Source organism: Malania oleifera, chromosome 10 (assembly GCF_029873635.1).
Source record: "Malania oleifera isolate guangnan ecotype guangnan chromosome 10, ASM2987363v1, whole genome shotgun sequence".
In the NCBI taxonomy this organism is placed as follows: Eukaryota; Viridiplantae; Streptophyta; class Magnoliopsida; order Santalales; family Ximeniaceae; genus Malania; species Malania oleifera.
Genome location: NC_080426.1, coordinates 34,825,785 through 34,897,873, shown reverse-complemented (window position 1 = coordinate 34,897,873; position 72,089 = coordinate 34,825,785). Strand labels below are relative to the sequence as shown.

The 72,089-nt window shown below is 34.9% G+C and overlaps 3 protein-coding genes across 5 annotated transcripts in view; all 3 read right to left on the bottom strand.

Moving 5' to 3' along the window:
• LOC131166891 (cationic amino acid transporter 9, chloroplastic-like) overlaps positions 1–12,465 on the bottom strand; it is a 17,131-nt gene extending 4,666 nt beyond the window's left edge. The window contains exons 1-5 of the mRNA XM_058125513.1: positions 12,086–12,465; positions 2,535–2,944; positions 783–959; positions 428–652; positions 162–338 (exon numbers count right to left, since the gene is read on the bottom strand). Coding sequence (XP_057981496.1) covers positions 162–338; positions 428–652; positions 783–959; positions 2,535–2,944; positions 12,086–12,359 — 1,263 coding nt within the window. The 5' untranslated portion in view covers positions 12,360–12,465. The remainder of the gene's footprint in view (positions 1–161; positions 339–427; positions 653–782; positions 960–2,534; positions 2,945–12,085) is intronic.
• Positions 12,466–15,781: 3,316 nt separating this feature from the next.
• On the bottom strand, positions 15,782–33,532 carry LOC131166890 (cationic amino acid transporter 9, chloroplastic-like). 3 transcript variants are annotated; one of them, XM_058125510.1, is made up of 8 exons: positions 33,120–33,532; positions 20,403–20,815; positions 19,033–19,209; positions 18,689–18,913; positions 18,426–18,602; positions 17,962–18,198; positions 16,391–16,480; positions 15,782–16,289 (listed from the first exon to the last, which is right to left on the bottom strand). In XM_058125510.1, exons 1-8 carry the CDS (start codon positions 33,391–33,393, stop codon positions 16,140–16,142), a joined length of 1,743 nt encoding a protein of 580 aa, XP_057981493.1. In that variant the 5' UTR covers positions 33,394–33,532; the 3' UTR covers positions 15,782–16,139. The 3 variants fall into 3 exon arrangements, with proteins under 3 accessions (XP_057981493.1, XP_057981494.1, XP_057981495.1); XM_058125511.1 differs by having other exon boundaries at positions 20,403–20,629; positions 33,120–33,514; XM_058125512.1 differs by lacking the exons at positions 15,782–16,289; positions 16,391–16,480 and adding an exon at positions 16,870–16,976 and having other exon boundaries at positions 33,120–33,530.
• A 3,735-nt stretch (positions 33,533–37,267) lies between these two features.
• On the bottom strand, positions 37,268–43,624 carry LOC131166889 (cationic amino acid transporter 9, chloroplastic-like). The gene is made up of 8 exons (XM_058125509.1): positions 43,252–43,624; positions 41,895–42,307; positions 40,522–40,698; positions 40,178–40,402; positions 39,915–40,091; positions 39,451–39,687; positions 37,880–37,969; positions 37,268–37,778 (listed from the first exon to the last, which is right to left on the bottom strand). The coding sequence occupies exons 1-8, from the start codon at positions 43,511–43,513 to the stop codon at positions 37,629–37,631; spliced, it is 1,731 nt and encodes a 576-aa protein (XP_057981492.1). The 5' UTR covers positions 43,514–43,624; the 3' UTR covers positions 37,268–37,628.
• Between the last annotated feature and the right edge of the window lie 28,465 nt (positions 43,625–72,089).

The following is a 72,089-nucleotide window of genomic DNA, read 5'->3' as shown; positions in this document are numbered from 1 at the left end:
GACATCTAATATTTTTCCTTGGGACAGGCATTGGAGCGATTGGTTGATGTATGAACTGCTTGGGAATTTCAGTAGGATGCATACTATGTGATGCAACTCATAACAAAGACAAATAAATTCTTTAAAATCTCAACATAATAATGGATTAGTCAAGGACGTACCAATGAGCCAACTGACAGTATGTGAACGAGCACGTGCACATTAAATAGCGCGGCCAAGACACCAGTAACAATACCAACCCAGACCTGAGAATAAGTGGGAGTGCGGCGCATTGGGTGTATTTCAGCCAATATAGAAGGCAGTAAACCATCCCTTCCAAGCCCAAGATATACCCGAGACTGTTCATGAAAAACATCTTGTTATTTACATTGCCAAACACCATGAGATAAGGGCATGTCAATAACATAACAACTCCATGGTGTTTCACCTTAACATAAAGACCAATGAGAAGAGTTGTTGTCAGTCCAGCAACAGCACCTATGCTGATCATGACAGAAACATATTTCAAGCCTTTGGATGTAAAAGCTTCAGCCAAAGGGGCATCTTCCCCAAGCAACATATAAGGTACCATTCCAGTAACCACCAAACAAACTCCAACATATAATGCAATGCAAATAAGAAGACTTCCCAGGATGCCTATAGGTAAATCACGCTGAAAAATAACAAGTTCAAAAGAGAAATATTGAGGAATACAATAATGTTACAGGACTTAAACAAATGAAGTCTTTACATTCACTGTGTTAACTAGAACAAGGCAACAATATAGCCATAATAAAACACACCTGTGGTCTTCTCGATTCTTCAGCTGAATTGGCAACAGCATCAAATCCAACATATGCAAAAAATACCACAGTTGTTCCAGTCAATATAGCTCTAAAACCATTTGGAGCAAATGGAGACCAATTTGAAACATCAACCTCAAAAGAACCAACAGTAATGATGAAAAGAACAATGATTACCTGCATCAGATAAAAAATGTATTTTTTATTTTAGTGTTAGACCCTGAATGTTTGTTGTAATGGAGGAACAGATTGCATCATTCTATAATGATTGAAGCAATATTATTAGGTTATTTACTTAATGCTCTTATTTTGAAGGTTGCTTTTTGCATTTTCCTTTTCTAGGTTGGGGCTTCTCATTCATTCAAGTTCCCATTTTTTCCCTCAAAAGAATTATTCCCTTACTGGGGAAAAAATCTTTAAGGCATTCATAAGAAACCTGCTTACTTTGGGAGCATAGTAAGGGCATTGAAAACACAATGCCTAATATATAACTAATTCAGGGGATAACAAACTTTTTACAAGAAGCAACTGGTCTCCTAGAAAAATAAGTTTCAACATTGAAATTGAAAACTTAAGGTTAAAAGAAGGATTTGCTAAAGAATGAAAGTAATCATTAACATGCAAAAGTAGTGCACATTGATATACAAATTGGCAAATTGTAGACCAAGTAATCAATCTCTAACAGGGAAAAAAAGGTAAAAATGGAAACTACGCTCTCAGAATTCAAAATACTAAAATGAGAACAAGCAGACTAAACTAAACCACACAGAATGGTGAGCCACCAATGAACATAGTTTTTACCATATCCATGTTGCCAAGGATGTTTTAAAAGATGAACATTTAAGCCCTAAAGAAATTGACATAAGCACCTAAGGATCTGTTGGATAGGTAAATTGTGTCCCTAGAAAAGAGTCAGTTTTTGTGCACGGCAATGGAAAGATTCCTCTCCCTTAGAATTTTAAAATAAGCATCTGTGTCTGCAAAGAAGCCTACTTATATTCCAATAGGCCAAATTTTTTATTTTGGTAACGACCCAGAGGACACTGCCTTAAAACATTTTCTTTTATTATCAAAAAAGAATGGGGAAAAAAATCAAAAGAAGATTGATCTAACCAAAACAATAAAAGAAATAGGTTAAGACATGGAGAACAACAAGCAACAATACAATGTTGCTATCTGCACAACTCTATCACGCCACTAATTTGTTCCCAAAAGGGGAAAAAAAGCAAATAGGATTTGCATGGAAATTTCTTTGCTGATTTTACATTCTAGACTATTCAATCCGTAGGTTCCAATAAAACATTGTGCTTTTATGGCTCCATGGGTGTGTATATGGGTGAGTGGGAAAAAACAGAGGATTGTAAGTTTTTTTAACCCAAAAACGAATATGGTCAAGTACATTTATCGGTTTTTTGGTTTTTCTAAACATCTTCAATTGTACCAGTGCTCTTTCCTGAAAAGGAGAGCAAAACCCAAAAGATAAGCATGGTGAACTTTTTCTATATTAATGTAGAGTAAGGTTACCCAATTTAAATGTGTCTGTTAATGGCTTGGTTAAAATAACCACCAAAAATATGCTTATTATTTACATAAAAGGTAAGTAACTCTTGTGTGAGCCTGATGGAATGGGGCATAAATAATCATAAACCTGCTCAACACATGTGCTAATATCTCATGGAAACCTCAATTTTTCTCTTGGACTACAATATTTTCCCAAAGCCACACTAAGAGAGAACATAACAGAAAGAGCACCTTCATTGCTGTCATAAATGAATTCAAAGCAAGAGATTCTCCAACACCACGGCAAAGAATAATTGTCAGTAGTGCTATGAGAATCGGAGCACATATGTTGATAGATAGAATTCCTCCAAAAAAATCTGCACCGCCATGTCCAATCCATCTTGGAATGTTTTCCTTGAAAAATGGGAAAAGCTCTAATATAACATTCACATAGCTTGCTATACTTCGGGCTACACTAGCCATAGCAATATGGTAGTCAAACATCATTTGTACAAAAACAAGCAAGGCAGTGAGCTCATTAAAAGCTGTGTATGCATATAAATATGCTCCTCCAACAGCAGGAAAGCGAGAAGCAAGCTCAGCATAACAAAGTGCATTTGGCACACAAGAAAGTCCCGCAAGTATGAAACTAATTGTAACGCCTGCATTTAAGAAAATCACAGTTAACACTAACACATAAAAATAGAAACAACCACATATTTTTGACCCAAACATTAAAAGTCCCAATTAAATAACAACACTGTTTTCTAACTTCAGCTTCAAATTCAAGTCCTTTTGCAACTTCTAACTTCAAACATATTTTAAAATGCACCAGTATTTATAACCTAACCATAGGAACATAATACCTATACCTCCATTTGAATCCATGGAAACGTGAGGAATAGAAATATATATAAATATCGAAACTCACTATAGATGGGAGATGGTAGAAGAAGAGAACTAAAGAAAATAAAAGGATGCAATAAAATGAAGGAGAAAAGAATAGGAGTTGTGCTCTACTATTAGATTCATAAAAAGGAAAATACATCATAAGACTATTTTCTTCACATTTTCCTTTCCTTTTATAAGCCCCTAACACATTAATATCACTACAACTACCCAAAGTGCAACAAAATTCTAAATAGTGGCGTAGCTGGAGCTGGGAAGCAAAGAGTAATAAGATACTAATGCAGGAGCAATTAATCCTATTCCTAGCTTCTAGGGTTCTTGTAAATAAGGATAAGGAAAACTGAAATTTAGTAATCAGAGTTATGAAGACAGTTAGCATCCAGGCCATTTATAACCCCAAATATCCTAAAATACTCAGCACCATTCTCGAAAGCTCAGAAAATCCAGAAAAACAAAATAAATTAATCCTTAAATTATTAAATAAGTTCACTCTCAAATATAAAAAAATTCTATGCACCTTTATGGGAAACAAAAACCACTCAAAAATAAAATTCTGTTAAAAATAACCAAAAAACATTGATGTCAAGCTGTTGAAATGATCAAATTGGGGGCTAATATGAACTCCAATCTCATAAAAGAAGCTGGCCACATGATGGGGCTTTTGTGTATATCTTGTAGGTCCCATAACCCCTCCTGAAGAAAAACTATTGCTATGACTCTTTGGTGTTTGACCTAAAATGCTACTTCTTACAAGAAGGCTTCTAGTGGCTGGTCCAGTAATTCTATTGCGACCTGTCTGCATCAGTCTTCAAGACTTCAAGACCATCGAAAAACTTGTTCTCTAGTTGGACAGGCTGGATAAAAAGGAATGTCACGAAAACGATACTCAAAGACATTATTATTAACATTGACATAGGAGAAATATCCGAATCTTCTGGCAAGTTGATCCTCCATAAAATCCTACAAAGCCCAATCTTTTTCCACTTCAAGTTGTTATAAGTGCTCATTGGGGACTGCTCCTTTCTCAGGAATAAAATCTCTACTTTTCCCTCTTCAAAGACTTTATTGCAATAGTGATAGTACTTATCTGTAGCTTCCATGTACTTAGGACTCTTCAAGCTTATGTTCAATCTCAAATATGCCGCGACACATTCAGCCATGTGCTCTGCTGCACTACTGCAACCTGGGATCTTAGGTTGACCTATTCACCAACCTGGGAACAAGAGCCAAGGTCGTGGGCTTTTCTAATAAACGACCTCAAATTCCATCAGCTGACCAATTCACCAAGTTGCTGCAGGCACACTAGACTGTATGAGGGGCAAAGAGCTCAAATCTCCCAATTTTGGCCAGTGAAAGCATCAAGTGTTGTTGTCAAGAGTCCGATTCGCTACTTCAATCTGGCCACCATTCTAGGGATGGAATAAATTGCTAAAATACTAGTTTGCTTGGAAAAAAAAAAACCACTATAGGTCCTCCAAAATCACCTAGAAACGTCTAACTTCAGCCATATGTAATAGATTTTGGGATTCCAGGCAGTCAGACTACCTCATCCAATGAATAAATTGGCTAAATGGCACACATTTGAGGTCTTTTCACGTGGTATAAAGTGCGCCATATTTGAATATTTGTCAATCACTTCAAAAACAGAATCCACACCTTGTTGAGACAGCAAATGTCCCAACACAAAATCCATATAAATATCCTCCCAAGGACTAATGGGAGAGACAACCATATGTATAGTTTGGTACTTTGGGACTATCCCTTGGAGATCGAACAAACCACACACTTTTGCATGTACTTGGTGCATCTCTCTTCAACTGAGACCAGAAATGACACTCCTCCACTGAAGCTACCATCTTATCTAAACCTAAGCACCTACTAGGGCCATCACAAAGTGATTCAGAGGTTAGCTTCTTCCCCAATGACCCCCAAGCGCTGCTCAACTTGCTTTCCAAAAAACAAAAGCCTGTCTTTGCAAAGTCACCAATTCTACAGCTGGTCTGATTGGTACTTATGGCACCAATCCTAAAAATCTATATCTTGTGCGTGTAATTCCTTCAAAATGATCAAATCCCACTTCTTCTAGGTGCACGGTGACCAAAACTGATGTGCTTGTTGCTTGAGAGCAAAGTTAAACCACTGCATCATGCGTCCTAGTCAATTTTTTTTTCTCACAATTAAGGTATTTCCAAGCCTCATATGTAGAGTACGAACTCTTGCCAACACTTTGAAGGTTGCACAGAACTCCAAGAATCTAATGTACGGATCACTTCTATGTAAGGACTAAAAATTTCAATTTTGATGGAAATTTCAAGAGTCAATATACATATATTTTGATGTAAATTTCGATTTCAATTTAAAAAAACACCAGAAACCTAAAATAAATTTTGAAAATTATAAATGAACTTTTGGGAAACATTAAATGATGATGAACAATTTAGGGACAACATAAAAATAAAAAGAAACCCCAAATTCACTTTCTTTTTCTTTGGTTTTAAAACCAAGAAAAAAAATGTCAAATTTTCACCCAACATTTTGCAAAAGGAAATTAGAAGTTGTTTTCATTTTAAACCCTCCCAAAATCTGAAATTTCAATCGAAATTTCAGGAAAATTATCAAATTTTAAGACCATGTTTTTTCGTGCTTTCACACAACTTCTCACTCAAGCAAGCTACTAGATGACCTTGGGAAAGAACCACACGTACAATTGAGGCACAACATTCTAGCTAGAACACCACCTTAAAGTTCGATAGTACAAGAGTGCAATGGTTCTTAAACTGTAAGCCTCTTCTTTTGTTATACCCTCCATCAGAACTCGTCCTTTTTCAAACATTTAATAATTAGGGGTATTATTGACCTACAATTTTGAATAAATTTGCAATAGAAATTTGCTAACCATGGAAGCTTGGTACATCACCAACAATTCTTGGAGGGGGTAAATCATCGATTGCAATGAGCCTTCTCATCATCCACATTGATACATTGATCTTGTAGTACCCACAAGAAGTCCCAAAAAGAGAAGCTTATCTGTAAAAAAGCTAAGAACCATTTAGTTGTGGAAAACATTTTCCATTTTTTATTTTTCAGTTTTCCAAAGAACTACAAAAATTTCAAGCTATTTTTTACTTTTCCAAGATTCTTAGTAAAACAATACAAACTAAAGAATTTGTTTAGTTGTGCAAAATAATTTTTTATTTTATATTTTTAGACTTCAAAATAATTAAAAGAATACAACTTTTTTTTTTCCAATTTTTCAAAAAATACATATAAAAGATAGTATGTGAAATCATCGATTTTGGCACTTGAATTTGGAATTTTGTGGATTTGGAAGAAATTCAATACATAAACTACACAAATTAGCATCCAAGATCCGAACTCTATGCTCCGATATGCAAAGTAAGAGTTAGAAATAATAATAATAATAATCAAAAGACGTTTTCCAACTTTTCTATGTAAATTTAAAATAACAGGAAAACAAGGTGGCATTTTCGTAATTGTGTAGAAAATTAGAAATGGAAACTAGAAATATTTCCACAAGCAAATGGTCTCAAAAACTTTTATTATTGTTCATTTACTTCATACAAATATTGTAAAATTAAGAAGTAGCTAACTTTTTTGTAATTTTTTGGAAAACTAAAATGAAAAATGGAAATTGTTTTCCACAACTAAACGGGCCCTAAACTTCTTTACATGTAGTACAATTAGTATCTTCTTCAAGTGATGTAAATGGTCATCTTCACTTTGACCATCAATCAAGATATTATCAAAATAAATGACAACAAATTTCTCAATAAAACGTTGAGAACCTGATTCATTAAAGCAATATAGCATTGGGCACATTGAACAGCCAATTGGATGGGAAACTTCGAGCTGAGAAACTACCATATCTAAAAATTATTCTAGGCGCAGCACACGATGGGAAACATTTACTTACTGTGATCCTACTGTCAATGCATTTGCAAGCTATTGTCCCGTGTTGAAATTAACAATACAGATAATGAACAAGTGCCCATGCTCTTATGAATCTTCCTTCTTCAAAATAGGTCTTCCGCAACCTCCTTCAATGTTTTATTCTCCAGCAAGCTCATGCGGCAATGACCGTGGTGAGTTCAGAAGACTTGCTTCAGAACAAGGTTGATACGGTGTTGCATTTCCTGCATAAGCTGTAATCGTGTGGGTTATTTAGCTGGCATCTCATCTTTGAGCTCATATAATAAAGTGTGTACTATGGCTAGAACCTTTGTTCCGGCCTCGTGATCCTTTACCTCAAGACAATAATTTACTTGAGATGCTTCACATTAGAATATTAGACTCAGAATTGTCAAAAATGCTAGTTCTCTCTCTCTCTCTCTCTCTCTCTCTCTCTAAACCGCGAATTCACTCTCCCTCTCTCTCTAAGATCTCGGGCAGCTTTTTGCCCGAATTAACAATCCAACGTTACTACACGGATCAATGGGTGAATCTCTACAAGTCTTACGAAATAGAATCTCGATTTGAGGATTTCCGGGTTTTTACCCCAAAGTTGAGGAAGGGTCGAAACGAGCCTAGTGACTTGTAGATCTGTACTAAATAGGGTGATGTTGACATATGATCTTTCGTTTTAGGATTTGGGAATTCGTGTGGCTGTTTCGAACCGTTTGGAGTCGTGTTTCGGTATTTGGGAATAGGTAAGGGGATTTGTTTATATCAGTTATTTTTAAAATATGATCTGGTAGAACTAAAGGTTATGTTTATACGGATGTTTTGGTTACTTGTTTAGAAAATTTCACCGGGCGAGATTGCCGGTTTTTCGGGTGTGCGGTTTTCAGGAAAATTAGGATTTCGGGTATTGTTTCCGTTTCTTTTGGAAAATTATTTATTTGAATAAAACTAAAGTATAGAGATGACTGTACCTTTATTCTATGTTAAACTGTATTTTCAGATCAATTATCATATTATTGTTTAATTATCCAAATAGGTGTGGCAGGAGAGGATATTTTGTGATGATTGAGTTGTGATGTGTTTGAAATGGTATATAGGAACTGGAGTTCCAAACTGTTTTCAAGAACGGTGGTTACTGACATGCCGATTTCATTACTGTGGGGTCAATAATTCACCGTGGGGTCGTTAGACATGCTGGGTTAATACCGATGATCGTAAATTACCGGTTTATGCCGAAAAGTGTAAAAACACTAGATTTGTATCGGTTCAATACCGTGGGTCAATAATGACATGCCGGTTTGCCGGATTATGGTTACTAAAACGCCGGTTCAATACCATGGGATCAATAATGACATGCCGATTTACCGGATAATATCGAGGGTTGTGGAATGCCAGTTCATTACCGTGGGTCAATAATGACATGCCGATTTTCCGGATTATGGTTACTAAAACGTCAGTTCAATACCGTGGGTCAATAATGACATACCGGTTTGCCGGATTATGGTTACTAAAAAGCCGGTTCAATACCGTGGGGTCAATAATGACATGCCGGCTTGCCGAATAATATCGAGGGTTGTGGAATGCTGGTTCAATACCGTGGGTCAATAACGACATGCCGGTTTGCCAGATTATACCGATGATTGTGAAATATACTGGAACTGTTTGTGAAAATACTGGAAATGCGAAATGCTTTGTTTCTTATTGGAATAACACTCATGTGCCCACACACTGATATAACCTGATTCTCCCTTACTGAGAAGTGTCTCACCCCAATCATACAAATCTGTTTCAGGTCCTTCAGGTAGCCGAACCTAGTGTTCTAGAGGGTTCTGGAGCGTAGTATTCTGTTAATTTTTGTAAGTACTGTTGTGAGAACCGAACTGTAGCTGGGATGTCATTTTGGATTATGTTGGATACCTTGGGTTGATGTTTTGTAATATGACAGACTTAGTACTCTGGTATGAATGAATGTAATAGGTTGAAATATGTTCCGCTGTGTTATTCATGTGAATAGTGATTGTGAGTAGGGTATCCGCAAGCCCTATCGGGTTGGACCCTCATATTTATTGGTATCATGGATGTTTGTATGATACAAATACAAGTTAGGTTCTCATATCACACCCTGGGGCCCACTTTCGCGGTTCAGGGCGTGACATAATATAACACCCAATTCTAAGTCTATGGAAACCCATAACAGAAATTGATCGTTCCGTTAGATAGGAACAGATTTGATAAATACTGATAACTCTCGGATAGAGTATTAGAACGGAAAGATCCATTAGATAATGAATCTTTAATTTATAATTATAATAAGATAAATAAATTACTTTGGGAACTCCATCGATTTATGAAATCGATTCTTTCCTTTAAGGCTCAGGGATAAAGATAATTTTTTTTATTTATTTATTGTGAAAAAAAATAATTTTAAATTTAATTTCAATTATTTAATTTAAATTAAAAAATTAAATATATTATGAAATTTAATATAGTTAATATTATAAAATGAATAAATTAAATATAAATATTAAATAAGAAATAATTGAAATTAAAGTTTGCGAAGACGACGGCTCTTGTCTCTTTTCGGATATTATACCAGATTAAATCAATGAATTGGAACGAATCAACGGATTGATGGGTTTAAAGGCAAAAGCACTTATCAAGTACTGGCTTGGCATAAGGGATCGTCTGTGTTTCTTTCCATTCAGTCAGCCCTAGACTTGTTATTTTTCCCCTTCTTGATTAACTTCCCACTCAATTTATACTCAAAAGTCTCAAACATATTTTCTCCTCCTTGCTTAATGATATTTTGACCTCCCTCCCATATGTCCTGATGTCCTAGCAAGACATGCCATGTGTCAATAGGAATTACATTGCACCAAATTGCATTTTCGCAGATTCTTCAAGTATACAATGAACAAGTAGACATTTTTTTGTCACTGTCACTTATACAGTTGAGGGTGATTTTTTTACCTCCAATTTCAAGAAAGAAATTAAATCTGCAGCAGCAGAGTTTCTTGACTTCTAGAATCCATGATGGAAACACCTTCAAGTCCATGAATTTTACTAAAAACTTGAAAAAGTTTAGTTCACCGCTCAATAATTGACTTATTCCCAAAATTCTTGCTTTTTCCTACTTAGCCCATCACAAAAGTATAGTCAAAGAAAGGACTTTCTCAACAGCTTCAAATGCAATTATGTTATCCAAGCAGTGTATGTTCACTAACAACAACTTGTCTTCAAGATAATCACCTATCAGAGGCAGGTTCCACTAAAAAACTGACTGTTGAACTTTTTATTCACTTGTAAATGGATGAGATGTAACCAAAAAATCATCTCTAAATTATTCTTTTGGAGTTACAAAATATTTATGAATCATCAAGCATGTGTATTTTATTAATTCAACTTCTTCATTGCCAATTATGGGCAACTTCCACTTCTAATGCCAATTATAAGCATCGTTTAGCCTCCTTAAAAAACATTACACTACAACCTCATCTCAAATAGGAACCCCAGCCCATTGACATATGTGACCACAAGTTCTTTGCTTTCTTGAACATCATTGAGTGCTAGTTGTAGAACTCCTTGGTGTAGTCTATCACAGATCTGTTTTTTTGGCAAAGATTGTTAAATTAAAGGAATATTTTGAGAGATGTGTATAGGAAAAAATTTAACCTAGAAAATAGATTTCATCTTCAGCTATCCCTTGTAGAGATGCATCTTTTGCACCTTGTCCCACCACACCATGGCATATGGCCACGCAACTTTGTTGCCATCAATTTTATCTGTTTAATATTTGGAATTTCTTTATAGTTAAAGAATTTCTCAATGACACAAAAGCATTCAAGAAATTCCTCGCCCTACAAATGACCATGTAATTTTAGGTGATTGATTCTAACATCTGTTGAATCAAAATACCCCTTCACCAATGTCTCCTCATGAACTCAACAATGGGCAAATGGATTCACATGCTCAGGCTCGAGGCTAAGTAAACATGGATTGAACGATGCTCAATATGAGTTCTTGACATTCAAGACGAATGGTAATTTGCTTGACTTGTCTCTGAAATGCTTGAATCTCATAATCTGCTATGGCACCCATCATAGGATTACCACATCAACCTCTACCTCTTCTTACTGCTATGTATGAAGATGGAGGAAGCTAGCCAAGAGCATAACACTAGCTCTGATACCAAATAATGCAGGAGGGAAGAGGCAGAGGAAGAGGAGTACAGAGACGGAATGGAATAGAAGCTATGCTCTACTGTTTAATTCACAAAAAGGAAAGGAAATCAAAAAACACTACTTTCTTCTCACATATATCTCCCTTCCTTTTGTAAGCTCTTAATGCATCAACATCACTACAATTACCCAAAATATAACAAAATTACTTTATTCTCTTTGTGGAAGCTTCAGAAACACAATTGGTTACCATTCTTAATTCCTTTTGTGAATTCTCAAGGCAGCAGTCCACTTAACCAAACTCACTATGTTTGTCTCATCTAATGTTTACAAAGCCTGACCAAGGACACACGGTGATTGGTGCCCCATTTCTCTGACTTGGGGAGATCAATGGGGGTCTTATTTGGAGACTTAACACTACGGACACGAACTGTTTGGAGATGAAACTTGCCCACGGTTTGAAATGGAGGATCTAGGGAAGTATCCCGTTCGGAGATTAATCAAAGATGGCCTTTGAATGAGATCGCCTTTAGTCGTTTAAACAAGAGTCATATCTGAATAAAATAGGATTTTCACCTTCAGTTTCTCTCAAAACCTAAATTCAAAAGAATTAACATTTGCCCTATGTTGGTCCCTGGGGAAAAAAGGCGAAGAAAATGAAAGCAAAAATATAACTCCAAATTCTACACAAAAACAGAAAATTATGAAATTTTCAATTTTCAATTTTCAATTCCCTTTCCCGGGTGTGTAATTTTTTAAAATTTAGTATTATAATTGGAAAAGAGGAGGACTGACCGGGGCCGGCGTCGCGAGCGACGGTGCCAGTGACGACGAAGATACCGGCGCCGATGGAGGAGCCGAGACCGAGGAGGACTAGGTCGAGGAGGCCGAGTCGGCGGTCAAGGGCGTCGCCGGAGGGGGCGTTGGAAGCAGAGGAAGGCAATGCCTTCACTCTGAGAGCAGAGGTGAAGAAATTAGAAACCCAACGAGACCAAAAAGAAGAAGAAGGAGACGACATCGGCGACGGAGGAACCCGAGTAGAGTTGCTGCTCGTCTTCTCCGCTCCCATCTCTCTCTCTCTCTGCTATGAATCAGGGGAGAGAGAGAGAGTGAAGAATACCAACGGTCGGGGAGAGAGCGGGACCGCAGCGGATTTTTGTTCCGATGCCATCGACGTCTCCAAACTCCAAAGAATAATAATAATAATAATCAAATGATTGGAGAGATGCTAACGTCACTTCCCCCCATTGGTCCTCTCCATGAACGTAGCACACGTCATTCATTCTATTGGCAAAACGGACCAATCAATTATTATCCCATCAATTTTTGTCTTCTTTTTTCTTTATTATTGTTATTATTAATATTATTAATTCTCGTAATTTAATTGATAAAATCAATGTGAATTAATGACGAATTGCACCCCAAGAGAAATTATTTAGTTAGTGTCACAATTTATGCAACAAATATGTTAGATATTTTTAAAATTATGAAAATTTTAAAACCCTAAATAGGTTCCTAGTATTTTTGAAATTTGATAAAAGTTATGTGTTTTTTTATCAAATCTTATAACAATTAGAAAAATTTTAAAATTGAGAAGGCATGGCACTCTTAAGAGTGTTATTGATTAGGGTGAGTATAATTCAGTTAAAATTGAATTAATCGAGTAAATTCGGTTAGTTTGATTCGGTTAAAAATTTATTCGATTCAGTTTGATTTTTATTTTCATTGAATTTCAATTTCAATTTTTGGTTCGATTTTTGGGTTCGGTCAAATCAACCAAATAGTATAAATTCATAATAAATAATTATATATACTAAAATTTTATTTATTTATATATATATTAAAAAATTAAATCGATTAACCAAAATTCTGTTCGATTGATTTTGAGTTCGGTTAAACATGGAATTTCGGTTGGTTTGACTAATGAGATTTTTTAATTGAAATTTTCCTATTAATTTGGTTAATTAACCAAATTCACCAAACCAACCAAATGCTCGCCCCTACTATTGAGACTCTTACCGCTTTTTTTCTAGCACATAATGAAAATATGAATTTGTTTAAAGTGAAAATCAAATAATAAACTTTTCATTTAGGGGCATTTGGTAAAATTAAGTGTTAAGTACTAAATACTAAATTCACATAATTCAAATAATATTATTTTTATCCATATCTTTTTCGGGTGCTTCAATATAACATCGAAACAAGTGAGAACAAAATTTTTGCACTTGCATCCCTATTTTCTTCTCACGCTGCTCTATTTTCTTTTATTTTTTATTTTTGATAAAAAATTACAGTAATTGCTCTAACATTTGAAACTCATTAGTTATAATACTTATTATACTTATTAATGTCTCATTAATAATACTTATACTCAATGACACAAGTATTATACTTCTTTAATACAAATTCAAATATAGAGGGTGAAATCTATCAACCCAAACACAATTTAATTTTTTAAATATAAATTTCAAAAAACTCTAGGTGTCCATTTGGATCACAGATTTTGATTCGAGAAAGGAAAGGAAAATAAGAAGGAAACCTATTTTTCCTTCCATTTTTCCTTATATTTTCCCTCTATACCAAATATTATAGAAAAAAAACGAAAATTTATTTTAATGTAATTAAAAATTAAGAAAAATAAAATGTAAATGGTGTCTAAAATCATATAGTTGTTAATTGATTTAAATTTTTTTTAAAATTTTTCTTGATAATCAAATATAAAAAAATTATATTTTCCCTTTATTGAGATTTTTCAAGTTCGTGGCTTAAGAATTTTTTTTTTTTTTTTTAAATGTGATTGTGTGTGACATACTCAATAAGGTTGGTTGTAATAATTTGCATAAACACACCAATCCCTTGGGGAGTGAGAATCCAACTAGGAATGATCAAATGCCCATTTTGTTTGGGTGAGAGAATTTTTGAAAAAATAAATAAATTAGGGCTTATTTATATTTTAGGGGAAAACACACCCACCTTTCGTGAGATTTAACAAAAATAAAAATAAAAATAGAGACTTTCTTTGAGGTTTTAAAAATTCTTTTAGCCCCATTTGGAACTCAAAAAATATTAGGGAAAGGAAAGGAAAATATCAAGGAATTCATATTTGCATGTTTGGTTATCAAGGAAAGTAAGAAAGAAATTGAAATATATATCAAATTCATGAACAAAATTTTGAATTTACATATTATTAATATTTAATTTTTCTCAATTTTTAATCATATAAAAACAAACTTTCATTTTTAATAAAATTTAATATAAAATAAAAATATATTGAAAAATGAGTTAGGGCCCGTTTAGATCAAAGATTTTATTTGGAGAAAGGAAAGGAAAAGAAAATAAGGAGAAAACTTATTTTCCCTTATATTTTCTTTCTATATAAAATATTATAAATAAATAAATAAAAAGAAAAGTTTGTTTTAATATGACGAAAAACTAAGAAGAACTAAATATCGATAGTGTAAAATTAAATTTTTGCTCATAAATTTGATATATATATATATATATATATATATATATATTTTTTTTTTTTCTTACTTTCCTTAACAACCAGACATAAAAATGTGAATTGCCTGCTATTTTCCTTCCCTTTCTCCAATATTTTCTAAGTTCCAAACGGGACCTTAACTGTCACTTCCAAAAATTGTCATAAACCTCCTATAAGGTTTATCCAAAAAATACCAATCTCCCCTCAAAAGGTTCAAAATCCTTTTCCTTTTTTTTATTATTATTTTTTTATTTTTCAATCCTCTCTCGGGCAATTGTGGTCGGTTGATCATTAATATTGTTTCAGCTAACTTTAACAATTTTGATTGAAACAAAAACTCACATTGATATTCCTTCCATGCCCATGGAGTTGGTTACGCCATCTATAGTCCATGATTTGGTTCTCAATATAACTGCCATAACATGGATCTTATTTAAGGAAATCCACCAGAATCATAGTGAAAGTCAGTCCTTACAAGATAATTATCATTGCTTATGAATCCGAATTTGTGTGATATAACCATAACCAGGATCAAATTTGGATGAAATTAAGCAAAGTCTTAACCAACTAAAGTTGAAGAATCGACAAATAAACTGTGATTAGAGATGAAATGTCACTCAAATCCAAAGTTAGCTAGATCTCTCCGAAATGCATTGAGAGACAGCTAATTAGACATCTAAGGGTAAAACACTATTTCAATGTAATTCCTAATAACAAATACTAATATCTCAATTCATTAAAATGTTTTTTTCCTTTTTGAGGGGAGGGGGGTTGTAAGCAGGGTGAGCATAATTCGATTATAAAAAGAGAAGCATCATCGGGAGAAGAGAAGCTCACGTGAAGGTAAGGGTTCAAATTTCAAAAAGCTTACGAATAAAACAAATCTACGGTGTCAGGTGTTGTCATCCTCCCATGAAAAGGAGCCACCCAGGGCTCTGACGAATGGAGGAAGGCATCTTCACAATTCAACAATATCACGCCACATGTGGAGAAAGATAACGCATGAATACTAAAAACAGAAAACACTACATACATTATTATCAAATAACAACAACAACAATAGTTCATGATGCATTGACAGATTACGTCTCCATGGGATGCACAATATAGCTGCTTTGTCCCCCCCCACCCCTTTCTCAAACTCTACACATGTACATTTCCATCACTAGTCCCCAACAATTGGGCTCCCCAGCAAAGCATTTGACAAGTATAAGATTCATGCTGCGCATCGTCTCCCCCCTCCCCCATAAGATAAATAAATGCCTAATGACACAGCTGACTGCAACCTATACATATTCTGACTCAGGCTTTAAATCAGATAATAGGTGCAACAATTAACAAGCCACACTGCAGGATAAGAAATGTTTAACCGTGATCTGCTTCCACAGGTGCCCTATAATAAATAATGGTCTCGTTTGAACTTGAAGGATCAGCATGATGCTGCCCATAAAATGCATAAATACCAATTGAAATAATACTGAGGATTACAAATCTCACCCATGCTTCATAGTGCAACTGCAATAAGAACAACTGGGTTATTACTACTTGAGTTATTGATTACACTTTCTCATTGTAATTAAGCATTTGTTTCCTGGAAATGCACTTGAAATGCAAACCTGAGCAAATAAGAAGATATTAAAGAAGATGCAAATGGCTGGCAAAACGGGAACCCATGGACAAGAAAAACCAGGTGGGTTGACATAGACCTGCAGGAGTGGAAAGTGTTTCGAGAACAAAAAATCAGATTTGAAATTGGATAATTCAAACATGCAACTTATGCATCAGCTGTAAATGCAATTAGATGGATTATGGTAACACATGCAAAAGAACACAGCCTCCATTCTTCCACGAGTTATTGCATCACGACAAGAGGCAGATGGCTCTTCCACACATTAGACTAGAATCCAAAACACGGTAAAAACAACGACCCAATGACCTCCCCCTATGGTTTGCTCATTCATTTAAAAATACCCTCCCCATGGTGTTCAAGAAGAACATAGCTAAAAAGTGATGATCATCAGCAATACTTTAGTTCAGAGCAGCAATGTTTCTGATCTTTGAATTTCTTAATCAATACAGAAGCAAGTCTATTTACCTGTTAGGCTGTTTCTTGTTAAAAGGCCAGGTTGGGACAAAATCATGCTCCTGAATTTAGTCTTGTTAGTTCTGCTACTGTACTTGATGATGATCCATCACCTAGAACTAGCAAACCACAAGGGAGTTCATGGTTAATTTGAAAATTTTCAGGCAATGGACTGCCAATGCAAGAAAAGTTGTAGAAGTGTTTTCCTTATATCTATATTTTCGAATTCCATCTCAGAGAATTATCATGACACAACCAGGTTGTATCAGTTAACTGCAAATAACTGAAACCCCCACTTCAACCCTTACCTCCTTTTTCTACTTCTCCAAACAGTGACAAATTCACTTCCCTCTTAGATCGACATCCAACACCCAGTTCAAATAATAACTAAAGAACTTGTTTCCAAAGTGTACATCTGTTAGGTACAGTTCATTAATTTACATATGATGGGGAATGCAAACAAAGTAAAACACCATCATATGGAAACCAAAAATGTTAATGCGGTGTTGCCAATTCTTATTTTCAGCCGTGTCTTTATGACACATCTTGAATTCCCACTATGTTTAACAGTGTTCCATAAAGCAAATAGTTGAGCTAAGAGAAGATTGGCATGTGGCAATATTTTCATCATCAATTTATAGAGAAGAAAATAAGCAAGCAGCAATTCTTTATCCCCTCAACTCTGTATGGCCATTGATTGATCTCATAAGACAGGTGCTTAGAGAGAGCACCCTTAGTAGAAGAGCCTTCCAAGTGACTACATATGGCAGGAAACCAAGTGGTCACAAAAGGCAGGAAAAAAGTATCAGAACTCTCACTGCACAGAGAGTAGCCATGTGCAAACCACTAAGACCCAACACCATTGATGAAGTCTATATTTCATGTACATCTTCCTCAAAATTGCACTAGAAGAACCCACAATTACATACCTACAAGCGCATAAAATGAGGAGTCTATATGCTTATGTATGAAACCACATTCTTAAAACATAACCTTTGTTGGTTCTAATATTTGCCTATTAAAGCATTTAATACTGTGTGAATGCATGAATGCAGTACAAAATGTAAAGAAAAGATATCCTCTACATAGAAAAATAATACTCACTTGGCGGCAATAGAGAGCAGCAGAAGCAAGGATGGCTATAACTACAGCTATAAGCAGAAGAACAAACGAAGCATTGATGCGATAGAAAAGTCCGGCACTGAAACCACAACAGGCAATTATAATGAGGCAAATGACTCCTTCCCGCCAGGGTGAGGTCCACCTGGTAGAAACTTGACTTCCTGTCTTATCCTTCCATCGAAGGGTTACCACACAAGCTGACACAACAGAATAGCCTGTCTGAAACAAGCCAAAGGTTTCGTGAGTGTAAGCCAACCAATTTTATTTACAATCAAAATGCTCAAGACTATAAGAACTGCTTAGGAATTTAAGATTCACAGCATGCATCTCTGCTTTGCAATGGGCTGCTTAATAATTTCACAAGATGCATAATTGTTGTGGCTCATAACAAAATAAAAAGAAATTTTTTGCAACCTCAACTAATAATAAATCATATGCTGACATACCAATGAACCAACTGAGAGTATGTGTGACAGCACGTGGATATTAAATAGCCCAGCCAAGATGCTAGCAACAATACCAGCCCAGACCTGAGAATGAATAGGAGTGTGGCGTGTCGGGTGTACCCTAGCAAATATAGAAGGGAGTAAACCATCCCTTCCAAGCCCAAGATATAACCGTGACTGCTCAAAAGAAACATGTAATCATATTGCTAGCTCAAACATGAAATGAGGGAATACTGATTGGTAACTAGTCCATTGTCATTCACCTGAACATAAAGGCCAACCAGAAGGGTAGTTGTTAGTCCTGCAACAGAACCTATGCTGATTAAAACTGTAACGTATTTCAAGCCTTTGGATGTAAAAGCTTCAGCCAGAGGAGCTTCTTCCCCAAGGAACATATAAGGTACCATTCCAGTGATCACCAAGCAGACACTGACATATAATGCAACGCAAATAAGAAGACTTCCCAGGATGCCTATCGGTAAATCACGCTGAAATATCAAATTCAGAAGAGAGATATTGAGGAATGCAATAAAGTTACGTGACTTATTAAATGAAATATTTTAATTATCTGAGTTTACTACAGCAATTCAGTCTCAATATAACATACCTGCGGTCTTTTAGATTCTTCAGCTAAATTAGCAACAGCATCAAATCCAACATATGCAAAAAACACAACGGTTGCTCCAGTCAATATTGCTCCAAAACCATTTGGAGCAAAAGGAGTCCAATTTGAAACATCAACCTCGAAAGCACCAACAATAATGACAAAAATAACAATAATTACCTGCATCAAAGTTGGTTTCCATCAGCTAAATAGGTTCAATTCTCACTTTTTAGTCATTCTTGGGCAAGAAAGCGGTGAGAGCTTTTTCTACTCTGGAAAGTATTAGAGCTTATACATATTAGAAGAGGATTCTTGATCTAATATCTTTTTTTTTTTTTTTAGTTTGTCCAGATGGAGGGATATGAGAGAGTGCTTGAAGGAGAGGAAATGCTACTTCCTATTTTTTGAGTTTGGTGGCTTAAACCCTCAATTTTTGGTTTAGTTGGCAGCATTTGGTAGATGTTCAGGCTACCATAGACTATAATGGTTCTGTTTCACTATAAATCTAGCTTTTTTTCATTCTTGGGCTGCATCCTCTTGGTGCCTTTAGTCCTTTTTTTTCCTTGCCTATAATTATTTTTTTTTTCCTTTTGGGGTTGGGAGGAAGCAATTGCTTTACTCTCGTAGTACGAGAGGAGTAGACCTAAAGGCAAGGGACATCAACCTTTCAAAAAGTTTCATTCTTCATATTTAAGAACTTGTAAAATTAACAAATGTGCAAGGACACGCACAAATGTACACATGAATGTCAATTCTTAAAGCAATATGGAAGTAGAGAAATGCTACGCCATAATCCAAGAACAAGAAAACATATGTACTGAACCTTGAAAAGATATAGCACCAACAAGAAAATAACATTGCATAACATTACAGAACTATCATATACACCAAAAGAACCAATCAAAAGGTGTGCAATGGGAGAAGAAAATTAGAGAACATGTTTTGCAGGCACTGTTTGATTTGAACATGGAAAAAAGGAATCAAATAACCAACCTATTTTCCAGAGAAAACATTACATCAAACTACACAATAGCAACTCGCTTCATTGATGATCAAAACTGAGAAATGCCAGTTTTTGTTACCTTTTTTTTTTCATTTTCATTTAAAATCAACTATGGAGCATGTTTTGCATTTTTAAATTTTCCTAGTAAATTTTGCCCATTTTAATTCATTGTAAGGTTTCCAGCTCTACATCGTATTTTAGCACGGACTTGATTGAGATAACCTCAAAAGTTTTTTGTTCCTTTTATAAAAGTATGTAATCATCTTGTAAGCCTCATCATGCTTGCACCACATAAAAGTCACACTGTTTCCTTAAATTTCAGTATCATTTGCTAACAATCACATTAAAAGAGAAAGGATAACAACAGTACCTTTGTTACTGTCATAAATGAGTTTAAAGCAGAAGATTCTCCAACACCTCGACATAGAACAACTGTCAAGAGTACTAAGAGAATCGGAGCCAATATATTGATAGATAGAGCTCCTCCGAAAAATTCTTTGCCACCTTGTCCAATCCAGCTTGGAATGTTTTCCCTAAAAAAGGGAAAAAGCTCCAATACAGTAATCACATAGCTCGCTAAGCTTCGTGCTATACTGGCTGCCCCAATGTGATGGTCAAGCATCAGTTGTGCAAAAACAAGGAAAGCAGTGAGCTCATTGAAAGCTGTGTATGTGTACAAATATGCTCCCCCAACAACAGCAGGCAAACAAGAAGCTAGCTCAGCATAACAAAGTGCATTCAAAACACAAGAAGCTCCGGCGAGTATGAAACTAATTGTAACTCCTGCATTGAGATAGAAAATAATGATTAAACGACAACCATGTATTCAACCCAAACAATAAAGTTTCAATAGAAATATTGAAACATTTTCCTAATTCAGATCCTTTTTCTCCTTCTTTTTTTTCTCTCCTTCATTTTCTGGGCAGTAAGCTCCTGCTTCAAACACTTATGCTAGAATTTATTAAGTAATATAATAGTATAATTTTATAATAACTAAAAATAATAATATAATATAATAATATAATCGGCTCAATAACCGATTTTCAAATCATTATAATTTTGAAAAAGAAAAATGAAATATTTTACTTGAGTTTTGATTTAATATGTGCATTTATACTTTATTTGTATAAATTAATCACCCAAAATATATTGTTTCAGTTTGGGTAACCATCGGCTTCGGAACAAAAAATTGAAACTGAACCGATAAAGTAAAATAAGGAGCTTTTTATGGCCTCCAAAATCTCAATCCCAAATTGTGATGGTTCAAATTGAAAAATAAATTAAATTAAAAGAACCAATGAATACTTTTTGAAATAATTAAATAAATGATCTGATCATAATTCAAAACATGCCTTTATTGTATTCTTTTTTTCATACATCCTTGACTTATTTTAATTATAAGGGCTTGCCCAATTTAACATATTTATTTTAAAAGTATATAAAATTATTGTAGACATCAAAATCAAAGTTTGGGTTTATCCACATTCCTCAAATACTTCTTTAGTTAGAATAACAAAAGCAGAAGGGCTTTAGCAACTGAAAGTTAAAAAATTGCTTCCAAATGTTTAATGAAATATTTTCTAAAATATAAAACTTATATGGGTTTTTAAAGTCTTCCTGAAAATTATGGTGTAGTCCCAGGAAAGGGGGTCAATTGGGTTTAAAGAATTTCTTTTAATACTTTTCAAGAATCATTAACCTCTTTTAACTCTTTTAATGAATTCTTGACTCCTTGTTAATTTTTATTCAATATACAACAAAAGCTTATTTACTTGTTTAGCAAAAGCTTGTTTACTTGTTCAATCCACAAACCAACAACTAAAGTATTCAACACAACACAAGTAAATAAAACTTAAACAATCAACCAACCATTCAACAATCAAAGTGTTCAATCCACAAATACCCAATCATCCAATCAATTAACCAAACCAATTAACCACAATATATTTAAAATAGATATAAGATTCAGCTTTCAGCTTTTGCAGCCCTGTGTATTTGATTCAAGCCCTGTAGTAAATGTAATTTGTTTCTTCAATGCAAACCACAACTCAAATTCTCAACAATTCAGAATTTAAATAAACTCGTAGTTAATTTGTCTTTGGATGTTAACCAATCAACGTACTCCCTTTGAGGTTTCCGCAAAGTATTGATCAACCAACGTACTCCCTTTCGATTTCCACAATCCCAAAACCAAATTAAACTTAAGTTTACTTAATTTCCAAATTACGTAGTATATATGATTAGGAAATTAAATCATCCACGGAGTTTATATTTTTGCTGGAATTTAAAGAGAGTAAGGGAAAGAGAGTGACACCGGGTATTTTACGAGGTTCGGCTTATCCCCAACCTACGTCCTCACCTTTGGCAAACCACCAAAGGATTCACTAAACCAGTTCCTTTCCAGGCGGAACAAAACCATTACACAATTCTTCAGTAGGCTAGAGCACTACCTCTCCAAGTGATACCCCACACTCGGTCACTCCTTCAATAGGCTAGAGTTGCACCTCTCCAAGCGATACTCCACGCTTGGTCAACAATCCAAACACCTTGAATCGTCCAAGAAACAAGAGTTGCGTACAATAGTACTTTCACACAGCAGATTAGTACAATTTCAAAACTATATACTTCAAAGTAAATCAATATGAAATTGAAATTGAAGCTCAAGGAAGTTTATCACCGATTAATTCTTTCAATAATTGAAAGATTTAGATTTGAAGCACAAAATCAGTGATTGAAAGTCAGTAACACTCAATAGAATTCGTGCACAATATGGTAGCAAGAGACTCTCTGAATGATGAGAGCAATTGAGAGAGATTGAGAGTTGAATTGTATGCTTGGGTGTTTATTTAAAATCATTGATCTTGAGGCTATTTATAGACTTGATAAAATGTTGGAGTAGTGCCCAAGTTTTATTTATGTTTGAGCCCCAAGCAATCTGATTTAAAAAATCTTTCCGTTATAAAAATTTAAAATTTCCCGCGTGGTATTAGCCTGTCACCTTTTGGTCAGGCGTCTGTCACTAAATACACAATTTAATTTCAAAGTCAGTAGAGTGGCAGTCGCCTGACAGAACCCAGTCAGACTTCTCAGTTTGCCACGTCAAGCGCTTGTCAGGGTCTAGACAGTAGCCTGACGACCTTCTGTCTGTGCATTTTAAAAACATTTAAATTGTTAGCCTACTAAGGATTTCAGTCAGGCTACTGTCAAGTACAAGAATACTGTTTTCAAGATATTTTTGTAAGAACTATCTTTGCTTCTCAATTCTTGGAATTTTAATTTGTTTACTTAAAAAATATGTTCCAAGATTAATTTTTAGGTCTCTAGGTCTCTTACACCTAATGAGTTTCAACGAATTTCATATTTGAGTATACTTGAAGTACTTACAAAATATGTCCTATAGACTCATTCAACTCTTCATTTCTTGAACTCCTTGAAGTCTTCTTATATGAAGTTGTTGCTTGAGTTCTCTTAGTCCTGAGCTTTATTGTTCTTCAGGCTTTCATTCTTGATCACTTGAATTTGATGTAAGCTTTTGAAAACATTCCATGTGATCATTTTCTTGAAGCTTTATTAAATCATCCTTGAATCCATGCTTTAGGCTTCATATGATCATCCTCCTTGAAGTTTAAGTTTTTATGAATTCTTCTGAACACTTGACCTTGCTTTCTCATAGTTGAGTCCTAAAATGTCAAATATGTTAAGTTTCTCTTGTTTGTTAGCATCAAAACAGGATGTTAAGCCTTGTAAGGCCAACAATCTCCCCCTTTTTGATAATGACAAATAAAGAGCAAAAATTTGAGTGAGCCTTGAGAAGACTCCCCCTTACAATAAGCATCATCTTAACAAACTTAGCGAGTTCAAGATCAATTTCAAAAACTCTTTTACTATCATGGTCATCACATTATTCAAGCTCAAGATCATCATTCAAGTTCAAATACTTTTTCCCCTTTTGATACATATATCATGTTCAAATTTTTTATACCATACTCAATTTTTACTCAAAACTTCTCCCCCTTTTGACATCAATCAAAAAGAGTAGGATATAAAAAATGATTAAGTTCAAATAAAATCATATTTTGAACATATGAATATCAAACATGCATATCAAGCATATGTACACACTCAATTCATTATTTTTCAATATGGCATGTGTAGTGTGCTTCAATAATCAAATAGTCAAATATATTTCATATTTGTAATTCATATATGTGTCGTAACATCTTTATTAGCAGCATTATCTCTCTTTGAAAATTTCATTAATTCATGATATCAATTAAACTTTTGAATTTGTGATACCAATTAAAACATTAAAGAATAATACTAATTGAAAATTTATGGTACCAATTAAAAATAATTTAAAAATTAGGTAGAAACAAAACATAGTATAAGCAATAAGTCATATGACTCCCCCTGAATTTATTACATTCAAATTTGATATCAATTATGTTTTTAAATTTATCATCCCATGTTTCAAACATTAATTCATATCATGTATGTGCTCATGGGTACTAATATCAAATACCAATATCATATAAATGTCATAACATGCTCATGGATATAATTATGTTTGTCATGCTCAAATATTAATTGATATATTCATGGATACCAATATACTTTATAAATACCAATGCTAATGTCACATTATGCACTGCTCATGGATACTAAATTATTTAGATGCAAATTTTTCAATTTATCCATGTGATCCATCATTACCATCTATGGTTAATAATTAATTTCATATTCATATATCAATATCATATCAAAATTTATGCTTCTAAATCATGTTTAATAACTTCATGCTCAAATTTTCAATACATAGTGAGCCACAAATCATCAATCATTTTCATGTCTTGGGAGATTTCAAGATATACACATGTAGCATATAGCATATCAACATAACATTTAAGGATGGTGCATATCATGATCATGTGCATTGTACTACAATATTGCCCAATTTGTTCTCATTCTCAAATATCTTTTCTCAATTAAAAAACTCAAGCAATAAGCTCAGATTTTCTTTGATTTCATATGAGTTCCCAAACTTCATATATCTTAATACTTTCTAATTTAAGGCTCGTATGAATCATTTATTAATTAAAACCAACAATTTTCATTAGTTTCAATAAGATAAGCATTAATAAGCTTGAAAAGTTTTATCCTTATTCTTTATTTCAATTTTGTTCAATATCCTTGTATGATTTTCCATAGATTTGATATCAGTTGAAATTGAAGGATTTAGTCATAGTATTTCATCTTGGTACCCATACTTTCTTGAGTCTGGATTGTTTAGAAAATGATGTTTCTCTTACTTTCCATATTTGTTTAGTTTTCACACTCTTTCTCTTTAATGGACATTCAAACTTTATATATCCCTTCTTCTTACAAAGGCAGAATGTGGTGTGAGTGTAAGCATTTAAAGAGGTGCTAGCATAATCTTAAAAGGTTTTTGTAAAATATACCATGTAGAGATTTTTTTTTCTTTGTATTCTTAACCCCATTAAATCCTATGCCTTCTTTATTTAAGGACATTCTTTGTGAGCCAATCATTTTGTCAAAATTTTCTTTTCCTTTTGTGAAATTGTAAATGATTTTGGCTTGATCCTCAATTTTTCTCTTAAGATCATTGATTTTTGAATTTTGTATATTTTTACCCTTTTCTTGATTTTGAGATATTTTTCTGATTTTACTCTCTAATTTAGAAATATATTGATCTTTCTCATTTTAGATAAAAGTTTGGGATTTTAGATATTCTAGCTCTATTATCAACTTTTCATTCTTACTTTCTAATCTCTTGATGTTCAAATCCTTTTCTTTTACAGCAAGATTTTTAGCTTCTAACTCTTTTATCACAGCTTCATTCTTATTTTCTATTTTCTTGATTTTTGAATCTCTTTCTCTTTCAGCAAGTTTAAGGGATTCCAACTCCTTTATTGTACCTTCATTCTTGTTTTTCAATGATGTGTATCGTTTAGTCCTATTAACTAACATCTTATGCACCTTGAATAAATCATTTTGAAGTTCTTCATAAGATGGCATACACTCATCATTGAATTCTTCCGCTGAATTATCATAAGAACTATTTAAGGATTAGGATGAGGGGCTTTCCTCATCGTCCCAAACCATATAGCAAGCTACCTCTTGGTCACTTGATTCATTATCGAAACTACTTATACTCATATTGTCCCAACTAGTGGCTTTTATTGCCTTTTTCTTTTTCTTTTTAGAATCTTTCTTAAGTTTTAGACAATCCGGTTTTAGTTGTCCAACTTTCTTGCAATTATAGCATGTAGGTAGTTCTTTCTTTGTTTCTTTCTTCTTAGTTTCTTCCTCATCTAAACTTGAGTTTTGGATTTTTCTTTTGAATTTATTTTCCCTTCTTAGTATTCTTGCAAGTTTCTTGGATATGTAGGCTAATTCATCTTCATCCATCTTTTCTTCATCTTCATCACTAGAGTTTTCTTTTGATGTTTGAAAAGCAACAAATTCTTGGGCTTTAGATTTTCAACTTCTTTCATTCATTGTCATTTCATATGTGAGGAGAGAACCTATTAATTTATCTAGGGAAGTGTTTTTTCAAATTTCTTCCTTCAGTTATTGCTGTAGCTTTTGATTCCCATATAGGTGCTAGCTCTCTAAGAATTTTTCTAATCATTTCATAAGTGGTGTAGGTTTTTCCTAATACGTTGAGGGAGTTTATTATGTGAGTGAACTTAGTGTACATACTAGTGATGGATTCATCTAGGTTCATCTTAAAAGCTTCACACTCGCTAGTGAACATATCGATTCGATTGTCCCTTACATCAATAGTACCTTCATAGGTTACTTCTAATTTATTCCAAATTTCTTTTATTGATTTACATGTCATGACTCTATTGAATTCATTCACATCAAGGGCACAATACAATGCATTCATAGCACTTGAATTTACTTGTAACATCCTATGGTCATTGTCGGTCCATTCTTTTTCTTCTTTGGGTACTTCCTTGTCATCTACAAGTTTAGTAGGAATTAAGTCACCTTGTGTGACAACCTTCCAAGCTTTCCAATCCATAGTTTGAAGGTAAATTCTCATCCTTTGTTTCCAAGATGTATAGTTTAAACCACAAAAGATAGAAGACCTAGTTGAGGATTGACCCTCTCCAAAGGGAGCTACTCCTAAGTGTGTTGCCATCTAGATCTTTATGTAGCCACTTGTTAGGATTTGCTACAACCGTACTCTGATACCAATTGAAAACTAAGGTGTAGTCCCAAGAGGGGGGTGAATTGAGTTTTAAAAATTTTTTTTAATACTTTTCAAGAATCCTTAACCTTTTTTAATTCTTTTAATGAATTCTTGACTCCTTGTTGATTTATTCAATACACAACAAAAGCTTATTTACTTGTTTAGCAAAAGCTTATTTACTTGTTCAATCCACAAACCAACAACTAAAGCATTCAACACAACACAAGTAAATAAAACTTAAACAATCAACTAACCATTCAACAATCAAAGTGTTCAATCCACAAATACCCAATCATCCAATCAATCAACCAAACCAATTAACCACAATATATTTAAACAAGATATAAGATTCAGCTTTCAGCTTTTGCAGCCTTGTGTATTTGATTCGAGCCCTGTAGTGAATGTAATTTATTTCTTCAATGCAAACCACAACTCAAATTCCAAACAACTCGGAATTTAAATAAACTTTTAGTTAATTTGACTTTGGGTGTTAACCAATCAACATACTCCCTTTGAGGTTTCCGCAAAGTATTGATCAACCAATGTACTCCCTTTCAGTTTCCGCAATCCCAAAACCAAATTAAACTTAAGTTTACTTAATTTCCAAATTACGTAGTATATATGATTAAGAAATTCAATCATCCACGCAGTTTATATGTTTGCTAGAATTTAAAGAGAGTTAGGGAAAGAAAGTGACATAAGGTATTTTACGAGGTTCGGCTTATCCCCAGTCTACGTCCTCGCCTTTGGCAAACCACCAAAGGATTCACTAAACCAGTTCCTTTCCGGACGAAAAAACCGTTACACTCCTTTAGTAGGATAGAGCACTGCCTCTCCAAGTGATATCCTACACTCGGTCACTCCTTTAATAGGCTAGAGTTGCACCTCTCCAAACAATACCCCACGCTTGGTAAACGATCCAAACACCTTGAATCGTCCAAGAAACAAGAAACAAGAGCTACGTACAATAATTATAGTAACCCAGAGAATTATGGTATTTAAATAAAGAGGAAGAAAAGAAAATTAAAAGGGGGGCACAGTAGGTCCTCGTCAAGGGTGTGCTTCGTCGACGAGAAAATACCGAGAGGGATTTTTGAGTGATTCTGAATTTCGTCGATGAGGAGAGAGTTCGTCGACGAACTGTCTTCTTGACCTAGTCGACAAGGTGACGTGGCTCGTCGACGAAGGCCAGTGTATAAATAGGCCAAATCTTCATTTTTGGCTAAAAACTCACGCACAACTTTCATTTTCTCTCTCCTCTTCAGTTTCCCATCCTTCTCTCTTAGTTTCGCGGTCCGTTCTTCGCCAGATCGACAATTCGAAACCACCACGACACTCCTGGGAAAATTCTCTGCATATCTACTGGAGTGGATCGTCAGTGGGACGAGTTTGAAATTCATCCCAAACTCAGGGTAAGACTTTTATTCAGTATTTGGCCTTCCCTGTAGTTGTAGAAAATGTAGTACGCGTAGAAATACTGAATTTTTGTTCTGGAAAATGTTGTTTCCAGGGTGTTGAAGGGGGAACCTAGTAGGGTGTCGAATTGATTATTTTAGGGGCTTTTTCAGGAATCAAGTAAGGGGATAAATTAAGTTAGATGTTTTATGAAAATATTAGCATAATTTATAGCATTTGATTTCAGAGAAATGTATATATGTAAATATGTGTTATGTTGGAAAATACTGCTGAAACTGATGAGATATTTTGAATATATGTAAAACCCATTCTGTGTGGCATGAGTAGAATTAATGATAAATTGTTGTTTTCTGGGAATATGTTGATGGTTCGGATTTTTATAATGAAAAACCGGCGTACGGGTCGAGAATTTTATATGATTTGCCGGCGTACGGGCCGAGCTATGGATATGTTTTCCCGGCGTACAAACCGAACTATGGATATGATTTGTCGGCGTACGGGCCGAGCTATGGTAAAATATGAAATGTCGGCGTACGGTCCAATAATTTTCATGATGTATATAAATGCAAAATGATGTGATGGTTAACTTGGCAATTGCTAGTATGAAATATTCATGTATCACAGTTTGATTATACGTTATATGTTATCAAAACCTGGTTGGCTTGGTTTAGGCTAGCACTTGCACGATACCGCAGATATGTGTTCATGATCATCATGATATGGTGTTAACGCTGCTGTACGGAGTAGCATGAGGACGGATAGTCGATGTGGTTTTAAGAAGTGTGGATGCCCCTGGTGTACGGATCAGGTCTGGCAGACCCATCGGATTTACGAACTATACTTTTGACTTGACAGTGGTCAGCCAACCATTGTCAGGTCCCGTCTTCGGGCCACACAACCCAGTCATGTGGGGGTAATACATGACAAAAGCCAGCTAACCTACCAAGGTTGTTTTCGTATTATTATTATATGAGATGGATTATGTAAGAACCCGAACCATGATATATGAATTAATTACATAAAAGAAGGGTAAATTGGTAATTGAGCAGAGTTCGTCGACGAAGTCTGTGCTGCTCGTCAACGAAATTCAGAGGCTCGTCGACAAGGAGAAGCCGAGAGATTTCGGGAAACCAGGGATCTCAGGCTCGTCGATGAGGTCACTGTCTCGTCGACGAGGGCGGCAGAGTCAAGGGCTATAAATATCAGTTTCCTTTGCTTAATCACTAAGTTATCTCAAGAAAATCCTCTCTCTCTCTCTCTCTCTAGAACTTGAAGGGCAATTTCTCTCTAGATTTCTTCACTGTTCGTCGTCTGAATCGTAAATCCGACGTTACCGCGTAGATCAGAATAGGATTCCCGTCATGAATAGTGGATCAGAATCTCGTTTCGAGCGATTTCAGGCTTTGGTCCAAAATCGAGGTAAGGCTCGGTTTCCACTTCTGTTTCGAGACATGTGTAGTAGTACGAATTGTAAGGAAGTATTGTTCTGCGTTGTTTAGGTTTTGGTGTCTTGGTTCGTAGTTTTGGGAGCTGTAGAGTTCCTGGTTCGATTTCGAATTAAGGTAAGGGGATTCTGTTTATATCAGTTATTTTTGAAATCAGGATCAATAAACCTGTAGGTTACGATCGTATGTATGTTTTGACTACTTGGGGAAATTTATCGGGTAAAAATGCGGGATTTTCAGTTTCAGTTTCGGGAAAAACGTGATTTTCAGGTATCACCCCTACTTTATTTGGTAAACTGTATGTTGTGTTTAAACTGTATTATTGAGGTGATCGTATCTATATTTGTATAAAACTATATGCTTGAATTGGAAAACGATATGATTTACGATATACCAAATAAGTGTTATTGATTATTCATCAAGCTTGAAAAAGATATTAAGGTTTTTTGGGTCATTCGCTTCTTTTGGCTTGCTTGCCATCAACATTATCTACTAACTATGAAGGAATAAGTTTCTCCTTACTAATTCTGAATCAATGCACAATTTGGCTATTGACCTTCAAACTCAAGGTCACCTTTTAGTTTTGATTGCTCACGTCCAACAACATTGATCAACCTTATGTCTCTTCTCTTATCTATGAGCACTTGTCAAATTAGTATTTGTACTCTTTAAAGGCAAAAACACTAATCAAGTATTGGCTTGGCATAAGGGACCATATGTGCTTCTTTCCATTCAGTCGGCCCTAGACTTGTTATTGTTCCCCTTCTTGATTAACTTCCCACTCAATTTATACTCAAAAGTCTCAAACATATTTTCTCCTCCTTGCTTAATGATATTTTGATATCCCATGGATGTCCTAGCAGAACATGCCATGTGTCAATAGGAATTACATTGCACCAAATGGCATTTTCGTAGATTCTTCGAGTATACAATGAACAAGTAGACATTTTTTGTCACCGTCGCTTATACAGTTGACGATGATTTTTTTACCTCCAATTTCAAGAAATAAACTAAATCTGCAGCAGCAGAGTTTCTTGACTTCTAGAATCCATGATGGAAACACCTTCAAGTCCATGAATTTTACTAAAAACTTGAAAAAGTTTAGTTCACTGCTCAATAATTGGCTTATTCCCAATCATCTTGCTTTTTCCTACTAAGCCCATCACAAAAGCATAGTCAAAAAAAGGACTTTCTCAACGGCTTCAAATGCAATTATGTTATCCAAGCTGTGTATGTTCACTAAAAACAACCTATCTTCAAGATAATCACCTATCAGAGGCGGGTTCCAATCAAAAAATGACTGTTGAACTTTTTAGTCACTTGTAAATGGATGAGAACTAATCAAAAAATCATCTCAAAATTCTTCTCTTGGAGTCACAAAATATTTATGAATCATCAAGCACGTGTATTTTATTAATTCAACTTCTTCATTGCTCTCTTCGATGTAAGAAAGGCCAACTTCCACTTCTAATGCCAATTATAAGCATCGTTTAGCCTCCTTAAAAAACATTACACTACAACCTCATCTCAAATAGGAACCCCAGCCCATTGACATGTGTGGCCACAAGTTCTTCTTTGCTTTCTTGAACATCATTGAGTGCTAGTTGTAGAACTCCTTGGTGTAGTCTATCACAGATCTGTTTTTTTGGCAAAGATTGTTAAATTAAAAGAATATTTAAAGAGACGTCCATAGGAAGAAATTTAACCTAGAAAATAGATTTCATCTTCAGCTATCCCTTGTAGAGATGCATCTTTTGCACCTTGTCCCACCACACCATGGCATATGGCCACGCAACTTTGTTGCCATCAATTTTATCTGTTTAATATTTGGAATTTCTTTATAGTTAAAGAATTTCTCAATGACACAAAAGCATTCAAGAAATTCCTCGCCCTACAAAGGACCATGTAATTTTAGGTGATTGATTCTAACATCTGTTGAATCAAAATACCCCTTCACCAATGTCTCCTCGTGAACTCAACAATGGGCAAATGGATTCACATGCTCAGGCTCGAGGCTAAGTAACCATGGATTGAACGATGCTCAATATGAGTTCTTGACATTCAAGACGAATGGTAATTTGCTTGACTTGTCTCTGAAATGCTTGAATCTCATAATCTGCTATGGCACCCATCATAGGATTACCACATCAACCTCTACCTCTTCTTACTGCTATGTATGAAGATGGAGGAAGCTAGCCAAGAGCAAAACACTAGCTCTGATACCAAATAATGCAGGAGGGAAGAGGCAGAGGAAGAGGAGTACAGAGACGGAATGGAATAGAAGCTATGCTCTACGGTTTAATTCACAAAAAGGAAAGGAAATCAAAAAACACTACTTTCTTCTCACATATACCTCCCTTCCTTTTATAAGCTCTTAATGCATCAATATCACTACAATTACCCAAAATATAACAAAATTACTTTATTCTCTTCGTGGAAGCTTCAGAAACACAATTGGTTACCATTCTTAATTCCTTTTGTGAATTCTCAAGGCAGCAGTCCACTTAACCAAATTCACTATGTTTGTCTCATCTAATGTTTACAAAGCCTGACCAAGGACACACGGTGATTGGTGCCCCATTTCTCTGATTTGGGGAGATCAATGGGGGTCTTATTTGGAGACTAACACTATGGACACGAACTGTTTGGAGATGAAACTTGCCCACGGTTTGAAATGGAGGATCTAGTGAAGTATCCCGATCCGGAGATTAATCAAAGATGGCCTTTGAATGAGACCGCCTTTAGTCGTTTAAACAAGAGTCGTATCTGAATAAAATAGGATTTTCACTTTCAGTTTCTCTAAAAACCTAAATTCAAAAGTAACATTTGCCCTATGTTGGTCCCTGGGGAAAAAAGGCGAAGAAAATGAAAGCAAAAATAGAACTCCAAAGTCTACACAAAAACAGAAAAGTATGAAATTTTCAATTTTCAACTTTCAACTCCCTTTCCCGGGTGTGTAATTTTTTAAAATTTAGCATCATAATTGGAAAAGGGGAGGACTGACCGGGGCCGGCGTCGCGGGCGACGGTGCCACTGACGACGAAGATACCGGCGCCGATGGAGGAGCCGAGGCCGAGGAGGACTAGGTCGAGGAGGCCGAGTCGGCGGTCAAGGGCGTCGCCGGAGGGGGCGTTGGAAGCAGAGGAAGGCAATGCCTTCACTCTGAGAGCAGAGGTGAAGAAATCAGAAACCCAACGAGACCAAAAAGAAGAAGAAGGAGACGACATCGGCGACGGAGGAACCCGAGTAGAGTAGCTGCTCGTCTTCTCCGCTCCCATCTCTCTCTCTCTCTCTCTCTGTCTGCTATGAATCAGGGGAGAGAGAGAGAGAGTGAAGAATACCAACGGTCGGGGAGAGAGCGGACCGCAGCGGATTTTTGTTCCGATGCCGTCGACGTCTCCAAACTCCAAAGAATAATAATAATAATAATAATAATAATAATCAAATTATTGGAGAAATGCTAACGTCACTTTCCCCCATTGGTCCTCTTCATGAACGTAGCACACGTCATTGATTCTATTGGCAAAACGGACCAATCAATTATTACCCCATCAATCTTGAGTTTTTTCTCATTTTAACTTTTTTTAAAAAAAATATATATTAAATAATACCCCTTTATTGGATGTATTTCCCAAAATGACCATAATGTAATCTCGGTACTCCAAATAGCGAGATTTATTTTTCAAAGATGGGACTCGTGTTGATGCGTGGCAAATCTCGCTGAATGACCAACGAGATTTGCTTCGGATACTTAATGTCAGTACTCTCGACGTTCGACGCGTGGCAAATCTCGCTGATTCATCCAGTTAGATTTGTCTCGGATATTTAATACCCATTCACCCAACTATCAACCCGTGGCAAATCTTGCTAGATGAATCACCGAGATTTGCTTCAGCCATTACTTAGTCGTTCCTCCTTCCATTGTTTTCGCGAACAGTGGTACGCATCCTTTGCAGAAAGCATGGAGGAGCAAAGCTGCAGGTTACTGTTGGAGAGAGGTCGGACGTGTTGCGCATGTGACCGTTGAGGGTGTGTGTATATAAACTCGAGATGGGGTAAGACACATTCTGGATGTTTCTTTGTTTATAAATTTTGAAATTAATTTATTTGATCAAAAGTTTGTTTGATAATCGGAATTGAGTTTAGAGTGCTGAAGGATTCGTGTGGAAACGTTTTTCTTTAAGGTTAGGATTTTTTTTGTATTTGAATATTATTTTTTATCATACTGCCCAAACAAAAACATGCATGAAATTTTCTTGTTTGAATTATATAATCATTATTGTATTTCTATGTTTTTTAGCATGTTTGTTTGATATAGTAACAATTTTATGTCCGAATGCATGTTGCTTATTAAGTTTGTAGAATGAAATGCAAGTTGTTTCTCATGTCTTATACATGAATCTCATTGAATTTTTATGCTCCCTTATAACATAATATGAATCAAGAAAAATAAAAATAATAATATTACCATATAGTAATAACATGTGAATTTGTAATTTATATTAAAAATTATTCAAATACATCCAAATCCAAATTTAAGATCCAAACTTTTTTTAACGAAATAAAGACACTCTACAATTTATATACTCAAACATTTAAAAGAGTTATAAGATGACTAAACTTAGTGAAATTAATTCTTGATTACTCATATAACTTATAAATACAATTTTGTTTTGCGTAGGTTTTTTTTATTTCCCGATCATTGATCTAAATGGCAGGAAGCTCAAGCAATACTCCGGTGACAGTATTATTGTATATAGGGGGGACATCATAACCGGAGCAAATGGTGTTAGTTACAGTAGTCCGCCAGTTCGACCTATTCGAATTGGCCATAGGAGTAAATTAAATAAATTATATACGAAGATATATAAATATTTGCATATTGATCCAAATCAATATGCATTGCGAGTGACCGCAAGATACCCTTTGCGATGATTAAACAATACAGTCATCTACGAGGATGTTCCCATATCTGATGATTATGATCTGCGCATTGTGTTGGACGCACACTGCGTAGGTGAGACATATTTTACGGTGCAATTACATGTCGAAACCATTCCTCAAATGGGTGTAATCGCGGCTAAGCAGCCAGAGGCGCTTGTCGGGCATTTGGATGAAGTCGATGAGGACACCCAACGAACACGTCATCTCAATGAGAGTGCGGAGGTTGGTAGTATGCCTAGTTTTGATTATAACGAATATCTGGGATCGTCATTCGAGCCGCCAACTTACAAAGCACCTGTTCCTGACACGTATTCGCAGGGAGGCTGCGCAGACGTCCCAATAGAGGAACCATCATCGTTGTTCGCCATTACGAACGACACATTGGACGAGGGCATGAACATTACAAACGATGTTCATCTTGTAGATGAAGACATGCACGAGCAGGAAATGGGTGAAGGGTTAAATGATGCCCCCGATGATGTGAACCCCCCCCCCCCGGTGACACGAATGACGCAACGTTCGACACCCAAATCATGGACGAGCCTCCGATATACGGTCATATTGACCTAGATGCTGCAGATTTAACTACAGTGGATGACCTTCCTAGATGCTGCAGATTTAAGCAAATCTCGCTATTCGAAAGCAAACACGTGGCCGCCAAGAGATTGCACACGTGGGAAATCTCACTACTTGGTGTAACAAGATTTGTTTAAATCATTCTGGGAAAATTTCCCAGAAAGGGGTATTATTTAATATATTTGAAAAAAAAAAGTTAAAACGGGAAAAAACTACATCAATCTTTGTCTTCTTTTTTCTTTATTATCGTTATTATTACTATTCTCAATTTTCGTAATTTATTTGATAAAATCCAAACACACCAATGTGAATTAATGAAGCATTGCACCCCAAGAGAAATTATTTAGTTAGTGTCACGATTTATGCAACAAATATGTTAGATATTTTTAAAATTATGAAAATTTTGAAACCCTAAAGTAGGTGCCTAGTATTTTTGAAATATGATAAAAGATCTGTATTTTTTTTTATCAAATCTCATAAGAAGTAAGTATCTTTCACCCTATATGTTTTTTGAGGCAAAGTAAACAATTAGAAAAAATTTAAATTGAGAAGGCATGACACTCTCAAGAGTGCTGAGAAACCTTATTGTCCCTTATATTTTCTTTCTATATAAAATATTATTAAAAAAATGTTTGTTTTAATATGACTAAAAACTAAGAAGAACTAAGTATCGATAATGTGTGAAATTAAATTTTTGTTCATAAATTTGATATATATATTCTTACTTTTCTTAACAACCAAACATGAAATTATGAATTGCTTATTATTTTCCTTTGCTTTCCCTAATATTTTCTAAGTTCTAAATGGGACTTAACTGTCACTTCCAAAAATTGCCATAAACCTCCTATAGGGTTTGTCAAGAAAATACCAATCTCCCCTCAAAAGGTTCAAAATCCTTTTCCTTTTTTTTATTATTATTTTTTTATTTTTCAATCCTCTATCAGGCAATTGTGGTTGGTTGTTCATTAAAATTGTTTCAGCTAACTTAACAATTGATTGAAGCAAAAACTCACATTGATATTCCCTCCATGCCCATGGAGTTGGTTACACCATTATAGTCCATGATTTGGTTCTCAATATAACTGCCATAACATGGATCTTATTTATGGAAATCCAGTAGAATCGAATGTGTGATATAACCATAATCAGGATCAAACTTGGATGAATTAAGCAAAGTCTTAATCAACTAAAGTTGAAGAATCAACAAATAAACTGTGATTAGAGATAAAATGTCACTGAAATCCAAAGTTAGCTAACTCTCTCCGAAATGCATTGAGACAGCTAATTAGACATCTAAGGGTAAAACACTATTTCGATGCAATTCCTAATAACAAATACTAATATCTCAATTCATTAATATATTTTTTTCCGTTTTGAGGGGAGGAGATTGTAAGTAGGGGTGAGCATAATTTGATTATAAATTAATAATAAATAATAATATATATTATATATTAAAATATTTTATATATTATATTTATACTAAAATTTTATTTATTTTTTCTATATTTTATATATATAGAACAAAATGGTGGGGCACCTACGGTGACAGGTGTTGTTCATGGGAGCCACCTAGGGCTCTGGCGAATGGAGGAAGGCATCTTCACAATTCAACAATATCACGCCACACACATGTGGAGAAAGATACATTACATACATTATAATCAAATAACAACAACAATAGTTCATGATGAATTGAGAGATTACGTCTCCATGGGATGCACAATATAGCTGCTTTGATTCCCCCCCTCCTCCAAACCCCATTCTCAAACTCCACACATGTACATTTCTATCACTAGCCACCAACAATTGGGCTCCCCAGCAAAGCATTTGACAAATATAAGATTCGGGCTGAGCATCGTCTCCCCCCCTCCCCCATAAGATAAATAAATGGCTAATGACACAGCTGACTGCAACCTATACATATTCTGACTCAGGCTTTAAATCAGATAATAGGTGCAACAATTACCAAGCCACACTGCAGGATATGAAACGTTTAGCTGTGATCTGCTTCCACAGGTGCCCTATAATAAATAATGGTCTCGTTTGAACTTGAAGGATCAGCATGATGCTGCCCATAAAATGCATAAATACCAATTGAAATAATACTGAGGATTACAAATCTCACCCATGCTTCATAGTGCAACTGCAATAAGAACAAGTGGGTTATTACTACTTGAGTTATTGACTACACTTTCTCATTGTAATTAAGCATTTGTTTCCTTGAAATGCACTTGAAATGCAAACCTGGGCAAATAAGAAGATATTAAAGAAGATGCAAATGGCTGGCAAAACGGGAACCCATGGACAAGAAAACCCAGGTGGGTTGACATAGACCTGCAGGAGTGGAAAGTGTTTCGAGAACAAAAAATCAGATCTGAAATTGGATAATTCAAACATGCAACTTATGCAACAGCTGTAAATGCAATTAGATGGATTATGGTAACACATGCAAAAGAACACAGCCTCCATTCTTCCACGAGTTATTGCATCACGACAAGAGGCAGATGGCTCTTCCACACATTAGACTAGAATCCAAAACACGGTAAAAACAACGACCCAATGACCTCCCCCTATGGTTTGCTCATTCATTTAAAAATACCCTCCCCATGGTGTTCAAGAAGAACATAGCTAAAAAGTGATGATCATCAGCAATACTTTAGTTCAGAGCAGCAATGTTTCTGATCTTTGAATTTCTTAATCAATACAGAAGCAAGTCTATTTACCTGTTAGGCTGTTTCTTGTTAAAAGGCCAGGTTGGGACAAAATCATGCTCCTGAATTTAGTCTTGTTAGTTCTGCTACTGTACTTGATGATGATCCATCACCTAGGACTAGCAAACCACAAGGGAGTTCATGGTTAATTTGAAAATTTTCAGGCAATGGACTGCCAATGCAAGAAAAGTTGTAGAAGTGTTTTCCTTATATCTATATTTTCGAATTCCATCTCAGAGAATTATCATGACACAACCAGGTTGTATCAGTTAACTGCAAATAACTGAAACCCCCACTTCAACCCTTACCTCCTTTTTCTACTTCTCCAAACAGTGACAAATTCACTTCCCTCTTAGATCGACATCCAACACCCAGTTCAAATAATAACTAAAGAACTTGTTTCCAAAGTGTACATCTGTTAGGTACAGTTCATTAATTTACATATGATGGGGAATGCAAACAAAGTAAAACACCATCATATGGAAACCCAAAATGTTAATGCGGTGTTGCCAATTCTTATTTTCAGCCGTGTCTTTATGACACATCTTGAATTCCCACTATGTTTAACAGTGTTCCATAAAGCAAATAGTTGAGCTAAGAGAAGATTGGCATGTGGCAATATTTTCATCATCAATTTATAGAGAAGAAAATAAGCAAGCAGCAATTCTTTATCCCCTCAACTCTGTATGGCCATTGATTGATCTCATAAGACAGGTGCTTAGAGAGAGCACCCTTAGTAGAAGAGCCTTCCAAGTGACTACATATGGCAGGAAACCAAGTGGTCACAAAAGGCAGGAAAAAAGTATCAGAACTCTCACTGCACAGAGAGTAGCAATGTGCAAACCACTAAGACCCAACACCATTGATGAAGTCTATATTTCATGTACATCTTCCTCAAAATTGCACTAGAAGAACCCACAATTACATACCTACAAGCGCATAAAATGAGGAGTCTATATGCTTATGTATGAAACCACATTCTTAAAACATAACCTTTGTTGGTTCTAATATTTGCCTATTAAAGCATTTAATACTGTGTGAATGCATGAATGCAGTACAAAATGTAAAGAAAAGATATCCTCTACATAGAAAAATAATACTCACTTGGCGGCAATAGAGAGCAGCAGAAGCAAGGATGGCTATAACTACAGCTATAAGCAGAAGAACAAATGAAGCATTGATGCGATAGAAAAGTCCGGCACTGAAACCACAACAGGCAATTATAATGAGGCAAATGACTCCTTCCCGCCAGGATGAGGTCCACCTGGTAGAAACTTGACTTCCTGTCTTATCCTTCCATCGAAGGGTTACCACACAAGCTGACACAACAGAATAGCCTGTCTGAAACAAGCCAAAGGTTTCGTGAATGTAAGCCAACCAATTTTATTTACAATCAAAATGCTCAAGACTATAAGAACTGCTTAGGAATTTAAGATTCACAGCATGCATCTCTGCTTTGCAATGAGCTGCTTAATAATTTCACAAGATGCATAACTGTTGTGGCTCATAACAAAATAAAAAGAAATTTTTTGCAACCTCGACTAATAATGGATCATATGCTGACATACCAATGAACCAACTGAGAGTATGTGTGACAGCATGTGGATATTAAATAGCCCAGCCAAGATGCTAGCAACAATACCAACCCAGACCTGAGAATGAATAGGAGTGTGGCGTGTCGGGTGTACCCTAGCAAATATAGAAGGGAGTAAACCATCCCTTCCAAGCCCAAGATATAACCGTGACTGCTCAAAAGAAACATGTAATCAAATTGTTAGCTCAACCATGAAATGAGGGAATACTGATTGGTAACTAGTCCATTGTGATTCACCTGAACATAAAGGCCAACCAGAAGGGTAGTTGTTAGTCCCGCAACGGCACCTATGCTGATTAAAACTGTAACGTATTTCAAGCCTTTGGATGTAAAAGCTTCAGCCAGAGGAGCTTCTTCCCCAAGGAACATATAAGGTACCATTCCAGTGATCACCAAGCAGACACTGACATATAATGCAATGCAAATAAGAAGACTTCCCAGGATGCCTATCGGTAAATCACGCTGAAATATCAAATTCAGAAGAGAGATATTGAGGAATGCAATAAAGTTATGTGACTTATTAAATGAAATAATTTAATTATCTGAGTTTACTACAGCAATTCAGTCTCAATATAACATACCTGCGGTCTTTTAGATTCTTCAGCTGAATTAGCAACAGCATCAAATCCAACATATGCAAAAAACACAACAGTTGCTCCAGTCAATATTGCTCCAAAACCATTTGGAGCAAAAGGAGTCCAATTTGAAACATCAACCTCGAAAGTGCCGACAATAATGACAAAAATAACAATAATTACCTGCATCAAAGTAGGTTTCCATCAGCTAAATAGGTTCAATACTCACTTTTTAGTCATTCTTGGTAGCAAGAAAGCAGTGAGAGCTTTTTCTACTCTGGAAAGTATTAGAGCTTATACATATTAGAAGAGGATTCTTGATCTAATATCTTTTTTTTTTTTTGGTTTGTCCAGATGGAGAGATACGAGAGAGTGCTTGAAGGAGAGGAAATGCTACTTCCTATTTTTTGAGTTTGGTGGCTTAAACCCTCAATTTTTGGTTTAGTTGGCAGCATTTGGTAGATGTTCAGGCTGCCATAGACTCTAATGGTTCTCTTTCACTATAAATCTAGCTTTTTTGGTTCTTGGGCTGCATCCTCTTGGTGCCTTTAGTCCTTTTTTTTCCTTGCCTATTATTATTTTTTTTTTCTTTTTGGGGTTGGGAGGAAGCAATTGCTTTACTCTCGTAGTACGAGAGAAGTAGACCTAAAGGCAAGGGACATCAACCTTTCAAAAAGTTCCATTCTTCATATTTAAGAACTTGTAAAATTAACAAATGTGCAAGGGCACACACGCACAAATGTACACATGAATGTCAATTCTTAAAGCAACATGGAAGTAGAGAAATGCTACGCCATAATCCAAGAACAAGAAAACATATGTACTGAACCTTCAAAAGATATAGCACCAACAAGAAAATAACATTGCATAACATTACAGAACTATCATATACACCAAAAGAACCAATCAAAAGGTGTGCAATGGGAGAAGAAAATTAGAGAACATGTTTTGCAGGCACTGTTTGATTTGAACATGGAAAAAAGGAATCAAATAACCAACCTATTTTTCCAAGAAAACATTACATCAAACTACACAATAGCAACTCGCTTCATTGATGATTAAAACTGAGAAATGCCAGTTTTTGTTACGTTTTTTTTTTCATTTTCATTTAAAATCAACTATGGAACATGTTTTGCATTTTTAAATTTTCCTAGTAAATTTTGCCCATTTTAATTCATTGTAAGGTTTCCAGCTCTACATCGTATTTTAGCACGAACTTGATTGAGATAACCTCAAAAGTTTTTTGTTCCTTTTATAAAAGTATGTAATCATCTTGTAAGCCTCATCAAGCTTGCACCACATAAAAGTCACACTGTTTCCTTAAATTTCAGTATCATTTGCTAACAATCACATTAAAAGAGAAAGGATAACAACAGTACCTTTGTTACTGTCATAAATGAGTTTAAAGCAGAAGATTCTCCAACACCTCGACATAGAACAACTGTCAAGAGTACTAAGAGAATCGGAGCCAATATATTGATAGATAGAGCTCCTCCGAAAAATTCTTTGCCACCTTGTCCAATCCAGCTTGGAATGTTTTCCTTAAAAAGGGGAAAAAGCTCCAATACAGTAATCACATAGCTCGCTAAGCTTCGTGCTATACTGGCTGCTCCAATGTGATAGTCAAGCATCAGTTGTGCAAAAACAAGGAAAGCAGTGAGCTCATTAAAAGCTGTGTATGTGTATAAATATGCTCCCCCAACAACAGCAGGCAAGCAAGAAGCTAGCTCAGCATAACAAAGTGCATTCAGAACACAAGAAGCTCCCGCGAGTATGAAACTAATTGTAACTCCTGCATTAAGATAGAAAATAATGATTAAACGACAACCATGTATTCAACCCAAACAATAAAGTTTCAATAGAAATATTGAAACATTTTCCTAATTCAGATCCTTTTTCTCCTCTTTTTTTTTTTTTTTTTCTCTCTTTCATTTTATGGGCATTAACCTCCTGCTTCAAACACTTATGTTAGAATTTATTAAGTAATCATAACTTAATAATGCCTCATCATCTGTTTGAATCCCGAGAAACAAGAAAGAAAAGCAAATATATGGAAAGTTGAAAACTTACATAATTGTTTGTCTACTACTTATTTTGGTCCCTTGCAAAAATCAAGGGCAAAGGAAACAAAATAACAAAAGGTCAACTTAAGTCACTCACGATTGTCTAGCAAATTTCCTTTAGTTTTTCCTTTTTTTTGTGTTCCCTATAACCTGAAAATTAACGCAAATCGTCACACTGCACATGAAAGCCACAAACCTTTCTAGTCTCTGTCTTTCAAGATTAAAATATTCCCAGAAAAATTTTTCCTCCAGATATATACAACATTTTTCTGAGTGAAGATAGAAAGTGTCTGAAACGCAATGTTCGAAATAAAATTGCATTTATGTAAGAACCGTAATAAAATCAAATTCTTCAGTCGATATTCAAATTCAATTTGAATCTAAACTTTAAAAATCGACTTTAAATGCAATCAATGACTCAAATGTTGAGAGTGAAAAATTCAGCCTGCGTCTGGTTCGCTGAAACGAAAAACCAAGTAACAAGAAATCAAAAGAGAGAGAAACCTCTAAATCTTACATAAAATATGTCGTCTTGATTTCAAAACGCATTTGAAACAAAAAACCACACCTCAACTGGACAAAGGATGACAGAAACAGTATTCTGATAATTCAATTTCCCTCCCCATATATTTTCCCGGCGACCAAATTAACGAAATGGAAAGCGAGGACTGACCGGGGCCGGCGTCGCGGGCGACCGTGCCAGTGACCACGAAGATGCCGGCGCCGATGGAGGCACCAACGCCGATGAGGATGAGATCGAGCAGGCCGAGACGGCGAACGAGGCCTTCGCCGTCGAGCGTACGAACGGAACTGTCTGGAGCTGGAGAAGGCAAGGCCTTAGTTCTTAGAGCAGACGACCAGAAATGAGAGCGCGCCGAAGATGATGAAGAAGCCGACGACGGCAAAGCCATACTGCTCGTCTTCTCCCCTCCCATCCCTCCCTCCCTCCCTCCCTCTTTCCCTCTCTCTCTCTCTCTCTCTCTCTCTCTCTCTCTCTCTCTAGCTCTGTGTTGGTAGGCAGATGGGATGACTACGTTGTGACCCGCGCATTTTTCTCAATACACAGATGCAGCGATAATAAATATAACGAATTACAAAATATGAATCGGTTTATTAAATACAATGTTATGATAAATCAAAACCTAACGGATTCCCAATTTAATTTATTTAATTTGAGTCAACAATAATATAATAGTATAATTATATAATAACTAAAAAAATAATATAATAATATAATATAACTGATCGATTTTCAAATCATTATAATTTTGTAAAAGAAAAATAAAATATTTTACTTGAATTTTGATTTAATGTGTACATTTATACTTTATTTGTCTAAATTAATCACCCAAAATATATTGTTTTAGTTTGGGTAACCATAGGTTCAGGAACGCAAAATTGAAACTGAACCAATAAAGCAAAATAAGGGGCTTTTTATGGCCTCCAAATTTTCAATCCTAAATTATGATTGTTTCAAATTAAAACATGTCTTTATTGTATATTTTTTTTTTTTTTTTTGGGTACGACCCGGGTATCCGCCTACCGTCAACGACGTCCGTTTTATTCTTTCTTTCATACATCCTTGACTTAGTTTAATTATAAGGGCTTGCCCAATTTAACATATTTATTTTAAAAGTATATAAAATTATTGTAGACGTCCAAAATCAAAGTTTGGGTTTATCAACATTCCTCGAATACTTCTTTAGTTAGAATAACAAAAGCAGAAGGGCTTTAGCAACTGAAAGTCAAAAAATTGCTTTCAAATGTTTGATGAAATATTTTCTAAAATATAAGACTTTATGGGATTTTAAAGTCTTCCTGAAAACTAAGATGTAGTTCCAAGAGGGGGTGAATTGGGTTTAAAGAATTTCTTTTAATACTTTTCAAGAATCATTAACCTCTTTTAATTCTTTTAATGAATTATTGACTTCTTGTTGATTTTTATTCAATGCACAACAAAAACTTATTTACTTGTTTAGCAAAAGCTTGTTTACTTGTTCAATCCACAAACCAACAACTAAAGTATTCAACACAACACAAGTAAATAAAACCTAAACAATTAACCAACCATTCAACAATCAAAGTATTCAATTGACAAATATTGTTGACCTTATAGGTCACGCTTGGTTTTGATTATGACAAATACTCATTATTTCTAATGAGTGTTTGAGACTTTGTGTAGGAACCTAAACATGTCAGAATCAAGATGCACGTAAAGCAAGTGAAGATTGAAGATCGTATCTCATTGTATTGTAATATATAATTCAATCATTTGGTCTGTAATAGTAATTAGGGCTTTAATTGTAAATAATTACATGCATCACCTGCATGATGTAATGTGTAAGCTCAAAATGAAAATGACCTTAGAAGAACCTTAGGGACACCGAATTTTTTCGGTGTCTTCAAAAAGGACCTGAAAGTGACCATAGGACACTCACCCTTGCACTTATATTTGTTAGGCACTTGAATAGGGTGTCTGTGAATCAAAACAGGACCGAAATGCACACTTTGTGCACTTTCGGTCGACCGGCACGTACAGTTCATTCTGCCCCGATCGACCGCAACTGGTCTGGGTCAACCGGTTGACCACAGCCCGGTCGACCGAACCCTCTTAGTTCATTTGACCCCAGTCGACCGAACCTCCAAAGAGTCAACAGTTTGACTACCTGGTCAACCGAATACAAAACGAACTCCAACGGTCTGGTCAACCGAGGGTCCTCGGGAGAAGTCCCAACGGTCTAGTTGACCAAATCACCCAGTTCAAATATCCCTAGTCGACCGAACCGCACAATTTGGGAAAATCGCCTCTCCTAGTCGACCGACCCTGAAGTTCAGAGTTGGCCTAGTCGACCGAACCATATGAACTTCGATCGACCGAAAGTGTTTCGTCAACCGGGTCTCTCGGGTTGTTATGAATTTTTTTACCGTGGTTAATTTTTTAAAACAGGGTTAAAATAATAAAAACATCATTAATCTTTTCTAATAATCTCAATCTTGTCTCCAACGATTATAATTTTTTGGGTGTCTATAAATACCCCTTCATTTGGGAAAATTAAGAACTTGATTAGAAAACAAAAATGAAAAATTCTCTCTCAAGAAAAATAATCTCTACTACTCATACTCTTTCTCAAAATCACTCAAACTTACCTTCTCAAGCTCCTAAATCTTCTGTAAGTGTTTTGAGTGTTTTTGTAATTAGGTTTGCTCTCTTATTGCTTGTGATTGAATTGATTTTCATTGAGAGCTAAACCTAAATGTTCTTAAAGGGCTTTGCTCATAAGCCTATCATAGGAAGACTTGTCTAAGCTTTTGAGTGTTGCACTCGTATTACAATATCTTAGGAAGCTTGTATTTTTTTTTGGGTTGCAAAATCATTTTCAAACTTACTCAAATATCTTGTGGGTACAATAAGAAACAAGAGTTGCGTACAATAATGCTTTCACACAAAGCAGATTAGTACAATTTCAAAACTATATACCTCAAAGTAAATCAATATGAAATTGAAATTGAAGTTCAAGGAAGTTTATCACCAATTAATTCTTTCAATGATTGAAAGATTCAGATTTGAAGCACAAGATCAGTGATTGAAAGTCAGCAACACTCAGTAGAATTCGTGCACAATATGGTAGCAAGAGAGCCTTTGAATGATGAGAGCAATTGAGAGAGATTGAGAGTTGAATTGTATACTTGGGTGTTTAAAATCATTGATCTTGAGGCTATTTATAGACTTGATAAAATGAATTTAGTCGATCCCCAAGTTTACTTTTAATAGTGCCCAAGTTTTAATTAAGTTTGAGCCCCAAGCAATATGATTTTAAAAATCTTTTCATTATAAAAATTTAAAATTTTCCGTGTGGCAGTAGCCTGTCACCTTTTGGTCAGATGTCTGTCACTAAATACACAGTTTAATTTCAAAGTCAGTAAGGTGGCAGTCGCCTGACAAGATATTTGTGAAAAGATATTTGTGTTTGTGATATTAATCTTTGTTACATTATTTATTCAAGTACACATCATTTGCTGAATACAAAGATTGCATGTCCTTTGCAAACCAAGCATATACACTATTTGCGTAATTAATATATTCTGCTCTTTGGAATATTTGAAACTTGAGTGATATCTTTGTTTAAGCACCTTGATTGAGAATATCTTGAAATACAAAGATTGATTTTTGACACTCTCACGCACTCATTACACAGATAGAAAATACTTTGAGAGTTGAAATATTAGATGACATTGAGCTTACATATTAAATCATTTGTGGTGTATGTGATTGAACGCATTAGGATACATATCTGCTTTACTTGAAAGCACTTTTATCTGTACCATTTGATTGTAAAATCTGAGTGTTACCAGGCATGGCCTGAGGGGGCGGTAATCCAATCCGGTAAGGATTATTGTAAAGGTTGAGGCTAGCCCTGTTCTAATTGACCTAGTTTATATAGGTGTCACTCCACCCATTTAAGTGAGCAAGTTATAGTGGTAATCCTTGTGCTTGTTAACCAAGGCGAGAACATAGGCAATTGGTCGAACCTCTATAACATCCTTGCGTGTCACTCTTACTTTACTGCTTTCTAGTGCATGTGTGATTGATTAAATCGATTTATTTACTTTCTGGTATACGTTTACATTGTTTGCACTAGATTGTCCATAGGTTTGTGAATATACTGGTGTTAGGAGATTAACCTAGGGCTTAAATTTTAAAAATACCAATTCAGCCCCCCTCTTGGGATCACGGTAAAGCTAACAAATACCTGATCATCCAATCAATCAACCAAACCAATTAACCACAATATATTTAAACAAGATATAAGATTCAACTATCAGCTTTTACAGCCCTGTGCATTTGATTCAAGCCTTGTAGTGAATTTAATTTGTTTCTTTAATGCAAACCACAACTCAAATTCCCAACAACTCATAATTTAAATAAACTCTTAGTTAATTTGTATTTGGGTGTTAACCAATCAACATACTCTATTTGAGGTTTCCGCAAAGTATTGATCAACCAACGTACTCCCTTTTGGTTTCCACAATCCCAAAACCAAATTAAACTTAAGTTTACTTAATTTCCAAATTACGTAGTATATATGATTAAGAAATTAAATCATCAACGCGGTTTATATGTTTACTGGAATTTAAAGAGAGTAAGGGAAAGAGAGTGACACCGGGTATTTTACGAGGTTCGGCTTATCCCCAGCCTACGTCCTCGCCTTTGGCAAACCACCAAAAGATTCACTATACCAATTCCTTTCCGAGCGAAACAAAACCGTTACACACTCCTTTAGTAGGCTAGAGCACTGCCTCTCCAAGTGATACCCCACACTCGATCACTCCTTCAATAGGGTAGAGCTGCACCTCTCTAAGTGATACCCCACACTTAGTCAACGATCTAAATACCTTGAATCATAGTCAACGATCCAAACACCTTGAATCGTAGTCAACGATCCAAACACCTTGAATCATCCAAGAAAAAGAAACAAGAGTTGCGTACAATAATGCTTTCACACAAAGCAGATTAGTACAATTTCAAAACTATATACCTCAAAGTAAATCAATATGAAATTGAAATTGAAGTTCAAGGAAGTTTATCACCAATTAATTCTTTCAATGATTGAAAGATTCAGATTTGAAGCACAAGATCAGTGATTGAAAGTCAGCAACACTCAGTAGAATTCGTGCACAATATGGTAGCAAGAAAGCCTTTGAATGATGAGAGCAATTGAGAGAGATTGAGAGTTGAATTGTATACTTGGGTGTTTAAAATCATTGATCTTGAGGCTATTTATAGACTTGATAAAATGAATTTAGTTGATCCCCAAGTTTACTTTGAATAGTGCCCAAGTTTTAATTAAGTTTGAGCCCCAAGCAATATGATTTTAAAAATCTTTCCATTATAAATATTTAAAATTTTCCGTGTGGCAGTAGCCTGTCACCTTTTGGTCAAACGTCTGTCACTAAATACACAGTTTAATTTCAAAGTCAGTAAGGTGGCAGTCGCCTGGCAGAACCAAGTCAGGCTTCTCAGTTTGCCACATCAGGCTTCTGTCAGGGTCTAGGCAGGAGCCTGACGACCTTCTGTCTGTGCATTTTAAAAACATTTAAATTTTCAGCCTACTGCGGTTTTCAGTTAGGCTACTGTCAAGTACAAGAATATTGTTTTTAAGATATTTTTGTAAGAACTCTTTTTGCTTCTCAATTCTTGGAATTTTAATTTGTTTACTTAAAAAATATGTTCCAACATTAATTTTTAGATCTCTAGGTCTCTTACACCCAATGAGCTTCAACGAATTTTATATTTGAGTATACTTGAAGTACTTACAAAATATGTCCTATAGACTCATTCAACTCTTCATTTCTTAAACTCCTTGAAGTCTTCTTATATGAAGTTGTTGCTTTGAGTTCTTTTAGTCCTAAACTTTATTGTTCTTCGAGCTTTCATTCTTGATCACTTGAATTTGATGTAAGCTTTTGAAAACATTCCATGTGATCATTTTCTTCAAGCTTTGTTAAATCATCCTTAAATCCATACTTTAGGCTTCATATGATCATCCTCCTTGAAGTTTAAGCTTTCATGAATTCTTCTAAACACTTAACCTTACTTACTTATAGTTGAGTCCTGAAATGTCATCACTTAACCAAATATGTTAAATTCATGTTATTTGTTAGCATCAAAATAGGATGTTAAGCCTTGTAAGGCCAACACTTCCATTTATAAATTTTCTAAAGTATTCATGAGGAGTATTTATTATTATGTGGGTTTGTCCCACATTGAAAAAAGTGAGAAAGGAAAAGTCATTAATAAATGATAATGTGGAATAATCTCTTAAAGTTGGTTAAGAGATAATGCTAGTGTGTACTCTAGTGTACCCTAGGACGGTACGAACGCGTGACGTGGGTTGTAGGGTGCTAGTGGCGTACAAGCACTTAGCACGCTTGCATTGTTGCAAGATCGTGACCGTTGATCATGATCGGATGACTTAAAATTAATCTTAAATTTTTTAAGATCAAGTGGGGCAACTAGGTGAGACTTAGTTGATGGTACCATCAAGTGAATATGAATTCTTGAGAGTCTTGACAAGGGGCTCGACCAAGTAGACGGCGGGTGCGACCAGGTCGAATCTGTTTCGCAATTTGAACAGATGCAACCTTTTTGAAAAGACATTAACTCCACGACATATACAGAAAATTCATGATTCTCTCATTCTCTTTCTTATTTCAACCTTCCATAAATTATATCTTTTTCAAATATGAATTCTATTATCCGCAGAAATAGAATTCCAGAAAATTTGTTCAGATTGTTTTTAGGGTGTTTGTGACCAGTTTTCGTTTGTATATAAGACAAACTGATATCATATTATATTTTGGACTTCATTGTATCATGAAAACATATTTGTTGACTCAATACACACCAATTCGGTGGTAGCAAATAACGTTTTAAGGAAAACGACATTGTAATGTGCCTTGAAGCATTTTCTAATTTGCAGTATTTTCCTATCTTATTTCTACAATGTTAACCTAAAAAAAACCCATAAACCATAATTAAGATACGAATATATATATATATATATATATATATATATATATATATATATATATATATTACGTGATTTATTGAAGATGCTAGATTATCCCTTCTTCAAATTCTCCATCATCCCTGATTGTACTACCCAAAACCCACTTGTAATGTAGTAACCCGAGAAAAAAAAGATTAATCATTAATTAAACTGTAATGACCAGCCTATTTTCCCATATATTTTTTTTTTCACAAAAAAAACATAACATCTTTCTTAATTACCCTATTTCCCTATTATACTGATATAAACATGGTCCACCCAGACCTGTGGGTACTGGGGACATACCTGCCAAACAACTTTGACACCTAAGCAGTAGGAAACGTAATTTACATACAACCATCCAATAAAACACAATACCAGAGTTCTATTAAATCTGCTTATTATATATATACAATCATCCGCCAAAAGATTGACAGTATCCTAGGGCCAATCCCCAAAATAAATCTGACCCTAGCACAACAACTCACCCTTCTGACAGGGTAGCACAGTCAAACTCTACTGTCACGGAATTCTATCTACTCCTCTACCCGGATTTTCGAAAATGTTTTAATGCTGGAGTGAGACACCTCTCAATTTGGGAAATAAACTAGTATCAGTGTGTGGTAACATGAGTATTTTTGGGTTGTTTATATAAATAATACATAAAATATAACTGGAAAAGTCTGACTGTACTAAACTGAGTAAAACATGATTTTTCAATTCATAATATAACATATTGCATATTGTACATGGAAAACATCTTATATAATTGTACTATATTGAAATAACACTCAGGACAGATAGCTAGTTGATGTCATGTCTTATCCTCAAATAACTGGGTTGTGCGGCCCGAAGGCGGGACCTAGCAATGGCTGGCCAACCATACTAGATCAAACATAAGTTTGTAAGTACGATAGGCCTACCCCACCTGGTCCCAGACTGCCAGGGGAACATCACCACTCTACACTGAAGCCACATCGACTGCCATCTTCCACACCACTGGTCGTTTGGTAGCACTATCATAATTCTGAACATATAGTTACGGTACCGTGCTCTTGAAAACTAAACTAAACCATACCATTCAGGTTCTGATATCATATAATACGATTTGTATACTGAACATAACTATTTCATATTTCATAATAATATCTAATATGAAAATATTTCACGAATTCTATCATAACATACATGAATATGACAGTTGCGCCAACATGAATCACAACATCTGTGCCGGTATAGCATAGCATGTAATCTCGGCATCTGCGCTGGCAAATCGTAATATACTGAACATGAATTTCTTGTACTGTTTACATAATATTCATGAAATCATAGTTTCTACACTGCCTTATAATTTTCCTGAAAACTAGAAATACATGTTAATTCTGAAATAACATAATATTCCATAAGCATAATTTTCATGGTAAATAATACTCATGTCACACAAGATGGATAACATCCTAGTGTAAAATTTATTCTAAAATCATATTTTCTGATAAAACATATTTAAATCATATCTCTATTCACAACAGTATTTCCCAAACATAATCTTACAATATACATATTTTTCTGAAATCAAATGTTATAAAATAATGAATAATTTTATGAAAATACTGAATTAGTTATCCCCTTACCTGTCTTACTGAGATGCCCACATAATTCAATTCAAAGCCCGTGGCATTTCGAACACAAAAACCTACAATTTCCATTTCCCCAAAACATTTAACAGAATTCCAACATAATTTACATAAAACATTTTCTAGGCTCCCAATAACCTAAATAAATTGTTAAACTCCAAAATAATCAACTTATCGCATTTTTCCTGAACTATGCCCGCAGGGTCTCGAAATTACACCCGCGGCGCTTACCCGAGCCCTGAATTCAATAACCCTAATTCAACTTCAAAATACCCAATATTTAACATTTCCAAATCTACAATAATTAAATAATAATTAGCTCCTTAATAACCCCCTTAGCCTAATTTTGAGGTTATGCCTACGACGATATCACGAGAAATCCGCTCTACTAGACTTGTAGAGAATCATCCCTAGATTCTCGTGATGGTGTCTGATCATCAATTGAACTTAATATTTACAAGATATTGAGGTAAAAGTAAGAATTGAACTTACCCCAAGAGATATGTCTACGTCATTCCTACGATAAATCCGCTCCAGTAGAAATGTCGGTGGCAGAGAATGGAGCCCAGTGGTATTCTCCGATTTTCGATCGGCTGAATATTTGTCGAGAAATTAAGGAGAGAGAGAAGGAGAAACGAAGGAGAGAGGGAATGTGCGTGAGAGAGCCTATGAGAAATTGAGAGGCGGAGAGAGAGAGAGAGAGAGAGAGAGAGAGAGAGAGAGAGAGAGAGAGAGAGAGAGAGAGAGAGAAGGCTCCAAAAGCTGAAGAAATTGAACCATTTCAATTGCACACAATTTCAATCACATTGGATTGCATTTAATGCAATCCATTATATTTTTTTTAATATTATATAATAAATTTACATATATATATACATATATATATTTATTTTAATTTTTTTCCACACCATTCCTTATTTATTAATTATTTAATTTAATAATTAATTAATTAATTAATAATTAATTTTTTTTCAGGTTACTACATTTTTCTCTCCTTAAAAGAATTTCGTTCTCGAAATTTGTTGAATACAATTCCAAGTAAAATCCATTCGTTAACCTCATAAGTTTTAAGTTAGTCTTATAAACAACTCTATTAAAACTAATAACTAACATAATTCGTTGGATCATACATCTTGTCCAAATACAACTTGCTTCAGCACCAACACTCAACAACTTCAATTTTCATCTCCAGTTTTCGAAAGATCTAACATCAACATAACCTTAAAATAATCAATAGATAACTATTCTTTAATTATGATATGACCCAAAATTTCAGTATTAGTTGTCCAGAACCCACATTTCCTATTTAGCATGTAACTGATGCTCTCATAGTATTTGTAAAATTAATCACAAATGTTGTTCATGCTCTTCTTGAGTCTTTGAATACCCCAAAAATCATCCATAAAAATTACAATATACTGATCCAAATATGGTTGAATGACTTGATTCATTATATCTATGAAAATGTAAGGTGTATTGATAACCCTCAATTAGCAACACCAAAAACTTATAATGATCTTATTGTGTACTCAATTCTGTCTTTGGAGTGTATAATTTCCAATTCTTACTATAACATGATTCAACTTCCAATGATTAATGCATAGCTCAAGACCCCATTATGTCTCTTGGTGAATAACACAGGTGCAACCTACAATGATATACTAGGTCAAACAGATTCCTTGTTAAGGAAATCTTCTAGTTGCACCCTAAGTTGCTTTAGTTTAGTTAATGTCATTCTATATGAAATAGTTGACATAGGCTCCGTTCGTAACACCAAATCAACATTAAATTCAATCTCCTCTAGGAGGTAACCCCTATAAATCATCTGGGAAGAATATTTAAAAATTCATCACCTATGGGTAAAGAAGTTTGGAATTCGTTAACTCGTATATTTCTTTCATTGCTATTACAACCCCAGACATATGTCCTTTCACAAGCACTCAAAATGTCAAATATGAGAGCTTATTAGTTAGAAAGAAAAATCATCACTCCATTTGGAAATCTGAGTATTATTTTCTTTTAAAAACAACAACTAGGTGTATAATACATAGTTAAGCCTCAATGGTTAACCTCATCTTTAAACAAAGAACTTATAATGATGATTCATACTCATCAAGGATCATACCTGCTAAGACATCTCAGATTAGGATTTATAATCATTTGTTTATCAAATCAAATGTATAAAAGCATTTCAAAACTCTCATCATAACTTTATAATTCGTTTAAGTAAAAATTATATGAACTTCCAAACATTCCCTGGAATTTTAATGACCAAATTTGTAATAACCCGAAAAAAAATTAATTATTAATTAATTAAACATGATTAAATAAAAAGGAATAGTGTGAAAGAAAAAATAATAATAATAATAAATAAATATTAATTATTAATCAAATAATTAATTAAGCATTATTAAATTAAAATAATTAAATAAATGGTATGATAGATTTATATAAGTATATAAATATATATGATAAGTAATATTTAAATATATATATATAAAATATATATATATGGTTATTAAAGGAAGCAGAATCCAATTTGAATTTGGATTCTGCTTTCAGCAATTCATTCTGCGCCTCTCCCTTCTTTTAGTCTCCTGCTCTCGTCCATCCACTCCTCCGTCTCCGTCTCTCTCCTTCTCTCAATTTCTCGACAATTTTACAGCGGATCGGGAAACGGAAGGTACCATTGGATTCCTGGTTCCGCTACCGACATTTCTACGGGAGCAGATTTGTCGTGGGAACGGCTTAGGCACTGCTCGTGGGGAAAGATAACTTTTCTTCATTTTCTCAATTTTGCTTTAAATCTGCTGTTGAATCGACAATCAGACACCACCACGGGGTCCTAATCATCGTCGTCATCATTTTGATGTAAATAATTTTTCAATTGAGATTTTCTAAACCCTATTCCAAAGCGAGAGTGAGATTTGGGAAATTTGACAATTTGACTAAATTTAAGGGTATAATTATTTATTGGGTATCTAAAGGCCTAGGAAGTATTAAAATAATATTTTATTTATGATTAATTTAATGGAATTAGGATTTTTGATTCAGGGTCCGGGTGAGCACCACAGGTATTTTTCGGAGTCCCTGTTGGCGTAGTTCAAGAAACCAGGTAAAGGGAAATTATATACTAAATCATATTTTATGAAATTAAAGGCAATAATTTATGTTATATTATATGTATGTTTTTGGTGTGAATTATTAAAATGTCATTCATAAAATTTATGTTTTCCGAGCCTAGAATTGTCGATATAGTTATGTATATGTGAAAGTGAACGAATGAAAGTGAAAAGAATTTTCTGATGAATTAAATAAGAAATAAAATGTATTTTGAGCATATAAATGTTAAATGTAGGTTGGCTTATTTTATGAGAAATATGTATGAATTTTACTACTAAATTGTGTGGCATGAGAATTTGTGCAAATTATATGTTAAATGTATGAGATGCAGGCTAAGTAAGTAAGACATTATGAATAAAATGTTACATGGACTATGTTGCTTGTGTGTGTTAATGTAACCATGTAAACAGCTGAAAGATGCTGAGTAAAACAGTTGAAAGATGCTGGGTAAATGTACGACAGCTGAAAGCCGGGTTAGTAGATCTAGCTCATTCTATGTGGACTAACTGTTAGTAGATTCTAGAGCATTTCTATATGGACTAACTGATGACGGCTAAAGAGCAGCTGTAGTACAAATGAATGAAATGAAAATGTTATGAAATGAAATAACAAGGAATGACAATGCAATGAAATGAAATGTGAAATGTGAATGATACAAATGGGAAAGAGTCACTTAAAGTGAAACGCAAGGAAATGTTAAGTTATGAACATGAAAGAATGTGAATGATTGAATAACGATGGAAATAATGATGTATTATGATATTAGAAGTATCTATGTACGTAGAACATGATGTGATTAGGCGAGGCATACTTTTCGCCTGAGGGCTTGCTGAGTAAGGAGAGTGTACTAGTAGTTACATATATGGCAGTAGCCGCATAACGTACTAGGGCAGAGGGAACCTACTTGTTTGGGCAGATAGATTTCCCTATCCTTAGGGCCTTCGTCGATAAAATTTTGTATGAACTGTGTGAGTACGAGATCAATTTATCACTTGAGGGCTTACTGAGTAAGGTGAGTGTCCTGGTATGCTTTAGTTGCGACCTTTGGGTTGCCTAAATATCATAGCAGAGGGGTGCTACTTGTATGGGCGGGTAATCACCCCTATCCTCAGGTAATCTCGTGGGTTAAACATTTGCATGTGTTTGATTAGGATCATAAAATGGTTTCAAGAAATTATGTTAATGATTTGCAAATATTATAAAATGATATGTATAATCTCATGATGGCCACATGCTGAGTTTAATATATTGTTTCTTCCCTTACTAAGATGTGTCTCACCCGAATATGAAATTATCTTTTTCATAATTTCCTCGAGATCGAGCTTAGAGAGCTCGAGATTTTATAGCATTGTTGGTAAATAGAAAGAGAAAATGTTATATTTTTACGTTAATTTTGATATGTATATTTTATGTTTTATGATTTATGTTTAAGTTTTATAAGATATGGATGGTTGTGAAACATACTGATATTTATGGATAATGTTTTGGAGACATGTATATATTTGAATATAGGTGGATGATTAATTTATTATGGTTGGTAGTTAGAATTAGTAAACTCTGGTATAATGTTATATGGAGATTATGGTTGAGTTTAAGGGTTCAGGGCGTTACAAAATTCCTTTTCAATGTCAATCTAATGCACATGCTTACACTTTTAAATCAAGATAAAGTATCATTTTCCTACCAAATTGGTTCTTATATTTTTATTTTTTTTTTCCTTGCTTCAAACAGTTTTTTTTTTAGACTTAACTTCCAACCTATGGTGGCACACATTGAATATCAAAATATAGTTGGAAAATATCCTCAATGAAAAACAATAATTGCAATTATGGCAAGTCTAAGTCTTGGTATACTGACTCAAGCCAACCCTGATCTTGCTCTAATGACTGGCCAAATATGTAATAAACACATGTCTTAGTTTTTGGTACAGAATACAATACTAATGTAGATGTTTAGTCAACTATGATCAGTGATCAAATATTGACTGGCAGCACAAATCTTGTGTGGAATGGACCAAGACGGAAAGGGTGACGTTTATTTGTACCAGAGAGTTGCTAATGGTATAAAAATCAGATTCTGAGGATGGCTTCAAAAGCCACAATCAATTATAGACAGCAATAGAAGAATCCACATTAGACTATATACAAATCAAATCCTAATTGAGCTTATGCCTAAGCGGTTAAATTGGTATCCCATTGCCAAGTAAGATTCGCATAAGATAGAGCAAAAAGATAAAGCTCTGGGTCATAACATGTACGATTTCTTTCTAGATAGCAGATTGCTAAAGGTCCAAGTATCATTATGATTTTTCTTTTAAGTAAGTTGATAAAGATGATTCTATTAGGTGTTATTTGATTTACAGGATCCTTCAGAAGGCTTGACAATGTGATGCCCTTGACATCTTGTTCCCATGGTTGGTTTCAAGTTATGGCGATGACCCCACTTCCTAGGGAATAAAGAATTTCCACAAAATATAGGAGTCTAGTTGTTGCCCACTTAGTAACCTACATTCTTACGGGCATCTTAATTTTAGGATTAAACTGTCCCCACTATTTTAGCCAACTTATGGAAATATGAAAATATGTAGTCGATGCATATTCTCATCGACCCATCCTCCTTTCTCACAAACAATATCGGCGCTTTAGAAATTAGCGTTGTCACCAAAACTAGATCAATAACAAATTCTACCTCAAGATCAGGAGGTAGTCCCGGCAAATCTTCGGGAACTACAATAGGAAAATCCCTCACTACTGGGATATCCTCAATCCTCAACTCTCCTTCCAATACTTCCTTCACACAATCCGAATATCCCTGGCAACCCTCTAGCAACAACCCCCTCACCTGAATGGCGGATAACAATTGTGGTGGGGTGCACATCCATGACCTCACAAATCTATACCCCTATCCTCTTGGAGGTCTAAACACTACCTCTTTCTAATAACAACCTATATTGGCAAAGCTAGTAGTCAGCCAGTCCATACCCAATATTATATCGAATCCTTGCATGTCTAACACTACAAGATCGGTTGGTAATATTCTTTCTTGAATGCCTACTGGATAGTTTTTAAATATCCTTCCACATCTTACTACTGATCCAGTTGGTGTGGCTAGTGACAAATCAGTATCCAACAATTGTGTCTTTAACTAAAGTCGTCTTAACATATCCCAATGACACGAACTAATGGGTGGCACCTGAGTCAAATAAAACAACATCTTTATATGATAAAGCAATAATCATACATGTCATAACGTCACCTGCAACCTCAGCATCTATTGGCGTTAGCACATAGACCCTCGCCGAAGTTGTGTTCCTCTGTTGGCCGCCACCCTTGGGTGCCTGGATATTCCCTTCAAATAGTCTGGGAGCAGGATTACTTCTATACTGCATATGACAGTCTCGTGCTACATGACCCAGTCCACCACATCGGTAGCAGACATTCCTCCCTGCTCGACACTCTCCCCGGTGTCTCTTTCCACATGTAAGACATACTAGAAATGCCTACTTGCCCCGAATCTCCTGTCTCTCAGTCTCCTACCTCTGGAATCTGTCATATATGTATCCTCTCTAAGGGCCTCAACTGGACCTGACCTAGATCCTAGAGGCATGGGCCTCTTCCTATGACCCGACGTCCCCACGTCCCTCGGACTGCTCTCCTCTGCCACTGTGGCCTTGTCAACTAATTCAGATAAATTTTGTACCTTTAGGACCGTCACCTGCCTATGGATGTCATGCCTTAAACTCCTTTCAAACATTCTTGCTTCCTTAACTTCATTTAGCACGATATAGGGAGCAAAGTGTGCAACTCGATAAACTTCGCTACATATTGTTGCACTGTTAGTTGCCCCTGTCTCAGATTCAGAAACTCTGCTATCTTAGCTTCTCGAACAGTGGAAGGAAAATAATGATAAAAAAAAAAAAACATCTCCTTGAATCGGTTCCATGGCATGACCACTGGTACGAGTCTCTGTTCCTCAAGCAACTTCATCTCTCAGCTGCACCTACCAGCTTATACGTGGCTTATAGAACCCTCTGTTCATCGGTGCAATAAAACACCCCAATATTTTCTCAATCTCCTACATCTAGTTTTCAGCAACAGTAGGATCAGCTTCTCTTGAAAATTCCAGAGGATTCATTTTAGCAAACTTCTTTATAGTGCAGCCTTGGTCTACTGCTGATCCTCCCTACTCCCTTGAGCTCCGTACAATCTCAGCCATAACCTGTTAAGCCACACTACACAGAACCGCGTCTGAATCACCACCACCCGCGTCAGAGGGGCCTACACCATCATCACCAATGATATGGGCACCGCTACCCCCAGGGTCCATCCTTCGAAAGGAACCAAATAGTCATAGGACTCTATCATTATCACCCAACTAATATACTCATCAAACTAAAATCCATAATATATTCTTCTATAATCATTCATCATAACATCCTCAACCCCAATTTAAGATTCAGTCCCACCACTCAAAAATAAGAACCGGCGATAGTATCCATGGTTTTCCTGAAATCATCACCCCAAGAAAAACATAGACACGGAATTCCTACCTCCAAACCATAAGATAGAACCCTAAATTCCTCAATCTCATCCTCTAACAATAACTAATTCATATCTCACACCACCAATCTCTTATTCTCCTTACAATCCATTCATATACTCTAGTATTGTATTCCGTTGTTTACTAAAGTCTGCAGAACCTAACAACATGTCTCTGATACCAAATTGTAACGACCAGCCTATTTTACCATATTTTTTTTTCACAAAGAAACAAAACATCATTCTTAATTACCCTGTTTCCCTGCTATACTGATATAAACATGGTCCACCCAGACCCGTGGGTACCGGGGACATACTTGCCAAACAACTTTGACACCTAAGCAACAGGAAACGTAATTTACATGCAACCATCCAATAAAACATAATACCAGAGTTCTATAAAATCCGCTAATTATATATATACAATCATTCACCAAGGACTGAAAGTATCCTAGGGCCAATCCCCAAATAAAATAAGACCCTAGCATAATAACTCACCCTTCTGATAGGGTAGCACAGTTTAACTCTACTGTTACGGAGCTCTATCTACTCCTCTACCCGGATTTCCTGAAATGTTTTAATGCTAGGGTGAGACACTTCTTAGTAAGAGAAATAAACTAGTCTCAGTGTGTGGTAACATGAGTATTTTCGTGTTATTCATATAAATAATACATAAAACATAACTAGAAATGTAATAACTCGAAAAAAAAAATTTATTTAAAAAAATTATTAATTAATTAAAAAAAATTAAAAATTAAAAGTAATTATTGATTAGTTAATTAATTAAACATTATTAAATTAATGTATTAAATAATTAAATAAAAAGAAACAGTATGAAAAAAAAATAAAACTAATTATTAATTAATTAATTAATTAATCATTATTGAATTAGTTAATTAAATAAACAAATAAAAGGAATAATGTGGGAAAAATTTTGAAATAAAGATATATATAAATATATATATAATATAATATTATAATAATATATATTAAATGTAATAGGATGGATTGGTTTTCAATTTGAAATCCAATTCCATCTTCATTGAAATCAAATCCATCTTCAGTGCCACTCTCTGTGCCTCTTTGAACTTCTCTCACTATTTTCGTTATCTCCTCCGTTCTTCTCTCCTCTTCCCCTCATTTCTCGATGAATATTCGATCGATCGGAAAACAGAAAGTACCGTTGGATTCCTAATTTCTCCACCGACATTTCTACTGGAGCGGATTCGTCGTGAGAGCGATGTAGGCATCATTCCTGAGGTAAGGTAACTTTCCCCTAATTTCTCAATTTCTCGTTAAATCTGCCATTTAATCGACGATTAGGCACCACCACGGGGTCCTAGTCGTCATCCTCATCATTTTGGCGTAGGTAATTTTTCAATTGGAATTTTCTAGACCCTACTCCAAAGCGAGAGTGGGATTTGGAAAATTTGGTAATTTGGTTATATTTAAGGGTATAATTATTTATTTAGTATTTAAGGGCCCTAGGAAATATTTAAATAGTATTTTATTTAGAATTAATTTAATAAAATTAAGATTTTTTATTCAAGATCCGGGTGAGCGCCGCAGATATTTTTCGGGGTCCCTGTTAGCGTAGTTCAAGAAACCAGGTAAAGGGAAAAATATATATTAAATTAGAATTTTTATTAATTGAATAGAAAATAAATTGTGTTATATATACGTGTATATGTTTCGGTATGGGTTTAAAATGCCAACAATTTAAATTATATTTTTCCGAGTTTAGGGCTGTTTATTATATATGTATATGCAAAAATGAACTGATGAAAGTGGAAAAATATTTTCAGGGTAATTATGTAAGGAATGAAAGGTATTTTCAGTATATAAAAGTTAAATGTTGGTTAACTTATTTTACAGGCAATGTATGAATTTTATTGCTAAACTGTATGGCATGAGATTCTATGGAAATATATGTTAAATGTATGAGATACAGGTTAAGTTAGTAATGCATTGTGAATAAAACATTACATAGACTATGTTGCTTGTGTGTGTTAATGCAACCATGTAAACAACTAAAATATGCTGGGTAAACAACTGAAATATGTTGGGTAAACAGCTGAAATATGCTGGGTCAAACAGCTGAAAGATGTTGGGTTAATGTATGACAGCTAAAATATGTTGGGTAAAATAACTGAAAGATGTTGGGTAAATGTATGACAATTGAAAAATGCTGGGTAAAACAACTGAAAGATGTTGGGTATGAAATGAATGAAATGGAAATGAATAAAATGGAAATGAAATGTGAAATGTGAACAATGTAAAATGGGAAAGAGTCACTTAAAGTGAAATGCAGTGCAATGTTAAGCCATGAATATGAACAGATGTATATGATTGAATAATGATAAAAAGAATGATGTATTATGATATTAGAAGTATGTATATGCGTAGAACATATTACGATTGGGCGATACGTACCTTTCGCTTAAGGGCTTACTGAGTAAGGCGAGTGCACTAGTAGTTACAAATGTGATAGTAGCCGCATAACGTACTAGGGTAGAGGGAACCTACTTGTATGGGCGAGTAATCCTTAGGGCCTTTGTCGATAAACTTTTGTATGAACAATGTGAGTACGAGATCAATTTATCACTTGAGCGCTTACTGAGTAAGGTGAGTGTCCTGATATGCTTTAGCTATGACCTTTGGGTTGCCTAGGTATCAGAGCATAGGGGTGCTACTTGTATGGGCAGGTTATCACCCCTATCCTCGGGTAATCTCGTGGGTTAAATCTTTGCATGTGATTGATTAGGTTCAGAGAATGATTTCAGAAATTATGTTTACGTTTTTCAAATGTTAAATAATATGTTATATATAAACTCATGTTAGCCACACACTATTTTAATATCTTGTTTATTCCCTTATTAAGATGTGTCTCACCCAAATATAAATTTATCTTTTTCAGGATTTCCTTGAGATTGCGCTTTGAGAGCTCGAGGTTTTTATAGCATTATTGGGAAATAAAAAAAGAAAATTGTATATTTCTATGTTAATTTTGGGGAATGTAAATATTTATATTTTATGTCGTTATGTTTTAAGTCGGTTATGAAAGGAATGATTGTGAAAATACTGAAATGTTTTGGGAGTTATGTAAATTTACGGAAATGCAGGTGATAGATGATATATTATGGATTATAGTTAAAATTAGCAAACTCTTGTGTTATGTGATATGGAGATTATGTTTATGTTTCCCGCTGCGTATATTATGGATTATGGATTATCAGGATTTTATCAGATATAATGCGCCGGACCCGGGATTAAGGGTTCGGGGCATTACATTATGGTATCAGAGCAATGTCCAACTGGAAGTGTGATTAATTTCACATCGCCTGGATATGGAAATGTTAAAGTATTAGGTTAGGGATGATTTATACCAGAGTATAGGATTGAGTTGCGATAAGGATAGGAATGGGTAGATTAAGATACCATTAGGAATTCTGAGTTGTGTTTCATAAGCTTGGGGGTAGAAATGCCTTGATGGTCTTCTGTGTTTTTCTGAAGAAGTAGCTAGTTTCGAAAAATCATGGCAAATCCATCGATTGTGATGTTTCCAAGCAGAGAAATTCGAACTTGGAATTTAAATTCAAAAGTTAGGTTTATTGATTTGTAAAGAAAAATCTTTGAACGAGAATAATTTAAGTGGTGTGATTTAATGGTTGGTGGGGTGTTTGATATTTAAATTTGAGTATATGGAAATGCGTGGAATTCTTGAAATGAGGAAATGATTGATTAGCTAGCGAAATTTCGAGGACGAAATTCTTTGAAAGAAGGAAGAATGTAATAACTCGAAAAAAAAATATTAAAAAAATTATTAATTAATTAAAAAATTAAAAATTAAAAGTAATTATTGATTAGTTAATTAATTAAACATTATTAAATTAATGTATTAAATAATTAAATAAAAAGAAATAGTATGAAAAAAAAATAAAACTAATTATTAATTAATTAATCATTAGTGAATTAGTTAATTAAATAAACAAATAAAAGGAATAATGTGAGAAAAAAATTGAAATAAAGATATATATAAATATATATATATAAGGTTATTGTATAATATAAGTTTAAGTAAATATATATATATACACACACACACATATATATATATATAATGTAATATAATATAATATTAAAATAATATATATTAAATGTAATAGGATGGATCATCTTCATTGAAATCAAATCCATCTTCAGTGCCACTCTTTGCGCCTTTCTAAACTTCTCTCACTATCTCCGTTATCTCCTCCGTTCTTCTCTCCTCTTCCCCTCATTTCTCGACGAATATTCGACCGATCGAAAAACGGAAGGTACCGTTGGATTCCTAATTTCGCCACCGACATTTCTACTGGAGCGGATTTGTCGTGGGAGCGACGTAGGCATCATTCCTAGGATAAGGTAACTTTCCCCTAATTTCTCAATTTCTCATTAAATTTGTCATTTAATCGACGATTAGGCACCACCACGGGGTCCTAGTCGTCATTGTCATCATTTTGGCATAGGTAATTTTTCAATTGGAATTTTTTAGACCCTACTCCAAAACGAGAGTGGGATTTGAAAAATTTGGTAATTTGGTTATATTTAAGGGTATAATTATTTATTTAGTATTAAGGGCCCTAGGAAATATTTAAATAGTATCTTATTTAGAATTAATTTAATAAAATTAAGATTTTTTATTTACGGTCCGAGTGAGCGTCAGATATTTTTCGGGGTCCCTATTGGCGTAGTTTAAGAAACTAGGTAAGAGGAAAAATAGATATTAAATCAGAATTTTTATTAATTTAATAGATAATAAATTGTGTTATATATATGTGTATATGTTTTCGGTATGCGTTTAAAATGCCAACTATTTAAATTATATTTTTTAGAGTTTAGGATTGTTTATTAGATATGTATATGCGAAAATGAACTGATGAAAGTGGAAAAATATTTTCAGGGTAATTATGTAAAGAATGAAAGGTATTTTTAGTATATAAAAGTTAAATGTTGGTTGACTTATTTTACAGGCAATGTATGAATTTCATTACTAAACTGTGTGGCATGAGATTCTATGGAAATATATGTTAAAAGTATGAGATGCAGGTTAAGTAAGTAATGCATTGTGAATAAAACATGACATGGACTATGTTGCTTGTGTGTGTTAATGCAACCATGTAAACAATTGAAATATGCTGGGTAAACAACTGAAATATGTTGGGTAAAACAGTTGAAATATGTTGGGTAAACAACTAAAATATGTTGGGTAAAACAGCTGAAAGATGTTGGGTAAATGTATGACAGCTAAAAAATGCTGGGTAAAATAGCTGAAAGATGCTGGATAAAAAGCTGAAAGATGCAGGGTATGAAATGAAATGAAATGAAAAGGGAAATGAATGAAATGGAAATGAAATGTGAAATGTGAACAATGTAAAATGGGAAAGAGTCACTTAAAGTGAAATGCAATGCAATATTAAGTCATGAATATGAACAGATGTATATGATTGAATAATGATAGAAAGAATGATGTATTATGATATTAGAAGTATGTATGTACGTAGAACATGTTACGATTGGGCAATACGTACCTTTCGCTTAAGGGCTTGCTGAGTAAGGCGAGTGCACTAGTAGCTACAAATATGACAGTAGCCGCATAACATACTAGGGCAGAGGGAACCTACTTGTATGGGCGAGTAAATTTTCCTATCCTTAGGGCCTTTACCGATAAACTTTTGTATGAACTGTGTGAGTACGAGATCAATTTATTACTTGAGCGCTTATTGAGTAAGGTGAGTGTCCTGGTATGCTTTAGTTGTGACCTTTGGGTTGCCTAGGTATCAGAGGAGAGGGATGCTACTTGTATGGGTGGGTAATCACCCCTATCCTCGGGTAATCTCTTGGGTTAAATCTTTGCATGTGATTGATTAGGTTCAGAGAATGATTTCAGAAATTATGTTTACGATTTTAAAATGTTAAATAATATGTTATATATAAACTCATGTTAGCCACACACTGTTTTAATATATTGTTTCTTCCGTTATTGAGATGTGTCTCACCCGAATATGAATTTATCTTCAGGATTTCCTTGAGATTGAGCTTTGAGAACTTGAGGTTTTTATAACATTATTGGGAAATAGAAAAAGAAAATTGTATATTTCTATGTTAATTTTGGAGAATGTAAATATTTATGTTTTATGTCGTTATGTTTTAAGTCAGTTATAAAAGGAATGATTGTGAAAATACTGAAATATTTTGAGAGTTATGTAGAATTATGGAATGCAGGTGATGGATGATATATTATGGATTATAGTTAGAATTAGTAAACTCTTGTGTTATATGATATGAAGATTATGTTTATGTTTTCCGTTGTGTATATTATGGATTATGGATTATCAGGATTTTATCAGGTATAATGCGTCGGACCTGGGATTAAGGGTTCAGGGCGTTACAGGAAAAGTCTGACACTACTCAACTGAGTAAAACATGATTTGTCGATTCATAATATAACATACTACATACTATACATGGAAAACATCTTATATAACTATACTATATTGAAATAACACCCAAGATGGATAACTAGCTAATGTCATGTCTTGCCCCCATATGACTGGGTTGTGCGGCCCGAAGGTGGGACCTAGCAATGGTTGGTGATTACGCATCAAAACTGCGTTATTAGGTATCTTAACCCGGGCTTTACGACTTATATTCTTAATTAAATGTCCAAATTTGTCCAACATTTTAATAAAGTGCCAAAATTATCATTCTCGAGTTTTATTGTGCAATTTATGAATTTTTGGTAATATTTTATCGCAGGAAAATTTTCGGGAATCAAAACCGACACCTATTCGTATTTCATACATAACTTTTTGTCCAAGCTCCGATCAAGGCGATTCAAATTTTTGGAGAAAGATAAAAAGATTATCTACAACTTTCGTGTTTTGAGTTTTGCGAGAAACGGACTCTAGAAGGGTCAAATTTGGTGATGAACAGAGAATGAAAAAAATGAAAAAAAATATATATATAAGGATATGTGATGTGACCTGGCCATGCAAGCCGGGTCAGCTCCAATTGGGTCAAGTTGCTGGGTTGGACAATCCGGGTCTTAGGGCTGTGTTTCACCTCTCCCCTTTTTATTCTCTCTTTTTCCCTTTCTCTTCCCTGTTGGGCGCTGCCCCAGCCGCACCATTCTCTTCCTCTTCTTCTCTTGTTCTTCTTTTCTTCTTGCTTGCTATCTCCCTCTCTTACCCTAGTTCCTCTTTGTTTTATTTTATTTCTCTCTTTTCCTCTTTCTCTCTTCCCCTGTTTTCCAATACTCACAAATCTCCTTTCTCTTCCAGCCCTCCTATGCACACGACCACAAGCCACTGCCCCAGACAGTCCCATTCTCGGCCTTCCACAGCAGAGGACAGTAGCCATCTTCTTCTCCTCTGCTCCACGGCCAGCCACCTGCTGCTAGCACCAACTTCCCTCGGTCACCAACTCCCAGAACAGAGCAGCAGCAGCCACCTTTCTTCCAGCCACCTACTGGAACCCGAGCAGCACCAGCAGCTCCAGTAGACAGCACCTGCGCATAGCAGCCCCATGGAGACCCGAAGCCACCACCATCCATGCTGTTCCAACTCTGCAGATCAAGCTTACGGCCAGCTGCTCCAGACACTCCCATGGCTGCCTCTCTCTCTCTCCCTCTATTTTATTTAGTTTATTATTTGTTTTGTTGTTCCTATTTCTTCCATTCTCCTTCAATGTTTAGTTGTTTTTTTTATTCCAAGTAAAGTTTAAGTCAAATTGTTATTGTTTAGGGAATTTAAATTCTTTGTTTTATTGAGTATTATGTTTCCATTAAAGTTGTTTTTTTGTTGGTTTTGTTTTTTATGTTTGAGTATGTTAAGTTTGATTTCTTGAATAAAATACAAAAAGGAAAAAAAAAATTGTCTTTATTTTAGAAACTAATTTAGTTGCCTTTCTTTCGTAAAATTTGATTTTTGATTGAAGTTCAGTTTAATTTAGGTTAGGTTTTTATTAGAGTTTATGTTTTTATTTATCGTATTCTGTTATCGATTAAATCGTTGATAGTTTATTTTAGTTCGAGTTTTTAATTCGTGTTAAAGGTCCGATTTTTATTGCGCGCGTGTGTGTTTGGTTTAGCTTCTATTGTGTGTTTTTAATTCCATGTTCTAGGTTGCCATCTTTGATTAACGCGTGTTTCAGTATTTCCTTGAGTAGATTAGAGTTTCCATCTTTGCTCGTTAATTCAGTGCTTGTTAGGTTTAGGGTTTTTAAATTACGTGTCATTTAATTCGTCAAAAGTGAAATTGAACCATCTTGAAAATCCGAATCTGAACTGAGTTCAGTAACTTTTATTTTTCGATTGGGCGAACGTAAAATTTGAGATTAAAACGTGTACCCTAAGGAGACGATCTAGCCCTTGGGCTAAATATTACACGACGTAACTCCTATACTTGGGATAGCTTCCGAGCTACTCATTTTTCGAGTGAGTCAGTTGGCCGACCATACTAGATCAAACATAAGTCTGTAAGTACGATGGGCCTATCCCACCTGGTCTCGGACTCCAGGGGAACATCACCACTCTGCACTAAAGCCACATCAACTGTCATCTCCCAGACTACTGGTTGTGTGGTAGCACTATTATAATTCTGAACATATAGCCACGGTACCGTGCTCTTGAAAACTAAACTAAACCATATCATCCGGGTTCTGATATAATATAATACAATTTGTATACTAAACATAATTGTTTCATATTTCATAATAATATCTAACATGATAATATTTCACGAATTCTGTTGTAACATACATGAATATGACATCTGCGCCAACATGAATCACGTCATCTATGCCGATATAACATAGCATGTAATCTCGGCATCTACGCCAGCAAATCGTAATATATTGAACATGAATTTCTTGCATTGTTTACATAATATTCATGAAATCATAGTTTCTGCACTGCCTTATAATTTTCCTAAAAACTAGAAATACATGTTTATTCTGAAATAACATAATATTCCATAAGCATAATTTTCATGGTAAATAATACTCATGCCACACAAGATGGATAACATTCTAGTGTAAAATTTATTCTAAAATCATATTTCCTGATAAAACATATTTAAATCATATCCATGTTCACAAAAGTATTTCCTAAACATGATCTTACAATATACATATTTTTCTGAAATCAAATGCTATAAAATAATGAATAGTTTTATGAAAATATTGAATTAGTTTATCCCCTTACCTATCTTACGGAGATGCCCACACAATTCAATTCTGAGCCCGTGGCATTTCGAACACAAAAACTTACAATTTCCATTTCCCCATAACATTCAACAAAATTCCAACATAATTTACATAAAACATTTCCTAGGCTCCCAAAAACCTAAATAAATTGTTTAACTCCAAAATAATCAACTTACCTCGGTTTTCCTGAACTATGCCCGCAGGGTCTCGAAATTACACCTGCGACGTTTACCCGAGCCCTGAATTCAATAACCCTAATTCAACCTCAGAATACCCAATATTTAACATTTCTAAATATACAATTATTAAATAATAATTAGCCCCTTAATAACCCTTTTAGCATAATTTTGGGGTTATGCCTACGACGACCCCATGAGAAATCCGCTCCACTAGACTTGTAGAGAATCAACCTTAGATGCTCGTGATGGTGTCTGATCGTCATTTGGGCTTAATATTTACAAGAAATTGAGGTAAAAGTGAGAATTGAACTTACCCCAAGACATATGCTTGCGTTGCTCCAGTGTTATTTGTAAAGAAGAATGACGGGTCTATGAGGATGTGTATAAACTACAGGGAAATTAATAAAGTGACAATCAAGAACAGGTATCCTCTACCCCATATAGACGATTTATTTGATTAGCTTAGGGTATGCGGGTCTATTCCAAGATTAACCTCAGATCAAGCTACCATCAGGTGAAAGTAAAAGCAAAAGACGTCTCGAAGATAGCCTTCAGGACCAGATATGGGCATTATGAATTCCTCGTTATGCCATTTAATTTGACGAATGCTCCTACTGTATACATGGACTTGATGAATAGAGTCTTTCCCCAGTATTTAGACCAGTTCGTTGTAATTTTCATGCATGATATACTGGTCTATTTGAGGAGTTTTGAGGAGCATGAGATGGATTTACGACTGGTACTTCAGATGCTCAGGGAAAGGAAGTTGTATGTCAAGTTTAGTAAATGTGAATTTTGGCTAGAGAAAGTGTCGTTTCTGGGGATGTTATTTCAGGGGATGGTATTTCAATGGATTCCAGCAAGATTAAGACAATGTTGAATTGGGAAAGGCCAAAGAACCTTCAGGAAATTATAAGTTTCTTGGGATTGGCGGGTTATTATCGTCGGTTTGTATAAGGGTTTTCAGCTTTATCAGGACCTCTCACGTGTCTGACCAGGAAGAATGTCAGGTTTGAATGGGATTAGGATTGCGAGCAGAGCTTCCGGGAATTGAAACAGAGGCTTGTCACTACACTAGTGTTGATTATTCCTTCAGGGGGTGATGGTTACGTAATTTACAGTGACGCGTCTTTGAAATGGCTCGACTGTGTATTGATGCAGCATGATAGGGTTGTAGGTTATGCCTCCCGACAGTTGAAAGAGCATGAAAAGAACTATCCTGTAACGACCTGCTACTTATTTAACATTTTTTTTTTTCGTAAATATCAATTGTTTGAAATAGTACTGAAAATAACTCAGGCTCAAAAGAGCGCTGAAGAAACTCTGTTTATCATACATAACTAAGCAACAGTGTACAAAGCTGAGAACTGCTATATACAATACCAGGAAACTGTAATGCTCTAAAATATAAGTATAACACTAAACACCCAGTGACAACATCCAAAACCTGAATTCTACCCCAAATCACTAGCATAAAAAATACACCTACCCTTCCAACCAGGGCAACTCAAGTCAATCTCTAACTGCGAGCTTAATCTGCTCGCTTGGCAGGATCCCCTGAAAAATAATAATGTCACTAGGATAAGACAATGCTCAATAAGTGGAAATATGTTATTACTAGTGTGTGGCGACTGAGTTAAATATTTAAAATACTAAAATAGTACTAATACTGTAATCTGAGTAATTTGATAAACTGTATAGAATATTTAGAATATAATTCTAAAACATAATTGTGTGTCTGAGTTTTGCTATCTGAAAGTACTGCTAATATAATAGTATAATCTTCTGTTGTGTGATATATCTGTACATAGGAACTTCTGCTATACCATGGGATTTGTATATCATGATATATCCCCTCATGATAGGGTTGTGCCACTCGTAGGCTGGACTTACTCTAGTTGGCCTACCAGGAAAGTCAATCTATATCTGTACATCCGCCAATCTGTATCAATCTATGTAGATCTAGCCCACTGCAATCACTCCAGGCCATCTCTAACCTCTATCATCGTCTAACCGGCTACCTCGACCCAGCACGCTGGGAAGACTGCAATCTCTCCTCGCACGGTTAGATGGAATCCACATACTATCTAAGTCATGTGGTTGCACATGTCTGAACTAGCAACAATACCGTACTCTGCTATATTTATCTGTCTGTAATTTTCACAGGGATCTAAAAACTGTGTAATACTGTATACATATATAAATATATAATCATCTTACTGCATTTAACATGATTTCAAACAACCATAACACTATAATTCTAAGTTGTATTATCTCAGATATCTGACTAAAATATATATATATATATATATATAATATTAGTCTGTATCATCTGTGATTTCTGTCTGTACTATCTGTATAAAATATCTATATATAATATCTGTATACTCTGTATATAATATCTGTAATCTCTGAATAATCTACTGTAGTATCTTGATATATAACTACATAATCTGTCTGAATAAACTGTCTGAGTGTTATGGTCTAGAAATCATGTTTTTTCTAGGAAATACTGTAAGTCTTATTCATTGCTAATAATATGAAATATCCGAATATCTGTAATACTGTAAAATCTATATATTGTACTGTAATAAACTCATGCCACACATTCGAGTAAACATAATCTCATGCTCAATTTCTGAAATTCTGCTATAAAGATAATATTTATAATTCATTGAAAAAATAATCTGATCTACATGCTTGTAAATACACATTCATAATATTCTGTATGCATATTAAAAATCGCTAACATAGCATATTTCCCTTACGTGAACTCTGGAAAAGCCTTTACTAAATTCTGACCCTATACCCGCAGGGTTCCTAACTCAACATCCTGAAAACAATATTTGTAATGACCCAAAAATAAATAAATAAATAAATAAAATTGTGTGCATGAAAATGTAAATAAATAAATAAATTTTATATAAAAAAATCAATTAGATTTAATTAGTTAATTAAATTAACAAATATAATGAATAGTATTAGTATGAAAAAGAAAAAAAAAAATTGAAAATATATGTGTGTGTGTGTGTGTGTGTGTGTGTGTAGAAATGATTAGTAATATATATATATATATATATATATATATATATATATATATATTAATATAATATAGATAGAGATGAGATTGCATTTAGCGCAATCTATCAAGGATTCATTGAAATCCTTTTCTTAACCCCCCTTGGTTTTTTCTCTACGCCTCTATTAGCAGTCTCTCCGTCTCTCAGATTTCTCTCCCACT

Coding starts and splice junctions, on each gene's coding strand:
- LOC131166889 (XM_058125509.1), bottom strand. CDS start 43,513: ATGGGAGGGGAGAAGACGAGCAGTATGGCTTTGCCGTCGTCGGCTTCT. Junction 40,092..40,177: donor TGGTTGGCCTTTATGTTCAG/GTGAATCACAAT, acceptor TCTTTTGAGCAG/TCACGGTTATATCTTGGGCT. Junction 37,970..39,450: donor CTGCTCTCTATTGCCGCCAA/GTGAGTATTATT, acceptor CCACTCCTGCAG/GTCTATGTCAACCCACCTGG.
- LOC131166890 (XM_058125510.1), bottom strand. CDS start 33,393: ATGGGAGCGGAGAAGACGAGCAGCTACTCTACTCGGGTTCCTCCGTCG. Junction 18,199..18,425: donor TACTCTCAGTTGGTTCATTG/GTATGTCAGCAT, acceptor GGCTTGTTTCAG/ACAGGCTATTCTGTTGTGTC. Junction 16,290..16,390: donor ATATCTTCTTATTTGCTCAG/GTTTGCATTTCA, acceptor TTCTTATTGCAG/TTGCACTATGAAGCATGGGT.